At 49.3% G+C, this 60,948-nt stretch overlaps 4 protein-coding genes and 1 non-coding gene across 6 annotated transcripts in view; 3 read left to right on the plus strand and 2 right to left on the minus strand.

Annotated features, from left to right (window-relative positions):
- Nucleotides 1-4,121, plus strand: part of LOC102695027 (keratin, type I cytoskeletal 13-like) — a 5,330-nt gene extending 1,209 nt beyond the window's left edge. The window contains exons 2-7 of the mRNA XM_015362263.2: nt 1-20; nt 398-554; nt 664-825; nt 1,068-1,193; nt 2,947-3,178; nt 3,962-4,121. The exon at nt 1-20 is cut by the window's left edge and continues 63 nt beyond it. Coding sequence (XP_015217749.2) covers nt 1-20; nt 398-554; nt 664-825; nt 1,068-1,193; nt 2,947-3,178; nt 3,962-4,026 — 762 coding nt within the window. The 3' untranslated portion in view covers nt 4,027-4,121. The remainder of the gene's footprint in view (nt 21-397; nt 555-663; nt 826-1,067; nt 1,194-2,946; nt 3,179-3,961) is intronic.
- A 5,112-nt stretch (nt 4,122-9,233) lies between these two features.
- LOC102686570 (keratin, type I cytoskeletal 13) lies at nt 9,234-14,454 on the minus strand. Its single transcript, XM_006638332.3, has 7 exons — nt 13,913-14,454; nt 12,256-12,338; nt 11,183-11,339; nt 10,627-10,788; nt 10,262-10,387; nt 9,750-9,973; nt 9,234-9,504 (listed from the first exon to the last, which is right to left on the minus strand). The coding sequence occupies exons 1-7, from the start codon at nt 14,384-14,386 to the stop codon at nt 9,351-9,353; spliced, it is 1,380 nt and encodes a 459-aa protein (XP_006638395.1). The 5' UTR covers nt 14,387-14,454; the 3' UTR covers nt 9,234-9,350.
- Nucleotides 14,455-17,490: 3,036 nt separating this feature from the next.
- trnap-agg (transfer RNA proline (anticodon AGG)) lies at nt 17,491-17,562 on the plus strand. The gene has a single exon. It is a non-coding gene; the product is annotated as a tRNA-Pro (tRNA).
- Nucleotides 17,563-25,838: 8,276 nt separating this feature from the next.
- On the minus strand, nt 25,839-59,329 carry LOC102695222 (keratin, type I cytoskeletal 19-like). Of its 2 annotated transcripts, XM_069185655.1 has the most exons (11): nt 59,250-59,329; nt 39,752-39,852; nt 38,332-38,699; nt 34,937-35,065; nt 31,911-31,993; nt 31,230-31,386; nt 30,616-30,777; nt 30,229-30,354; nt 28,663-28,883; nt 28,356-28,528; nt 25,839-26,195 (listed from the first exon to the last, which is right to left on the minus strand). In XM_069185655.1, exons 3-11 carry the CDS (start codon nt 38,602-38,604, stop codon nt 26,080-26,082), a joined length of 1,440 nt encoding a protein of 479 aa, XP_069041756.1. In that variant the 5' UTR covers nt 38,605-38,699; nt 39,752-39,852; nt 59,250-59,329; the 3' UTR covers nt 25,839-26,079. The 2 variants fall into 2 exon arrangements, with proteins under 2 accessions (XP_069041756.1, XP_069041757.1); XM_069185656.1 differs by lacking the exons at nt 39,752-39,852; nt 59,250-59,329 and having other exon boundaries at nt 38,332-38,719.
- On the plus strand, nt 58,687-60,667 carry eif1 (eukaryotic translation initiation factor 1). The gene is made up of 4 exons (XM_006638333.3): nt 58,687-58,883; nt 59,748-59,911; nt 60,058-60,159; nt 60,325-60,667. The coding sequence occupies exons 1-4, from the start codon at nt 58,853-58,855 to the stop codon at nt 60,367-60,369; spliced, it is 342 nt and encodes a 113-aa protein (XP_006638396.1). The 5' UTR covers nt 58,687-58,852; the 3' UTR covers nt 60,370-60,667.
- Nucleotides 60,668-60,948: the final 281 nt, after the last annotated feature.

Here is a 60,948-nt window from a genome sequence, read left to right on the forward strand (position 1 = left end):
GAAGAGGACTTCAGAATGAAGTGAGTATCCCCATCTGACTGAATTATTGGTTAACGATAACTCGGTAGGTTTTTTTTTCTTTGTGGCAAAGAACAGTTCATTTGCAGTTTAGAGCTGCCCCGGAAAAATGTTTATTTTGATTTGCTTGTCTTCTTTTAAAGCATGCAGAAATGTGGATCCTTTCTCTCTGTTCCTCAGTCAAAAGCAGACCCATGCCTCTTCAATTCTCGGTCTCTTGTGTCCCTGCTCCTCTCACTGGCACAGTGCTGAAAAGATCAATTTCTAGCTTGGAATAGCGATGGGTTTTATTGAAAACGTCACATTTCAGATGAGCTGTGAGGTCTAGTTCTGTGATTTTGAGCAGCCCGAAGTTCCTGACCTGGGTGGCCATTGACAGGTTCGAGAATGAGACCTCCATGAGGATGGTGGTGGAGGCTGACATCACCGGGCTGAGGAGAATGCTGGACGAGATGACGCTGGCCAGAGCCGACCTGGATCTGCAGATCGAGGGCCTGAAGGAGGAGCTGGTGTTCCTCAAGAAGAACCACGAGGAGGTGAGAGCTGAGAGGAGGTGGAGAGCCAGGCCCCTGAGCCAGGAGGCAAAGATCAGAGGAGGATTTCCAGGCAGTCTCTAACCCCAGACCTCTGCTCCCATCTGTCCAGGAGATGGTGTCGGTGCGCGCCGAGCTGGGTGGCCAGGTCAATGTGGAGGTGGACGTGCCTGCTGGGATGGACCTGGCCCGTGCCATGGCCGACATCAGAGAGCAGTATGAAGCCCTGACAGCCAAGAACCAGAGGGAGCTGGAGGCCTGGTACCAGGGCCAGGTAAGGAGCATGTGCCACAGTGCAACACTCAGTGTTGAAGCAGAAAAGGAAGATCTGTCTCAGAGATAATGAGGGCAAACCGCTGGATGATTAATGGGGAAAGGGTGTTGTACTGAAGGCATATTTCACGAAGGTGCTCACCAAGGATGAAAAAGTTCTGATTGTTACAGTAACTACGAGAGCCACATGCTTGTGGTCCACTGAAACGTGAGGACCATGCTCCCCCTCTGCTCCCCCTGCAGGTGGCCACTGTGCAGCAGGAGGTGACCGAGCAGAACGAGAGCCTGCAGATCAGCCAGGGGGAGGTCAAGCAGCTGAAGAGCACCCTCCAGAGCCTGCAGATCGAGCGGCAGAGCAGCCAGAGCATGGTAAGGCACAACCCTCTGAGGCGGGAGTAGGGCGAGCCGGAAAACAGCCCAGGATTCGGCAGGCAAGTTAGGGCTTACAAGACGAGGACGAGCTGTGCTCACTTCCACGTCTCGGCTGCAGATGAGTTCCCTGCCAGGCGGAAAGACACAGACAAGAAAAGAAAGATCCTGCTGCCAGCAAAGTTGAAATGATAGCCGACTGAACTTCAGCGAATTCAAACAGGCGAGATCTCAGCTGAATAACCCAGGTCTGCCTCACAGCAACCTGCAGACTAAACTGACTGGAAGGAAGGGCACAGAGGGGAAAGATCAGGGTCATAGTTACACAATTCTTAAAACAGAACATTGTATCGCTTCAGAGTTTAAAAGGGTGGTTCAATCACATGCTCCCAGTGCTGTCTTACAATCCACACCACGGGGGTATTTGAACAGAATTCGTGAGAAGATCACACTCTATTCTCATTTCCTTGCCCGTTTCATTTTGTCACCCCTCCCTTTATACCATCTTCGCCCTAGAGGCAGCTCGCTGGCTGGTCCCTCCCGAAAATAGGGGGTTCCGATATCTCCATCCTTACAGACAGGTTGTCGGTCTCCTCAGAAGGGGTGCGGAACGAATAAACCTCCTTTATTTAAATGTTGCCTCTTTTCTGTCGAATTAGAGTTTGACCGAACAACTGATCTACGCTATGGGATCTACAAGAAGTCACCATGAATCAATTAGATTGTGCCTTTTCTCGCTGAGGACGGGGCAAAATCATCAAAACAGGCTCCTAATTCCACTTGCGTGTATAAAGTCAAGCCTAGCAGTCAAGGACAGCTGTCACCTTTATTAGGATGTATAGGTGGGATATAGCAGACTTTTGCCATGTCCCTAAAGCAGCACTAAGCTCTAAGCCCTTTCTCCAGGACCACACGTTTGTGAAGTAAGCAGGAATGGGTTAAAGGTGTATGAGTATTCGAGGTTGTACCGTTATGAAAAGGGGACTAGGACACCCTCACCAGTGAAAAAGTCTCCCTTTGTTGCTGCTCTCACACTGCTGCTTTTCCAGTGGCTAAATGCACGCCGGCAGAGAATTGTTTTAAGATTTTTTCCATTCGCTGCTCACATTTTATTGAAATTGAATGGCATTTGGCCTGTCCCTGCACAAAGGTAGTGACAGTCCGAGGAAACATCACTCATCCATGGTGGTGTCTGAGGGGATCCCCATTCCCTGTAAAGCGCTTTGAGTGGAGTGTCCAGAAAAGTGCTATATAAGTGTAAGCAATTATTATAAGGTAATCAAATATTCATCGAAAATTGATAATCTGCTAATAGCTTTAGGTCAACACTTCGTACGTAGAATATATATGCATCTGAAGTAGTCAAATGTACTTTTGTTTTTAAATGAGAGTTTTAAAACTGTAATTTACTTGAGTATTTCTTTCTCCATTGCAACTTGCTATGATAGGTCACCATTCTGCAAGGAATTTGGGGTAACACCCTTCAGCAAAGTCTGGTCTGATGTGGACTTGCAAAAGGGGGAGGGAGATAAAGGGCTCTCTGGGGGCGCTCATGAGAACCCCCTGTGACACACTCATTAGACATGGGACACCCCAAGCTCTTGCAGGCCCTCAGAGGAATGCACATATAAAGGCCATGAGAGCACATGTGTGGCATCTCCCCAGGTGTTCAAAAAAACAAAGGCCTTCCATTTAGGCTATTTCAAATGTGGAAATCGGGGTGGTGACAGCTGCTCCTTCCTCGGCTCCACAGAAAGAGGCGCTGGAGGCCAGCCTGGCAGAGACACAGGCGCGCTGCTCAGCCCAGCTCGCCAGCCTGCAGGCCGTGGTCAGCTCCCTGGAGGCGCAGCTCGCCCACCTGCGGTCCGACATCGAGGAGGACGGGGAGCAGTACCGCCGCCTGCTGGACATCAAGACGCGCCTGGAGCTGGAGATCGAGAAATACCGCCACCTGCTGGACGGGGGGGAGTCAAGCAAGTCCGAAGGCAAGTGGTCTCCATCCACTGCGCTGCCTGCATCAGCCTCTCTTTCAGTTCAGTACAGTTAGTCACTGAGGTCACATGCAGGATATTTATATAGTGCCTTTAACAGTAGCTTCTCAAAGCGCTTTACAGTAAGAAGAAAAATTTACAAGGTGAGAGGAGATAACTAAATTAAAAACAAGGGTTTCTTACTAAATAAAAGCCCTGGTGAAGAAGCTTTTGAGGCTGAATTTGACACCGCCCAGGGAAGGTGACTCTCAGATATCCCTGGGGATAGAATTCAGGCACTTCAGGGCGCAGCAAGAGAACGTCCTGTCCCCACATAGGGTAGACAAGTCTAGGGGACAAAGAGAAGACCTGTCAGATGAACAAAGGCTTTGAGTTGGGGTGCAGAAAGATAAGTTAGACAGGTATGGAGGTGGCAAACCATGCAGAGCCTTACAGGCGAGCAATGAGGATATAAGCTTAGAGGTTCCTCTGCATGTGAAGATATAGACATGAGCACTGCACACTGTGCAGTACTTACACTTCGAAAGACAGGGCAGGAGTGGGTTTACAAGGCGAATCTCACGTCATGGTCCTGCGTCAGAGTCCTGCTGTGTTTTCCCAGCCTGTGGGGACAAGTGTCAGCACAGTCTTCATCAGAACTGCGACATTGTCAGAAACGTGTCCTTTCAGGGGTTCCCTGAGAATCAATCTTCAACTTAAAATCTGTATGTTTCTAAAGATATAATTCTGGCACTAAAAATTAGAAGTACAAATGGGTGCAATTCTTGTTCTTTTCAGTGACCACAACTGCCACGGTGGTGACGGTGATGAAGGAGTCGGAGGTCTCTGAGCCCGCCAAGTGACCTGAGGGAGCTACACAGTCAGGAACCCCCTGTTTCCCCGAGAGGCAACATGCGCGTTTCTGGACTGCTTAATAAAACACATCTGGCTGCTCCCATCCCTGCTGAGTGAATCGAGTTCTTTCTGTGCTTGCGGAGCCTCTGAGGAGACTTTGCAAGCTGTCTGCCTGGTGTTCAGTCTGCCTGGTGTCTCTGCTCATTTACCTTAAAAGCAATTCAAGAAAACTGTACAACGTTCAGATATGAAAGTTCAGGGGAAAATTGCCTTAGGCTATCCAGAGAGCAGAGCAGGGAAGCTCCGGTGCTCTCTCCTTCCCTCAGCTGTAAAACTCAGGCATTTCAAAGTGCTTTTTATACCCTGGACACAGCTTGAACAAAATCCTTTGCGACAGTAGATGTTGTGCTAGGGAAAGGGCAAATATATTCAAACCTTAAAACAGAATGCAAAATTGTCCAGCTGCCCCAAAATATTGCAGTGGACAGGGACTGGTCTGCTTCATAAAAATCCAAAGTAGCAGCAGGTGGACTGGAACAAAGGACAGAAGTTGCCCTGTATTCTACTAAGGTTAGAGCGAATCCTGAGCTATTTTTCAGGACAGAATGTAGCAAAACCCACAGGAAGGCAGCAGACAGGAGGGCCAGGAGGGGAATCGGTTTGTAGTGGTTGAGTAAAGCTGGTGGCTGGACACTCATCTCTCTGCACAGCTGGGACTGGCTTTCTTTGCTTGTACGATGTTTTGTCAATCTCCCTAAAAGACACTCATTCACCATCTTCAAGTCTTCTGCTCCATGCAGCCTCACACACCCAGCTCCCTTATTAGGTCTCCAGTCTCCGCTCTCTCAGAGGAGCTACGGGAGACTGCCCCTCAAGCTCCACTGACTTGGTTTGCAGGGCAGCAAAGGCAGAAGGTATTTGAGGGAGAGAGAGAGACTGAGAAGGTAATATTTGACAGACAGGTGTATTTGTGGAGGAGTTCAGCCATTTCAGGTGGTTCCAAGTCCTTGATATTTGGATATGAAAACTACACCTCACCTATCCCCTTGGGCACAGCTGTGAAACTGAACCACAGCTTAGAACCGATTTACTTGAGTCTGAAATATGCTTGCGATCACGGAAAACATCTTTAAACGTCTCAATCAGTGAGCTGCAACAAGAAGAGGCAGCGCCTGTCAACACAGAATATGAGCAACGGTTTGAAAAGATTTCTCAAAATGTCACTTAAACCACAAGTAACAGTCATACAGCTCTCTTTAATTTATGGAGCTGTTAATGTTATGATTTCACCATCTTATCTCCTCGCACTTCTGCTCTCTTATGCACAACGACGTCGCCCCAGAGCAGGGGGGTTCATCGGGCTCGACCTCAGAGCTTCCTCTGCCACACCTGAAGATATCGCGGCAGGCCGACCCAAACCCGGTTCTGCGGAGAGACAGCTGGCAGGAGGCAGGTTTGCTGTTCGACAGAGGCAGAGCTCATTGCTCTGGGAGTTAGAGTACAGAGGCAGTTTTCTCACCGGGCAGAGAGGAAAGGGGGGAGCACAGTCTCCCATGACTTGGCACGTGGTGCAAAGAGGTTGAACAGTCAGGGGGTCCCCCTTTTCTAGGCTACACTGAGGGGAAGCTGCTTTGGGGCGGAGCGATGGCACTGTGGCTCAGGATCTGCACCTGTGGCTGGAAGGTTACTAGTTCAAATCCTACAGCCAGCAGAGGACTCCTACTCCGTTGGGCCCCTGAGCAAGGCCCTTAACCCCAACTGCTCCAGGGGTGCTGTACAAATGGCTGACCTTGCGCTCTGACCCCCAGCTCTCTCCCTGTCTATGTGCCTCATGGAGAGCAGGTTGGGGTCTGAGAAAAGACAAATTCCCAATGCAAGAAATTGTATATGGCCAATAAAGTGATCTGATCATATACACCTCAAGGTCAGGGGGCAACAGCACGGTCCATAACTTCAGGGGAGCAGAACCCAACAAGATTAAGTACACTACCCATCTATCTTTCACCTGGTCATCACCATGAAGTTCCCTTCTCTGGACCCCCCCATTTGATTTAGTATAATAGTGTTTTATTTTTATTTTAAAAGTGTATTCTAAACAGACATGGAAAAACATCAGAACCGCTGCTGGTGCTCTTGAGGTGGAGTCTCTCATAGCACATTTTCATTTTCCCCAATTTAAGTTACCCATGTAATGTTTAGTTACTGTCGGGGGTCTGTCTATAGAGGTACTACGAGCACATCTGAAGACCTGTACCTCCCTCCTCACCACCTTCCTGTCGCGTTTTCCGCTCTGAGGCTTCTAGAGTGGCGTCTGGGCGCCCCCTTCTGGCAGAAGATTATACAGCTTCTCACCTCATCGAGATTATTACTTTTAGATGCATGCCTTTCAGGGCAATAGCCAAATTCTCAGTTGTTACTTGCTCTTCTGTATGGTAATGCAGTTTTGTAATAAAGGCTTCAGAACTTTATATTTGAAGGTGGCGGCTCTCGAGTCTCTTTATAGTGACTCTGCATTGGCCCCGAGATCCACTGTTTGTCCAGACGGTCGCTTTTCTGCCCAACGGCCTGCTATATGCTTTGGCTATAGGGCCGTCCCAGGGTCTTCTCGAAAGGCCTCCTGTTTCCCGTTCCGGTAGTCGGCGCCGAGAGGCGAGTAGCACCATCTCCTCGCCAGGTCGCGTGCTGTGGCAGATCCACGCCCACCCACTGCAGCCCGGGGAGGCGTGAAAGTGAACCGAGGCCGACAGACCCCGATGCTTTTAACCTTTCACAGTCCCAGCGAGGACCGTACCCTTCCCACCTTTCTGTTGGGTCCCAATACTCCCTATTAACCCGTCCTGCGGGCTGATCCGGTTTGGCGAGGGACACTAAATCAACATGCAAAACTACCGCTCCCGCCACAGCCTCGGTCTATCATTACTGTCGTCTCACACAAGTCTGAACCGCTAATTTTAAATAGTTTCCCTACCAAACTAATCCTCACCTCACCCACCCATAGAAAAGCGCGCTTATTTATAAACGTCTTTTATACAGCGAAATCAGCTCGCTGGCAGCTGGAGCCGATTGCTCTAATAACCCCGTGAAAATGCAAAGCCCTGCACCGCCCTCTAGAGGACTAACGCAGTATTAATAGGTCAAATCCGGCGGCGCTGTAACAAAGTCAAAGTCTGTAAACCAAAACTTATTCTAAGAGGATATCTGTTTCAGTCCAATACAAGACAAAGACAAATATGACTATCAATGTAATTAATTACTTGACATTATTCGAGAGAGATATTTGCACCGGGGATAAAAGATGTCCTGAATCTAACTTTATCGTCTCCCTATGGAAGCCCGTTTCCGCCAGGGAGTAAAAAAAACGCGCTATGTTATCTCAAAATTCCGACTAAGTAACTCAGAATGGGAGGAGTATAAATTCACAGCAGAAGGGTGCGGCACGTACTCCATAGTGCCCCTGGCCTTTTTTACAACCCTTTGTTTGTAGAGTTTATTTAAAATGATTTGATTTGCCCTAGCTGTTTTTTTATTTATTTTCACTAATTTTCCCATCCTATTACAATAAATAGAACTGATGCTGCCAGTAAATACAGAAAAGTTACAATAGTTCTATCAACCCTAAAATAGCCGGGTTTCTTCAGAAAAAAGAGTTGTCCTTTTTTGTAAACGGTGTCATAATTTTTCTTCCCTCCTTGCTGTCATTGATAATTTCCGCAGTCTGACTGTTGATTAATGTAGGTTGGATTTTTCCTAATATCAATATCCGGTTCCTTTGTTTTCAAGGCATTTGACTTCAAAAAGAACTCATCGTACCATTGAATAAAATGGTTTAGAATGACCCATGATGGTTTTCTCTGTCCTTCCATTCGCTGACCAGTCTGAGTCATCAGCAGACTTCATGAGAGGTCACCCTGTGTGTTCGCTCTTACAATCGTTAGTGTACAAACTGTGCAGAAAGGGGTCAAAACACAGCGCTGCAGTAACCCAGTGGAAGTATCGAGAATACTTACTCACATAATGATTCGTCCAGTCTGACCTGTTGAGACCTGTTTGCTAAGAATCATGTCACGTCATTGCTCAAACTGAAGTTCTTTGCTGAGAGTTTCTGTGCAAGCGAAGGTTGTTGTCTTGTATTAAAGAGAACAAAGTAAGATCCTTACAAAAATGTCTTTGTTTGATCAAGCTGCTGAGAGGGCAGACTGAACAACTCTTGTGTGCCAACTGCAGGGGATCGCTGTTCTTTCCAGCCTCTTCACTGGGAGAGATGTGAGAGCAACTGGCCTGTAGCTGTCAAGCCCACTTACCCTGGCAGGGTTTAACATGGGAATCATAGTAGATTTGATCTGAATAAAAATATCTGGGCCCATATACTTACATGACATTCTGCTGCACTGCCAGCACACTGTGTTAATTTTAATAGATTTCTCCCATGCTGTGTGCTGGGAGATCAACACTGTTAGCTGAGGTGTTTGTAGGTTTTATTCAAAACAGGTATAAAACACATTTATATTACTTGCCAGCTGTCACCAGTATCAGCAGATAGATTAGTAAACATGGCCTGCAAGCTTCCATATTAATCTACTGATATTGAGCTGAATACTCAATGTGCCGAGCTGGACCCCTAAATCAGCAGGGAAAAGACATGGAACAAACCCCCTTCTTCTCCTTCTGTAGAGAAAGGAGCTCATGTCGTTGTAAGAGGAGAAAGGAGTCATTGCTCTGAAGTGGAGCTGCTGTTCTGACACTCTTTGCTGACTTTTGTAGAGCTGCGTGGATTTCCTGCATTTTTCTGTGGTTTTAACCTGCCTGTACCATCTATCTGTTTTTTTTTTATAAAATAAAGAGAGGGGATAATTTGGAAATATAAGGACATCTGAATGAATTGTCTTGTCTTCTGTTCTATTTATATACTGCACCTGAGTAACTAATGAGAAACACTGTTCACTATACTATGCACCCGTGTAAGTATAATGACAAATAAAGTTGAATTGAATTGAATTGAATTGAAAACGCAAACTAAAAATATGATCTGCACTCTTCCACACACATTATGTGGACCTGCGCTATCCCATCATGCCAGTTGTACTCTGCAGTCTGATCTTTGTACTCTGTTTGCTCTGAATACCATGGTACCTTTCCATGAGCGAAAACCCTGACAAGGCACCAGCTTTCAAAAAATCGAACAGGAAAGGAGCAGAGTAAACACACGCCGATCGACTTTCAACACCCAAAGAACAATTTTATTGCGGTAGTTTCAGCGCACAGATGACATTTCCGGTGGTGTTCTCTGGCCAGGAGGGGCAGCGGTCAGTGCTGTGCTGCTCCAGGGTGTCTCTCACAGCTTCTGCTTCACCTCCTGGGAGGACGAGCTGACCACTTTCCCATCTACCACCTCTTCCACGATGGTCACCACCTTGCGCGTTGTGCTGGTGGACGAGCTGCTGTCTTGGGACGAGCTGACCTTTTTGGTTTCTTTGCTGTGGACGACACTGGAGCACAAACGAGCCAACGGTCAGTACCTCAGTACCTCAGGGTGTGGTGTGTGCGAACTTCATTCAGAATGCCTATCACTGTCTAACGTGTGAATTCTCACTGAACTGGAGGTTTTTTACTTCTATCAACACACCGGAACTGTGAGGGTCATCTCCTCAGAGGCTTGACATGCTCTGATACAATGGGGGAACGATGAGGCCCATCCCCTGTTGCTTGTGACCTCCACCCCTGTGGTCCTCACCTGCCACCCCCTTCTCCGTCCAGCAGGCGGCGGTACTCCGCGATCTCCATCTCCAGCCGCGTCTTGATGTCCAGCAGCATCTGGTACTCAGCGCCCTGGCGCTCCATGTCTCCTCGCAGCTGTATCAGCTGTTCCTCCAAGCTGGTGACCTGCATCTGTAGACTCATGAGCTGCGCGGAGTACCGACCCTCCGTCTCTGCCAGCGTGCCCTCGAGAGATTGTTTCTGTGGGACACAAAGGGACAGTTAGGTCTTGAAGCCTGATGAAATGGAAAAACATGATAGAGCAGGATACAAACTGGAGTAAACTAAGCAGAAATAAATATCTGGTGGAAACATGAGAAAATATATGCTCAGTCTATGGTACACTGTCACATAGTTCCAGCTAGAGGGGAGTTAAGAGTTTGTGGTGACAAACACACGCTGGCACATCTACACAGAGCATTATAGACGTGCCACAGACGTGGCCTCAGTCTGAGCTGAGCCGCGGTGTGTGGTGTCCTGCAGACTCACCATACTGAGCTGAGACTGTAGCTCGATCTCCAGCCCCTGCAGCATGCGTCTCAGCTCTGAGATCTCTGACTTGCTGGTCTGTAGGGTCTCTGTGCTCGACTGCACCTCCTTGGTCAGCGTCTCGGTCTGCGGGGCAGGAGGGAGAAACAGCAGTGAGAGGTGAGAGAGACGCCTCTGTGCAAAACACACGGCCATTGAGAAATGAATAGGATTCCACTGCTTTGGCTGTTACAAATGTATTTCTGAATCTTCACACCTGCCAGTGTGGAAAGAAAAGCAGGGATTTTGTGTGACATCAGGTGGAAGAGCTGCTGGTAATCAGGAAAGTTTTCCGGTGAGCGGTGATGGAGAACCACTGGGCTTACCTTGGTCTGGAACCAGGCCTCCAGCTCTCTGCGGTTCTTGGCTGCCAGACCTTCGTACTGTTCCCGGATCTCAGCTAGGACCTTGTTCAGGTCCTCCTGCGGCGCAGCTTCCACCTCCACGTTCACCTGGCCGGTCATCTGCGTCCTTGCGGCCTGCAGCTCCTGAAACACAGGGGATGGGCCGGTCAGTGCCCTGCACCTGGTGCCAGCCACGAGCTCACCCCCTCCTGCACTCCGCTCAGTGCACGCTCTGCAGAGCCCACTGGCGCTCCTGCAGCTGTGCCAAGGCAAACTGAAGCAAGACACAGCACCAAGCCTTTACCTTACTGATTGCATCAAAAGTAATGCACTTCAGTACAGATGTACAATAAGTAGTTGCATCATTTAAAATGCTCAGTGAGTACAGGACGTTGACACTCAAGCTATGGGGTTAATGTCTTCTTGAAAACCATTTGTAATCACTCCTGTTACAGACGGTCATACTTTCTTCAAAAGCCATGCTTGGCTGCAGACGGGGTGTGGTTGGTTTAAGATCAGCAGGACACCCCAGACCCACCTCCTCGTGGTTCTTCTTGAGGAACACCAGCTCCTCCTTCAGGCCCTCGATCTGCAGCTCCAGGTCGGCTCTGGCCAGCGTCAGCTCGTCCAGCATTCTCCTCAGCCCGCCGATGTCGGCCTCCACGGACTGGCGCATGGACAGCTCGTTCTCATACCTGCAGGCCACACGGAGACACCAGCACTGTCACAGACACAGCTTTGGGGGCAGGAAGGACAGATTGGGGCTGCAAACTGGGGTTTGGCCCTGCAGTTCTAGCAGATCTAATGGACTTGCAGAGCTGAAGTATCAGTTTGAACACAAACATACTTCCTACAATACGATATTGCTCTTCTGCTGTCTGGGTGTGTGCACACCTCTCCTCCTCGCCTTGCTCAGTTTACACTACAGTATGCTTATGAATCACAGGACAGTGACTGCAGCTTGTCTGTAAATCTACTGGTACAAAGGAGAAGAACTCAAGATTTGCTCAAGTTCTGTTTTGATCTGCATCCCAAACCCTTCGGGCTATTGCTGAGTGTGACTAACAGAGGTGTGACCTCTGTAAAATACCACCTTATGTAGCGAGATACTCAGTTATTTAACTGGCGTGTGATTAGTATTAGTGTATGCAGCATGATCAACAGGTAATATCTGCTACAGAAGAGTTATACCTTCCGACAGTGCTGGTTCTCTCTGTGCTGTGCATACAAGCGCTCATACTGTGTAAAAACCGCATTGCTTAGCTCATGAAGCACTATGTCATCTCACGAAGAGCAAACGTGAAAACCATTAACCAGGCTGCAAACGCGAACTCTGCCTGGCGGCTTGGCTACGCTCCCAATTGGAGGTGTCAGGGCGGATGAGACACGCGCCCTGTTCCCCCCAGGCTACACACACCCAGGAATTATGCAGAGGACAGGAAAATTAGAGGCTGGAGCAGAATCCAGCTCCCGACAAACTGAACTCCTAGGCATCTATTTTCCTGCCTGTCTCTTTTTGTACAGATTTTAAGGCCCGGCCTCTGATGTTGAGTTTTTCGTGTGTTCTCACAGGTGCAACGCCCAGCGAGGCAAGGGAGGGGTGAAACTCACTTCAGCTTGAAGTCATCGGCTGCCAGCTTGGCGTTGTCGATGCTCAGGTAAATGCCTCCATTGATACGGGTAGATTCCTGGATCTGCAAAGGGGGGAGAAATTGCAGCAGGGACACATTTCAGAACAGATTTTTCTCCTCAGGTTCTGAATACAGTTTTTTAAAAGATCTGCTGAGTTTGTGCTTTAACCACAGTTAACCCTTCCTTCTGACGCAGGAATGATACAGTCGGTGTGATAGCAGCATAACTAGAGCCAGTGATCAGACTGGGGTCTGCTCCAGTGTGTGAGTGTATGCATTGCACAGCTGCAGAATGTGAAAATAAAAGTATATGATTTAACAAAACACGCAGGTTTTAATCAGGTTCACTTTGACTGCCTGTCTCGTCTTGCAAGTCTCTGGTCGGGGTTTAGGGGACAATGCTAATTCAGGATTTGTGCCCCTGAAATGCTGTTCACTCTAGGATAGTTTACTTTGCCCTAAGGGGTGGCAGGAGGGGACAGGGAGCTGCAATGCCACTGCGGCCCACAGAACAGGAACGGCCTGTGCTGCTGTGTTCATGCAAATAAGGATGATAACAGTGCGCCAGCTGGCACAACTGGGAGGGCGTGGGCGCATACTGGGGTACCTCAGGAGTCTGAGCCACAACCCAGCGCAGCCTGCAGACAGGAGGGCTGGGGGACTGGCATTGTGCCATGCCAGCTGCTGGGGAGGCCGATCGGGACTTGCATTGAGGTTTCTCATGGGCAGGGAGGGGTCATAAAGGACCAACCCGTCACTGAAGAGAGAGTCGCACACTGACCCAGAGCTCGCTCTCCTGCAGTCCAGGTGAGCTCAATGACCTCCAGCCTGAAAGACCGTCTCGCCACAGTATTTAACATCTGCTTCTGCTCAAGTCCCATTCGGTCTGAGTGGTTTATTTCTCTTTCAGAGAAAGATGCATTGACTCATCTTTAGATACTACTTTAGATAAAGGATTTGCTTTGCCTCTTTTTTTCTTTCTGTGAAACCGAGCACAGGAGGCTGTGTGGTATGATACAGATGATCATGACTGCCTCGGGCCTTTGGAAATTTTACAGTAGCACACGTTTTGTAGTTTTCCCATTGTCTACAGCAGGCATGTGCTTTGCATGGACCCAGTAAGGTGTCATGCCTCAGATTACTCTGATTAGGATTTCACCTTCTCTGCTCCTTGTGTAGTCTTCCACTTGCTGTGGCTCAGTGCAGGTCACTGACAGGGAGAGAGGACAGGGAGGGCAGTAACACCTTAGACCTGTTAACTATGGACAGTGCCACACCTAGCAATTACTGACAACCACTGCTACAAATGAAATTCTCTTGTGCTTTTGAATCCTTTTTCTTCGCAACAATCAGTTCCAAACCCTCGGCATGTTCAACCCTAGAGGCCTGTGGCAATCTGGGGCTCAATGCTGCCTGTGGATAGTTACCCAGGATGCCACACAGGATCTGGGCGGCTTCCGGTCTGCACTGATATTGAGACTTTTACTACGACACCATTGTCTGTTGTCTTATCAAATCAATACCTGTCAGGCACGCCAAGAAATCGTGTTAAAGGGTCTTTCTCTTTCTCTAAGCCCGGCGCTGTGCGGTCAGGCTGCCCGATGCAGGTGCCGACTGTGGTACCAGCTGTGCATTACCTTGCCCTGCAGGTCTTCGATGGTGGCGTAGTAGGCGCTGTAGTCGCGACCGGAGGGAGAGGTCTTCTGCTCCATGAACTGGCGGATCTTCAGCTCCAGCTCGCCGTTGGCGGCCTCCAGCGTGCGCACCTTATCCAGGTAGGTGGCCAGGCGGTCGTTCAGGTTCTGCATGGTGGCCTTCTCGTTCAGGCCCGCGGTGGACGAGTCGCCGGAGCTCGCCGCACTGCCGTCCATCAGGCCGGCCCAGCCGTAGCCAGCGCCTGCTCCAGCGCCGCCGCCGCCGCCGCCGCCCCTGGAGGCCATGGAGAAGGAGGCCGAGGAGCTGGAGATGCGGGTGCCGGAGCCTCCCGAGCCTCCATACATGCTGGCTGCCCGGCCGGAGCTGATCCGGCCGCCCCCGGACAGGGACGAGCCAGAGGAGGCCCGGAAGGAGCTCCCGGAGGACGCGTAACCGCGGCTGCTGACGAAAGACATCTCGAAGCTGAGGGCTGGTGCTGTCGTTGGGCTCTGCTCTGCTGCAGGAGGAGGGTGACTGGAGCTGGAGGGTCTGCAGCTGCTGCTTATATCCCGTCCTGGCGAGGGGAGGGCAGGGCAGGGCAGGGAGGGGGAGCTCCTCCCAGAACACCAAGAGCAGCGGCGAGAGAAAGGAATCAGCCTGCAGGGGCTTCAGGTGACAAGTAAATAATTCAAGGAATGAAACCAGTGAAAAGCCTGCAAGTCTGTGCTGGAGCCGAAATACTTCATCGCCAAACCTGTCATGGAAATGGTTATGCCGATGAGTTCTCAAGTGCAAAACTGCAGTCTCAGCATCTCCTGAAGAAGGGGGAGTCCGCACCCCAGAGTCCCTGCAGCTTGTGCAAGCAGAGCTGCTGCCTGACTGCACCAGCAGCCCCAGGAGAAACGTCCACTGCAGCGACTCACCCTGCAACTGAACCGTCAAGACTGAGTTTGTTTGAACTCCTTGTCCCCACAGTTCTGTTTTTAAAAGCCCTGTATAGAAGCAACAAGTCTGCCATGAATATGCACCCCACAAAATGGACACAGCATTTCTAGACAGAGAGGCAGAGATGCCACAGTAAATGTTGTGCACCCTGCAATGGCGCTGTGAGCAAAAATAATTTCATCTGTCTAATATGTTCTTAATCTGTAGCCTCATACATTCAGCCAGACTTAAATGGCCGTCTCTTTCAGTCTTTGTAACAGGAAAAGAATATTGATTATTCTCAGGATAAACTCACTACCTGTGAGTCAGTGTGGTTTTGTGGTGGGGAAGTAGAGTGGCTTTGTTACAAGACAGATGGACGATTCCCACATGTAGCTTGACCAGGCTGGGCACTGAGTGACGTTTCAGTCCGGTTCTGAAACATCAGGCTGCTCAAAACTGCGGGTCAGGCCACTGTGAGGGAGGGCTGTAGGTCCAGAGCTGGACCATTGCAGCACCATGCTGGCAGGTTAACCTCTCTTCAACTAGAACCCTGTGGTCAGTACACACTCCTGTACAGGCTGTGGTCAGTACACACTCCAGTGCAGGCTGTGGTCAGTACACACTCCATCACAGGCTGTGGTTAGTTCACACTCCAGTGCAGGCTGTGGTCAGTACACACTCCTGTACAGGCTGTGGTCAGCACACACTCCGTCACAGGCTGTGGTCAGTACACACTCCATCACAGGCTGTGGTTAGTTCACACTCCAGTGCAGGCTGTGGTCAGTACACACTCCTGTACAGGCTGTGGTCAGCACACACTCCGTCACAGGCTGTGGTCAGTACACACTCCTGTACAGGCTGTGGTCAGTACACACTCCAGTGCAGGCTGTGGTCAGCACACACTCCTGCGCGGGCTGTGGTATGTACACACTCCTGCGCAGGCTGTGGTCACTACAAACTCCAATGCAGGCTGTGGTCACTACACACTCCTGCCCAGGCTGGGTCAGTAAACACTTCAGTGCAGGCTGTGACCAGCCAGTAAGAATGATCAAAAAGTCGAGACAGCAGAAATCTGCATACTTTCTTCTAAAAGCAACACGTGTAACTTTGCTAAGAGTGATAGGTTTCTTATGATACACAGTGTACTTCACCATGCTTTGATATGCATTCCTGACTATTGTTACAAGCAAACTCCTTAGGGTGCTGGTATAGATTGCATACTAGGGTTCCTTGATTCAGGTGGAATATAAATTCTCCACTCAAGAGCATGAGGATCTGCTGAGGGAACCAGCAGTATCAAAATATAAGTTCTTGTTTTTGTGATCACTGTCACAGTTTTAATCTTCACACTCTGGGATCATTGTGTCCACTTGAGAACTCTAAGTGGTTTCTCCATATAGTCTTCAGGACTTCATTGATACTAGTGGTGCTTCTGAGATACTATTGATTGCATTACTGTCCAGTAGGTATATTCTTAATTACACGTTAGAGTCCAGCAAAAAATAAATCACAAAATCTCAGAAGCTGTGGCAAATCCCAGTCTCCTATACTTCAAAATCATCATGTTCTTCTTTCTGTCTCGGAGAAATTAAAGGGATTCCCATCCCAGCAGAGACTATTAATGAGGATGTTCTTCATTCGTCCCAAGACTTGAGATCTCAATTTCACGCCACCTGCTTTCTCTGTCTCTTTTTTTTCCTTTCCACATCGCGTGCCTGCAGCGCCCCCTGGGTGGCGAGCAGACGTCCTGGCAAAAACTCTGCACGCCCAGTGACAATAAACTTTCTAACACATTTCAAAACAATCATCTCAAAGCACTTTGCTCTGTGTAACAAGCCCATATCACCATTGCATCAAATAAAACATTGTAAAGCCAAAGACAAAGAAGATACGGGAGAACTACATGTTCTGTGGTTATATTTAAGAGTGTGGCTGAGTCCCTAATATCTTTTAATACCTCCTAATCTCCTGTATGTCAGCAGCAAAACGAAAGACCTGGCTTTCTCTGTTTGTGTTTTTTTGTCAAAGGGTTATCTGTTATCAGCTGTGGCTGTGTGGAAAAATATTTGAATATTACAGATGAAGAAATTTGATAAAATTATTGATTGTATTCCCAGAGTGTACTTGACAGCGACAATATGCTATCCAAGGCCCCCATGTGCAGTTTTCCCTGGAGCACCGTGGGCACGTTCTGACACGCTCTGGAGATGGTTTCTCTTCCTAGTCCACTGCCCTGAGCGAGCAGCTCTCCCTGCTCTCACCTGGGCCTCTTGCTACATGAGACCCCACACCTGACCGGGGCGCTGGCACTGTCCCCCTGGACAGTATTTACACAGAAGCCCCCAGTCCACTCACATCCGTGGTGTGAGGGGGAGGGCTTGGAGAGCTGCTCAGTGCTTCTCCAGTGACAATCTGAGTGTTTCGGGGATCTTCGGAAGAAATATTGGGGACACCACTGATGATGAGGAGCAAAGGTAAGTTCTTCTGGTCTAGTTTTTCTCTCCTTTTTTTTAAACAGCTCCTTTGACTCTGGAACCTCTGTTAAAGGATCCTAGAGATGGCTGGTTTCCCTTATTTCCCAGCAAGGGAAAAGCTCAGGCCGGACACAGACTGTGGAGAAGCTCAGGACAGCAGAGCAGAGCTGAGCAGCTGTGGCTCGTTGGTCTAGGGGTATGATTCTTGCTTAGGGTGCGAGAGGTCCCGGGTTCAAATCCTGGACGAGCCCTTGTGTGCTCTTTGGGGGCGGATCTGTGCCTGTGGCTGGAAGGTTGCTGGCTCAAATCCTGCAGCTGGCAGAGGAATCCTACTCCATTGGGCCCCTGAGCAAGGCCCTTAACCCCAACTGCTCCAGGGGTGCTGTACAATGGCTGGCCCTGCGCTCTGACCCCCAGCTTCTCTCCCTGTGTCTGTGTCTCATGGAGAGCAAGCTGGGGTATGTGAAAAGAAGAATTCCTAAAGCAAGAAATTGTATAGGGCTAATAAAGTGATGTTATGTTATGGAAAGGCAAAACCACAATCCGGAGCCACAGAGGTGCAGCTCTTAACAGAAAATACTAACGCTAGCACAGGCTTTGGGTTTCAGAAGCAATGAATCAGGGCGGAACTTGGCTTTGTTCTGTGTTGCAGGTTTGCACACCTGGTCTGATGAAGAGCGGTTTGTCTTGGCCCTGCTCCTGCTCCCTCATGTTTCTGCCGCACCACCCCCGCACTGCAGCTTCCCTCGCAGAACCGCTCGTCTCGCTCAGGGCTCGCACCCGGGATGTCCGGCCTCTCGCAGGCCTGGAGAGACGAGCACAGACCTACCACCAGTAGGTTCAGTAGTGCTGAAAGGGGTCGCCCGCTACCCTGCACCTGAAAAGATACGAGTTTCTTCTCCGGGCCTTTTCTCATAAGAGCTTCACAAAGTGGAACGCACACACACAAGGCGCGCTCTCATCTTTCTGTGGTCGTTTGCTGATGTCTGCGCGGACACACTACTCTTGCAGGGCCTGACTTGTTGCCACAGCCCATAAGCCAGTCAAACACTAAGCTGTGGTTTAAGAGAAACCAGAAAAGAATGAAATTACTCTCATGTGTGGTTGATAAATCAGCTGAGCCAATCGAAAGAGCATGTTCTTAAAGAATCAGAATGTGCCCAACAGAATCCCTGTGCTGCTGATGATTCAGAGAGAGGCTGGGAGTTCCCCTTCGCTGCAGTACAGCAGTCTGCCAGATATGAAAAATACAATCACTGATAAAGAACAGAGCTCAGATTCACACAAATAATGGAGAGACAGTACACAAAAAAATAAAGACTTAATTTAGATTTGGAAATGCTGCTGTTTCAGTGTGGGAAAGGCACTTTTTCAGTACTGTAAAGCAGATGAGTGCCGTGGGTGGGTGCAGAAAATCGAAACAGATCTTTATCAGGCCCTGTGCTCCAGCTTCTCCTGCTCGGGCTGGATAAAGACCTGGGGGGAGGGGCGCAGGCTGGCCTCTTATCTGATCTCGGGACGGTTTGCATTCTCCTCCAGGCGATTGGCAAATGACACATCCTGTGCTACTTGGGAATGTTTCTTTGTGTGTGTTTTTTCAGACCCTTTATTTGTGAAAGCCTGACGAGGCTTGCAAAGAATTTTCTCGCAGGCTGTTCTCAGACAGCGCAGGCCGGCGCCGGCGGCTAGGGCGGGCGGAGGGAGGGGTGTGAGGGAGGCGGGGCGGGTGGGGGGGGGTGCTGGGGCTGGAGATTGCACGCAGGACGAGGCTGAAATACAGCACAGACTCTTCCAGGACGGATCTTTGAGTTTATCAGTGAGCCCTTCTGCCCTGTGCAGGTTCGTGGTCAAAACAGTAGCAGAAAAAGATGGAGATCTGATTCTATTGTGTTTGTCCCAGTGTAGTAATAACAATAATTGCTTACACTTATATAGTGCTTTTCTGGACAACCCACTCAAAGTGCTGTACAGGTAATGGGGATCCCCTCCACCATCACCAGTGTGCAGCCCCACCTGGATGATACACCAGTACTCTCCCCAAACATCAGCTCTCAGTGGGGAGGAGAGCAGAGTGATGAAGCCAGTTCAGAGAGGGGGATTATTAGGAGGCCAGTGTGTCCTCATGACAGCGGGGTTGAGTGGTTCATCTCAGCTTTGTCCTCAATGTCTCTCCAAATGTTCCCGAGACCCTCTCTTTGCACAGCAACCTGAGAAAAGGAGCTGAGAAGCACGGCACAATCTCAGGTGCTGGAAGGGTTTTTAAGGGGGATGTCCTTGGGATAAGCTGTTTTATTCAGGGAACTAATCGTGCTGTCATTCAATCACAGCAACGCCCTTTAGAACAAACAGGCATTTTCCCATGCTTACATGTGTGACTTTTCTCTGCTGGGCTTCCTACAGTGTGTGACATTAATACTGTGCAAGCTATACTGTGCTTTACTGAGATTGCCATGTGTTGTACTGCACTTTACAGTGCTGTATCATGATTGCCCTGCAATTTACTGTGCTGTACCATGATTCCACTATGCTTTACTGCACTTTACTATGTTTTACCATGATTGCCCTGTACGTTCCTGTACTTTACTGTGCTTTACCATGATTGCCCTGTACGTTCCTGTACTTTACTGTGCTTTAAAATGATTGCACTGTGCTTTACTGCACTTTACTGTGATTTCACTGTAACTTATTACATTTTACTGTGCTGTACCATGATAAAACTGTGCTTTACTGCACATTATTGTGCTTTACTGTGATTGCACCGTGCGTTACTGCATTATACTGTGATTGCACTGTACTTTGCTACACTTTCCTGTGCTTAACTACACTTTACTGTGCTTTACCATGACTGCACTGTGTATTACTGCACTTTACTACATTATAATACGTTAGGTAATTTTTTTTTTTATCTGAACTGTTCAAATATCTCTGAACCACCTCTGCTTCTGTCTCATTAAAAATCTCATGCTTAAGCTCTGCTGTCTTTGTGTTGACGGGCAGGCAGGGAAGCCTGGAGGCTGCAGGCATGTCCTTCTCTTGACAAAGGCCAGGGGTCACCTGGGGCAGGGAGGGACACAAGACTGGTCAGTCTACTGGGGCACAGAGGGACACGGGACTGGTCAGTCTCCTGGGGCAGGGAGGGACACGACTGGTCAGTCTCCTGGGGCACAGAGGGACACGGGACTGGTCAGTCTCCTGGGGCACACAGGGACACAGGACTGGTCAGTCTCCAGGGACAGGGAGGGACACAGGACTGGTCAGTCTACTGGGGCACAGAGGGACACAGGACTGGTCAGTCTCCTGGGGCACACAGGGACACAGGACTGGTCAGTCTCCAGGGGCAGGGAGGGACACAGGACTGGTCAGTCTCCTGGGGCAGGGAGGGACACAGGACTGGTCAGTCTCCTAGGGCACAGAGGGACACAGGACTGGTCAGTCTCCTGGGGCAGGGAGGGACACGGGACTGGTCAGTCTCCTAGGGCACAGAGGGACACAGGACTGGTCAGTCTCCTGGGGCAGGGAGGGACACGGGACTGGTCAGCTTAAGCACTAGATTTGTAAGGAGACAGAAGTGTGCAAGAGACAACCTTCTCACTCCACAAACAGAGGATTGGTGGTTGAGAGATATTTGAACAATTCAGATTTTTAAAAAACTTTACCTGGGTCGTGCAGGGACCTAGGAGTGGACAGAGGTGGAAATGGGCAATCATGACACCCCAACACCCTGCACAGCTCCACTGCTGACACACTGACTACACCCATCTCTCTGCACAGGAATGAGCTCGGATCAGCTGTGCACAGCGATTAACTATATTCTCATCTGTCTGTAGACCTGTCTGTGTACAAATCTGCTACCCTTAAAACTGTGGAATACAAAGGCAGAAGCACAATAAAGCTTGTAAAGCACAAGAAAACTAAGGCAGCGCAAAAAAAATTGATGTAACAATGAGAAAAACCAGTTTGTTGGAAAAATGCAGAATTCCATCTGTTTTACTGTCAGGTGCTGTCCATCTGAACACTTGTTGATTCATCAGTATCAGTGCTTATGTTCACTGTCTTGCTCTGTGGAGAGAGCAGGTCTCTGCAGCACAACACGCAGCACTGTTATTGAGTATTTAATGTCCACAAAGTGTTATTCTCCTTCCATTTCACTACAGAGCCCCAGTGTGTTTTATGGAAATGGGAGTCAGATGTTTTCCACACTTAGGAAAATGAGCAGAGTGAAGGCAGGACTACGAGGGCTCTTGTGGACACACCTGAGCTGCCCCAGGCCCTGCACACCTGCTTGTTCAGGGACCAAACATCACAGAGCAGGAGGTAACACCCTGGTAATTCTGCACATTCTGCTGACATGTACAGCATTTCAACCACTTTCTCAAAGTGCTGCAGAGAGGGAAACCTCTGAGCTCTCATACATGGGACCAAGGATCTCTCATGAAGTACTGTACCTTACCAGGCGTTTCCAAAGAATGTTTACTAACAGCTGTAAGCATGAAAACGCTCTCCCCAAATTGTCTTAGAAGTCTGAGAAGTGATATCAATGAACACAGATTAACCAAAGGCTATGCTTTTGCAGAACGGATCGGTTCAGTCACTGAGTCAGGGAGCCTGATGCCAGAGCAGGTGCAGTCTTCTGGCACACTGCTCCCACGTGTGGGCACCCAAAGGGACCTCAGGGCCTCACAAGAGCAGCTGGACATAAGAAACTAGATCCCCCAGCTGAGTGTGGCTCCAGTAAGAGTGTTGTCACACTGCAACACTTCAGTGTCATCAGACTGGTCTGGTCAGTTTGGTCTTGTGACACAACTAGACAACTAAGTTACACAACAGAGCAGGAGAGGCTTCTGGAGAGAACAGGGGACACGCCCTGATCATGCAAATGTGAGTTAACTTTCAAAGAGTTAAAAAGTACTCTATAAAAGCAAATGAAATACACATCAGTTTAACAAACCATAAACTAAAATTATGCTTAAATGAATTTAAGTTTTTAATCTATTGCAGTTTTATTCACCTTTGGATCTGGTGTGAGGAGTGAGATGGCCGTGCATTTCCATGTTATTTTTCTGCTCAGAATTCATAAGACTATGAAGTCTAGGATTACCGAGCACGAAAACATGGTATCTCTTATAGCTACTGCTTTTGGTCGACATTTATTTAATGCACCATTACGGATTTTGTCAATATAAATCCAGTGCACTCAATTTGCGTAAAAAAGAATTTTCTTTAAATGACTGCTTTTACGAAAATCACAGCGATTTAGAAGACAATATACTGTAAAGACTGAAACTCCGTGCGACACAGAGACTGCAGCAGAAATTAAAATGCGCGAAGGATTCCAAATTGATTTGCATGCTATAAAAATAAAATCCAATCAAAAAAAGACAAAATAATAATAATTTAGAATTACTCATGTACAATTATATTTCCACAGCTGTGCCCTGTACAGAGCTCAGCAAAACCTTTGCTCTACTGTTCCAGAAAGGACTTGTTCACCTGGGTTTTTTTTTTAAATGGCACAGGTAACGAGCAGCTATTGAGCTCTTACTGTATTGCCTCTAAGCGCTTTTTGCCTTTCAGCTGCAATTCCAATTATGTGTGAGAGCAGTTATCAAAGGACGGGGGCCCTGAGTCATCGATCCTGACAAGATGATTGCACTCCGCGAGCAGGAAAGAACTGGTCTGTCTGGGTGTGTCCTGAGCCCTGGCACAAGGACAGGAATCTGTCTCCCCCTCACCCCGCTGGTTCTCAAACGAAACCAGTTCTTTTAACAAAGAGAGGAGCATTTCCTCCCCCTTCCACCTGACACCAGGCACTGCTCTTACTTCTGCTCTATGCACTTGGGCTGCCTTGGTGCTTTTCTTCAGCTGGGCCACTAGAGCAGCCCAGGTGCTGCCTGTGGACTCTGGCGGAAGACATGGAAAGCACAGCAGAGCTCAGCCCTGCTCTGGTTCTCCCGTCGTTAACACCCTGCGAGGACGCTCGGCGCCCCACCCTGCAGCTCTGTGAAAACTACAGACCAGAGCAGCAGAGCTCAGTGTGGGCTCTCTCTCAGTGTGTCCAACACAGCTCTTCCCTGGAGCTACAGCACAAAAAGAGAGGCAGCCCTCCCCTCTCAGCAGTGAACACCATGGAGGAGACAGCTGAGAGAATACAGGTGTGTTGCAGAGTTTGAGTGGGCAGTCAGAAGCATCTCGTGTTAGCCAGAGTGGCCCAGAGTAAATGGCGGAGCAGTGGCTCTGTGGCTCAGGATCTGCACCTGTGGCTGGAAGGTTGCTGGTTCAAATCCTGTGGCCAGCAGAGGAATCCTACTCCGTTGGGGCCCTGAGCAAGGCCCTTAACCCCAACTGCTTCAGGGGCGCTGTACAATGGCTGACCCTGCGCTCTGACCCCCAGCTTCTCTCCCTGTCTGTGCCTCATGGAGAGCAAGCTGGGGTCTGCGAAAAGACAAATTCCTAATGCAAGAAATTGTACAGGGCTTATAAAGTGATGTTACGTTATGTTAAATGAGGTCCACAGGCACCCCTTTGTAGAACCCCCAGAATTTGCACATTTGTCCTGGCATGAGAAGCCCTAAAAAGGCTGTGGGCATATTTCAACATATAATTCTACAAATGCACCTGTGTACGTTATGGTCTTTTACACCATTGTACTGTATTGTAAGCCCCTATATGGTGCTGCATTGTCTTGTACACCTGGGTACTGTACTGTATTGTATTGTAAACCTCTGTATGGTCCTGTATAGTGTTTATACCTCTGTATTGTACTGCAGCCTATTATGCACACTGCTTAGGATACAGTGCTGCTTCACGTGAATGCTCTGACAGTGCCTGCCTGTGTATATTGTCAAGGGAAACAGAGAATGCAGATCAGAGACAGACACTACACTGCACTGACACCGGTTTGCGTTAGCTCACATCCAGGAACAAAGAGGAATTCCTGATGAATTCTGCATCTAGGAAAAACAAGGTCTTGGTCTTGTGAAAATACAGGCATGGGTCTCCTACAGAGCTGTCTGGGAACTCCAGAGCCCAGGACAGCTCACCCTGTCAGAGCGCTGGCAAGGAGCTGGAATAGTTTCTAACTGCTAACCGCTGCAGAGTGTGGACAGTGCATCAGCCCTGGAGCTGGGGGCCACAGCGGTCACTCAGCACCCATGGGGCAGACATGACACAAGGGCAGAGATGGACTCTGGCGAACAGAGGTCTCTCCTCCACCTTACTCTAACACTAACAGCCTTTCCATGTTCATTTTTTCCTGCTCAGAATCATAGGACTTAATCCAAGCACGAAAACATAATATCTCTCAGAGCCCAGGTGGGTAGCTGCGTCTGCATGCGTAGGCTGCAAAGGAACAAGTAATAGGTTTATTCCATGCTGAAAAAAAGAAGGAAGAAAACACAATGTTTCGGCCATGGACCCTTCTTCAGGTGTGTCCATATCTCTCATAGCTACTGCTTTTGGTCAACATTTATTTAATGCACCATGACAGATTTTGTCAATGAAAATCCAGGGCACTAAATTTGCACATAAAATGATTTTCTTTAAATATACTGTAAAGACTGATACTCAGTGCGACACAGAGACTGTAGCAGAAATTAAAATGCGCTAAGGATTCCAAATTGATTTGCATGCTATAAAAATAAAATCCAATCAAAAAATACAAAAAAATAATAATTTAGAATTACTCATGTGCAATTATATTTCCACTCAGAGTGCTGGCTAGGAGCTGGAATAGGTTCTAACTGCTAGCCGAGCCCCCTCCCCCCACATTTGTAAGCAAGACAGTGTGTATTCGTGCAGAGATAAAGTGATATACCCCGTGCCACGTTTAACACAGGTTTGTGCTCCTTGAGGATCTTTGTCCCTCTTTAACCACGTTTCATTCTAATAAATACATTCCTTAACTCCTTAACTAAAACAATTAGGAACCCCTATAGAACTACTGGTAACAAATTAAAAAACAATAGCAGTGTCATGTAGACTGATCAATTTTCTTGACTGTAGTCTGTGCGCAGATGGCGCCCTCTCCTGGCACCGAGGAGCACAGCATGCACCTTCTCTCGATTAGCTCCCCTTGTTGGCGCTGTGTGGAACTTGCTCGCTCAACACTCTTCCGTCAGCTTGCTAGTGTCTGGGAACTATGCGTCTTAAAACTCTCTTTTACTCTCTGACCTTGAACTCTTTTATTTTCTGACTTAATTTGTCTAGGCCTGTCTCTTCTGTAGGCTGTTTGCCAATTTAAGGAAGGTTATGAACAATGGGAGGCCATTTTGCAATGACATATCATGTATTATGAAAGGTGCCATATATTGCGATCAGGATGAACAAATGACTTTTCGTTGAATTAATGCATTGAAACATGACCACGTTCTCTTTTTCTTAGTTCTGCAGTATTTATTAAGATTTTTTTAGCACATTTGCTTGAGTAACAACACACCAGGATAAGTACAAAGGTTCAGCTGTGTCTGTTCATTTCTTAGAATATTTGTGTTGTATGCCTGGGTTGTTTTTTTAAAAAAAGACGGAATAATTCAGCATGGTAGAAACTATTTTAATCACAATAAATCCAAAGCCACATGTCCTCACTCCTCCAGTGGGCTTTAACAGAAGCTGAGAGAATTGTGATTAAAGGAAGAGGAGGAGGAGGTGGAAGAGGAAGAATATACAGATCATCAGGCACTTCTGTTCAGCAGTTGTGAGCTCTTCTTTGTTCAGGTCACGATTAAAATGGCACTTCTAGGATTGTGTGCCTGGCAGTAAACACTGCTCTCTCAGTAGGGAAGGGCGATGTCATGGACTTTTTCGTCCACAGAGGAGGACACCACCTGGCCGTCCACTATCTCCTCCACGATGGTCTTCACTCTCCTCTGCACATGGGGGCCATGCTCTGTGAGGTGGCACACACAGACTGTCACAGGCAGACAGGCTCAAACACACACACACTCTCAGAGAACACAGGCAGACAGGCTCAATCGCATACACACTCTCAGAGAACACAGGCAGACAGGCTCAAACGCACACACACTCTCAGAGAACGCAGGCAGACAGGCTCAAACGCACACACACCGTCAGAGAACACAGGCAGACAGGCTCAAACGCACACACACCGTCAGAGAACACAGGCAGACAGGCTCAAACGCACACACACCGTCAGAGAACACAGGCAGACAGGCTCAAACACACACACACCGTCAGAGAACACAGGCAGACAGGCTCAAACGCACACACTCTCAGAGAACACAGGTAGACAGGAGACAGGCTCAAAGGCACACAGACTCTTAGAGAACACAGGCAGACAGGCTCAAACGCACACACAACGTCAGAGAACACAGGCAGACAGGCTCAAATGCACACACACTGTCAGAGAACACAGGTAGACAGGAGACAGGTTCAAACGCACACAGACTCTTAGAGAACACAGGCAGACAGGCTCAAACACACACAGACATTGCCAGTGCTTTTGAGGATTTTGTAGTATTTCTCCTTGTCTTCTAGTCTAGTCCTCTCTGTTCAAGACTAAAGAGATTCAGCTCTTCAGCTGCAGGACATTCCTTTAAAGGGGAACTGCAGTCCCAGTTTCTCAGACTAGTTATTAAATCTCAGTAACAAAATTAATTAATTGACGGTATCACAAAATTGTACAAATTCAGAATTAAGCACAGCACCATGAACTTTGTGAAAGTACTATAAGTCGCCATGTTGTCGAAAAACCCCTGATCTTGCCAAAAGCAAGAGCGAAAGTTTTCGCTAATTGTGATACGATACAGCCCTTCCTGCTCACTATCCACTGTCGTGACTAATGTACTGTGATGTACAAGTGAATTAGTACGGGTTGTGAAGGACACATTTCACCGCAGAAATGTTCCAACATGATCTACATGCAGTTAACAAGTATGTATTGTTTGTCTGTGAAACCATCTTATTGTTAAGAGCAATATTTCTCTATTCTATTATATTCCAGCAGCCATATCACCCTGCAACTCACAACTGACAGCCCACTGAAGCTCAGCAGGTGTGAGCCTGGTCAGTACCTGGATGGGAGACTCCTGGGAAAAACTAAGGTTGCTGCTGGAAGAGGTGTTAGTGGGGCCAGCAGGGGGCGCTCACCCTGCGGTCCATGTGGGTCCTAACGCCCCAGTGTAGTGACGGGGACTCTCTACTGTAAACAGGCACCGTCCTTCGGATGAGATGTAAAACCGAGGTCCTGACTCTTTGTGGTCATTAAAAATCCCAGGGCGTTTTTCAAAAAGAGTAGGGGTGTAACCCCAATGTCCTGGCCAACTTTCCCATTGGCCCTTACCAATCATGGCCTTCTAATAATCCCCATCTCTGAACTGGCTTCATCACTCTCTGCTCTCCTCCCCACTAATAGCTGGTGTGTGGTGAGCGTTCTGGCGCACTATGGCTGCCGTTGCATCATCCAGGTGGGGCTGCACATTGGTGATGGTGGAGGGGATCCCCATTACCTGTAAAGCGCTTTGAGTGGAGTGTCCACTACTGCATTAAAAGAGATGTATTCAAAAGCCTGCTTGTTTACACTGTAATAGGGCCACTGCACTGGACTGGGAGTTATGTTGCTTCGTTCTGAATCGCAGAATATGGCATTACGCATTCCTGGAAATTTAATCCATTTTGTGGTGTAAATTGGAGGTTTTACATGTAATTGTGTACACTTTCTTTGTGGTTCGAAATGCACTCATCAATGCAGATTCTTTCTGAATCTGAAATATAAAGATAGCATTGCAGTTCCCCTTTAAGCTCCAGAAGGCATCTGTGCTGTTCTCTGGACTGAGCAGCAATATCTTTTGTACACTATTTTCTAAATGAGGCACTAAAACACAACATCCCATGATTTAAATTCTGTGATTTTAAATGCTTCTCTGTCTCCTGTTTAATGTGCAGTGCTGGGTTTTTTTCTGGTTTGCTCGATGCTGTGCTGTGCTGCCTGACCACTTTTACCCCAGATTCTCCAGCACTGGCTTGTCAGTGTGCCAACTGTGAGGAAGGGAAAAGGGAGACGGCACAAACAGGAAACACCTTCACTCACCCTCCTCAACAACCTGCTCCATCTGCACCAGCTGCTCCACCTGCTTCACCTGCACCAGCTGCTCCACCTGCTCCACCTGCTTCACCTGCACCAGCTGCTCCACCTGCTCCAAGTGCTCCAGCTCGTGCACCACCACTGTCCTCCTGGAGTCCGTGGTCACAGTCTCCCTAAACCTGCAGGGGCACAAAGGAACCAGCTCAGAGGGATGCTCCCCATGTCCTAAAGACAACGGAGAACGTTTAAGGGGTTCGCACCTAGCAGTATGACCCCACTCCTCTCCAGCCCTCCCCCCTGCCCCCTGACCAACCTGCACTCCTCCCCGTCCAGCAGGCGGCGGTACTCTGCGATCTCCATCTCCAGGCGCATCTTGATGTCCAGCAGGATGCGGTACTCCTCTGCCTGGTGCTCCATGTCAGCGTGCAGCTGCTTCAGCTCCACCTCCAGGATGTTAATGTGCTCCTGCAGCACGCCGATCTGCTGCACGCTGCGCTGTCTCACCTCCTGCAGGCGGCTCTCCGAGTTCACCCTCTGCAGGGAGACAGCAGGTCAGGCCCAGGCCCCCTCGTTCTCGCCCAGGACAAACCAAGCCAGCGGTGCTTCAGCAAGAGTAGTGATCAGCTTGTAGGCCACTTAAATGTAGTTTAGAATTATAACCTGGAGCTTATGTGCAAAAAGCTTGAACGCAGTATTGAAGATATTGCTCTGAATAAAAGATCTAGGTGTTTATTCATTAGTGGTGAGTTTGACAGTGGATTATACTGCTGACCTAATATTGATGGTCCCCATTAAAAAAATACTAAAACAGTGGTTCGGCCATTTCTGGGGCCACTTTCAAGATTATACAGGTGGTCCCCAGAAAAACAAAGTCTGCATTCTAGTTTATACAGTAACAATATCAATTCTCTCAAAGGGCTAGTGGTGAAACTCTGAACTGTTCTCTTTTTGAACGCTTGAACGCTTTTTAAGGTTGTTGAAGCCGACATCCTGGCTTCATATCATAAACAAAACCCTTCGTTTTAATCAACATTTAATTAAAATAAGAAATGTGGTTGTGAGGAACAATTTCCCAAAATTGTTCAGGGAGTGGAGGTTAAGGATCTGTGGTTAAGGATTTGCGCCTGTGGCTGGAAGGTTGCCGGTTCAAATCCCGCAGCCGGCAGAGGAATCCTACTCCGTTGGGCTCCTGAGCAAGGCCCTTAACCCCAACCCAGGGGCGCTGTACAATGGCAGACCCTGCGCTCTGACCCCAGGCTCTCTCCCTATCTGTGTGTCTGTGTGTCTCATGGAGAACAAGCTGGGGTATGCGAAAAGATAATTCCTAATGCAAGAAATTGTAAAGGGTTAATAAAGTGATGATGTTAAACAAAGGAAACCCAGGAAATTGGACAAATAAACAGTTCTGAAGACATTTCAACACTAGAGGGCGCCATTTCTCCATTTCCTAAATTACATGGGCCCCCGGAAGTACAAAGTCATAGCTATTATAAAGACACAGCTCATCCACTAAATACCTTTTCAAGAGTACACAAGCCTAATCCTGACCTTCACTCTCACCTTAGATACTAAATGAAAATGGATTTAAAGCTGAGAACAGGTGTGGGGGTCTGGAACAAGCTGCTCAGCCATGTTGTTAAACATCCAGATAAGATCCTCAGATCAGTGAGATACCACCTACTGAACAAGCTGGATGGGTAAATGGCTTCTTCTTGTTTGTAACCCTTCCTATGTTCTAACCCTGAACCAAGTAGCTGTGTCCCCCTCCAGCTGTGTGTATGTGAGTCTCCACCAGCAGCTGTGTCCCCCTCCAGCTGTGTGTATGTGAGTCTCCACCAGCAGCTGTGTCCCCCTCCAGTGTGGGAGCAGCTCAGCTCACCTGGGCATGCAGGCCCTGCAGCTCAATCTCCAGGCTCTGGTAGCTGCGTCTGAGGTCGCTCAGCTCTGACTTCGAGGTGTTGATCTCGGTGGTGCTGCTGCTCATCTGAGTTTTCAGAACTTCGGTCTGTGAAAAACAGTAAACAAAGTAATATTTCATTGTTTGTGTGGTGTCCCTGCACTGAGGTCAACATTAATGAAGCACAGGCACACACTCACTTTAGTCACTTCTCTTCTGTAATTCTGTAATTTCTTATTTTTTTAAATCGTTTTTTAAACTTTGAGACACCATTGAAGCACTGAAGCTTTTTCATTTAACAACCTTTCCTGCCATACAGTATGTGTCCCTTTTGCTGCATTTCTCAAACACCTTACCCTAACCTCTCACCTTCTTCTGGAACCAGATTTCGGCCTCCCTCCTGTTTCTCTGCACCAGGGCCTCGTACTGCTCCCTCATGTTCTGCAGCTCCATGGTCAGGTCATCAGTGCGGGCACAGTCCACCTCCACGCTCACAGACCCAGCCTGCTGGGATCTCAGCAGGCTCATCTCCTGCACACACACCGAGCACGAGGAGTACATGACTGCTGTCTTCACACACCTCAGCCTGCCCCTCTACCCTGGCTTGTTTTAACATTCCCCAAGAAAATCCAACCTTCCCAATTCACACCTCATCTTTTTCAACCTACTGAAAATCCCATTTTTCTGCAGTGTTCTGCAGACAAAACAGGGTCTGACAGGAAACAACCCAGGGGAAGAATATATGAGCAGCACTGGCTGATCAGCACTCACCAGCAGGGCTTCCCAGAACTAGTACAACACTATTTAAAAATTATTTCCTGACTTGAATAAAAAAATGTGATCTTGATGAATGGACAATCTGACTTTCACCAGGGTGTTTCCATCATTCTGCTCTTCCTTGACCTTCCCTGCCCTGGACATGGCGCAACCCTGCTGTACTACACTAGACACTCATGGCAGCTTGTGGCAGTTGTCCATCTCACCTCCGTGTGGTCCTTCTTCAGGAAGCCAAGTTCCTCCCGCAGGCCTTCAACCTGCACCTCCAGATCCGACTTGGAGATGGTCAGGTCATCCAGCACCTTCCTCATCCGGGACAAATCCAGCTCCACCATCTCACAGGTGTTGTGCTCTGATTCATACCTGCAGGACACAGGACAGCCTGCTATCAGGAGCACGGGGCACAGGACACCATGCTTTCAGGAGCACAGGGCACAGGAGAGTCTGCTGTCAAGAGCACAGGGCACAGGACAGCCTGCTGTCAGGAGGACCACAAGAGAGCCTGCTTTCAGGAGCACAGGGCACAGGAGAGTCTGTTGTCAGGAGCACAGGGCACAGGACAGCCTGCTTTCAGGAGCACAGGGCACAGAAGAGCCTGCTGTCAGGAGCACAGGGCACAGGAGAGCCTTCTGTCAGGAGCACAGGGAACAGGATAGCCTGCTGTCAGGAGCACAGGGCACAGAGGAGCCTGCTGTCAGGAGCTGGACACCCTCTCAGGGCATCTCTGGCATTGACAGCAGGCTGAGAGAGAAGTGGACACTCTGAACAGACCCTCATTCTCCCTGGGCAGGACCTGAGCCGTAACTGTAACGCCGAGCTTCAAAAGCACTGATGAGTCTACAGTTTTGGGGAATCCGAGACAGAGCCCCGAGGTTCCTGGTACTTACTTGACACGGAAGTCGTCGGCCGCCAGCCTGGCAGTGTCCAACTGCAGGGTCTGCCGAGCGGTGTGCATGAAGGCTGCACTGATCTGGAGCAGAAGAGAAGGAGAGAAACGGCACAGCTCTGTTTCAGCCTTCTAGTCCTCATCCTTGCAAACAGAGACCAGCTCTCCTTTTGCTGCCCTCTGAGACACACATGTCTGCCTCTGGCTTTGTGTAGAACAGAGCGGATCACAATGTGCAGCATGGCTCTGCTTCCTGACAGACAGATGGGTATCCAACGCCACAGTCAGACAGGACAGGTATCTAACTCCCAGTAAATCTAAATCAGACCTGTGTTCAACCCATGTTTGCAACAGACCTTTCAGTGTAGTCAGTACAAAACAATAAAAATGATCAGATGTGGGTTAGTCTGCAGGATCACAGTCAGGTGCTTTTGTGTTGCACACTAATGCTGCAGTCCAGGAGTAAGATAATAATTTTCAATATGACTTCACATTGACTTGCCAGCAGGATACCCTCACACTGGGCACGGCCGCAGCAGCAGGAATAGAGGCTGTGGGGCAGAGGAGGGGTATCTGTGATCCACAGGGGTGTATCAGTGGCCCAGAGGAGGGGTATCTGTGATCCATAGGGGGGTATCAGTGGCCCAGAGGAGGGGTATCTGTGATCCACAGGAGGGATATCAGTCGCCCAGAGGAGGGGTATCTGTGACCCACAGGGGGGTATCAGTGGCCCAGAGGAGGGGTATCTGTGACCTACAGGGGGGGTATCAGTGACCCAGTGGAGGGGTATCTGTGATCCACAGGAGGGGTATCAGTGGCCCAGAGGAGGGGTATCTGTGATCCACAGGAGGGGTATCAGTGGCCCAGAGGAGGGGTATCTGTGATCCACAGGGGTGTATCAGTGGCCCAGAGGAGGGGTATCTGTGATCCACAGGAGGGATATCAGTCGCCCAGAGGAGGGGTATCTGTGATCCACAGGGGGGTATCAGTGGCCCAGAGGAGGGGTATCTGTGACCCACAGGGGGGTATCAGTGCCCAGAGGAGGGGTATCTGTGATCCACAGGGGGGTATCAGTGGCCCAGAGGAGGGGTATCTGTGGCCCACAGGAGGGTATCAGTGGCCCAGAGGAGGGGTATCTGTGACCCAAAGGAGGGGTATCAGTGGCCCAGAGGAGGGGTATCTGTGGCCCACAGGAGGGGTATCAGTGGCCCAGAGGAGGGGTATCTGTGACCCACAGGGGGGTATCAGTGCCCAGAGGAGGGGTATCTGTGACCCACAGGGGGGTATCAGTGGCCCAGAGGAGGGGTATCTGTGACCCACAGGGGGGTATCAGTGCCCAGAGGAGGGGTATCTGTGGCCCACAGGGGGGTATCAGTGCCCAGAGGAGGGGTATCTGTGACCCACAGGGGGGTATCAGTGGCCCAGAGGAGGGGTATCAGTGATCCACAGGAGGGGTATCAGTGGCCCAGAGGAGGGGTATCTGTGGCCCAGAGGAGGGGTATCTGTGACCCACAGGCGGGTATCAGTGGCCCAGAGGAGGGGTATCTGTGATCCACAGGAGGTGTATCAGTGGCCCAGAGGAGGGGTATCTGTGACCCACAGGCGGGTATCAGTGGCCCAGAGGAGGGGTATCTGTGATCCACAGGAGGGGTATCAGTGGCCCAGAGGAGGGGTATCTGTGGCCCACAGGAGGGGTATCAGTGGCCCAGAGGAGGGGTATCTGTGACCCACAGGGGGGTATCAGTGCCCAGAGGAGGGGTATCTGTGACCCACAGGGGGGTATCAGTGGCCCAGAGGAGGGGTATCTGTGATCCACAGGAGGGGTATCTGTGACCCACAGGAGGGATATCAGTCGCCTAGAGGAGGGGTATCTGTGACTCACAGGGGGGTATCAGTGGCCCAGAGGAGGGGTATCTGTGACCCACAGGGGGGTATCAGTGCCCAGAGGAGGGGTATCTGTGGCCCACAGGGGGGGTATCAGTGCCCAGAGGAGGGGTATCTGTGACCCACAGGGGGGTATCACTGCCCAGAGGAGGGGTACCTGTGACCCACAGGAGGGATATCAGTCGCCCAGAGGAGGGGTATCTGTGACCCAAAGGAGGGGTATCAGTGGCCCAGAGGAGGGGTATCTGTGGCCCACAGGAGGGGTATCAGTGGCCCAGAGGAGGGGTATCTGTGACCCACAGGGGGGTATCAGTGCCCAGAGGAGGGGTATCTGTGACCCACAGGGGGGTATCAGTGGCCCAGAGGAGGGGTATCTGTGGCCCACAGGAGGGGTATCTGTGACCCACAGGAGGGATATCAGTCGCACAGAGGAGGGGTATCTGTGACCCACAGGCGGGTATCAGTGGCCCAGAGGAGGGGTATCTGTGATCCACAGGAGGGGTATCAGTGGCCCAGAGGAGGGGTATCTGTGACCCACAGGGGGGTATCAGTGCCCAGAGGAGGGGTATCTGTGACCCACAGGGGGGTATCAGTGGCCCAGAGGAGGGGTATCTGTGGCCCACAGGAGGGGTATCTGTGACCCACAGGGGGGTATCAGTGCCCAGAGGAGGGGTATCTGTGATCCACAGGGGGGTATCAGTGGCCCACAGGAGGGGTATTTGTGGCCCAGAGGAGGGGTATCTGTGACCCACAGGAGGGGTATCAGTGGCCCAGAGGAGGGGTATCAGTGACCCACAGGAGGGGTATCAGTGGCCCAGAGAGGGGGCAGTGGCCCAGAGGAGGGGTATCAGTGACCCACAGGAGGGGTATCAGTGGCCCAGAGGAGGGGTATCTGTGACCCAAAGGAGGGGTATCAGTGGCCCAGAGGAGGGGTATCTGTGGCCCACAGGAGGGGTATTTGTGGCCCAGAGGAGGGGTATCTGTGACCCACAGGAGGGGTATCAGTGGCCCAGAGGAGGGGTATCAGTGACCCACAGGAGGGGTATCAGTGGCCCAGAGAGGGGGCAGTGGCCCAGTGGAGGGGTATCAGTGACCCACAGGAGGGGTATCAGTGGCCCAGTGGAGGGGTGTATCTGTTTGTACCTCTTTGCGCAGGTCAGCGATGGTGCTGTAGTACAGGGTCAGATCCTTGCTGCTCCCCGCAGTCCTCTTGTTGTAATACTCCTGGATCTTCAGCTCCAGCTCTGCGTTGCTCTGCTCCAGAGAGTGCACCTGCACAGCCAGGGCAGCGGTCAGCACACGCCCCCACCCCCAGATCCCCGACTACTGCTTCCACTTCCACGTCCACTCGTCAGGCAGTGATCAGCGGAGATCACGGATTATCACCACGGATAGAGGTGCACTTCCTACTGCACTGTGACAGATACTCTGGGATTAGAGACAAGAATTACAACTGGTCCCAATCCTTCTGGGAGAGGGAGGAGGGAACGCCATTGAACTGGCAGCCTAGTATGTGATCTCCTGTCACAGCCTGAGGATCAGTGACCCTGTCTCTCAGTAGTGCTCCATATGTTTACAGTACATGTAAATATTTTATGATACTGTATGTCTTTGTTCTAAATGTCTGTAATATGTCTGTAGATTTTTTTGTTTCATGTTAAATTTATTTTTAGTTGCTTTGGCAATACCGATTGTATTCATCAGTCATGCCAATGAAGCATCTTGAATTGAGCTGAATTATTAAAAGAACATCAGCAGCTGACAATTACATCCTTACCATACATGAACACTAACATGCATAAAGGCAGGTCTGTCTGCATCATAAAAACATTCTTATACAGTATATAAATTCCCATATATAGATGTTTAATTGGTTGTTAATAGATTATACAAACATATATAAGGTGTAATTTTCAATCACATTTTTGAAAATATCGCTGAATGGGCGTTAAAGAGGGTAGCTGATAGTTAAGGTAGCAGGTTGGAATATATTTCTTATTGATCGATTGATCGCTTCACGAGCAGGGGACAGCTGCAGCTCATCTGTCATCGTAACTGCCCGGCCAGACACCAGCCTCCAGCCGCCCGATACGGCCGCGTCTCCTCCAGCTTGGAATCTGTTCTGTGTCGGTGTTGTTCTGCTCGTGTGACGACTGGCGCTGACCCAGCCTGGCTGTGAAGTGTCTCTGAAACAGCGCCGCAACTGTCCGCCGCGATCGGCACCAGGAAGAAATTCTGATGAAGGGCGGACAGACCCACACCACCCTCGTCAACATCACCGGGTAGTTAGTGCCTGCTGATAACGTGTGTATTCTTAGACGTTTCTCACTCTGGAGAGGACCTGGTGCTCTCACAAGCACACACACCCTTTAAACTGCGAAATGGTAGTAGCAGGATTTTTTACTCCTCAGTTCAAATTGTCTGCATCGAATTTCCGTGGATCAATTCTCCATAACAACTTTCCGTACAATACAGGGTGGCGACAAACTGCAGCCTGTTAATTGTTTATTTCGTTATTGTTTGTAAAGTTTTTAAGTTGTTAACGACCGAGACAAACGGTTTGTGTTTTGAGCAGCAGGTAAACGGCCGGGCAGGTTAGTCATGGCAACAGGAGCGGCTCTCTTCAAAGTCAAGCCCGGTCCGTCCGCGCCTGCAGCCCGACTGTACCGCTTCCGGGCCGCAGTAAATGGGCTTTACACCTGTTGTCAGGAAAGCGCTCGGGAGAGTGACGGGTGACTCCTGCACCCTATCTTGGAGAGCTCTCCTGCTCCCCAGGCGAAGGCGCTCCACTACTACCCCGCTACCAGCTTCTGAACCGCGCGTAACGGAGAGCGTCTGTAAGAAACTCTCCGCCCTGTGCAAATACCGGCCGATAATGTCCCCGACTCTCCAGGAGTTTAGTTCACTGGAGACAAAATGTCTGTGCGGGGCATGATAAACAGCAGATCTAAACAGTTCTTTCAAATCTTTAACTTTGAATGTAGCTGCGTATCTTTTATAAAAAAAAAAAACAAAACAAATTTAATTTGGATTAATTTGCAATTTACAGAACAATTCATCTGCCCAGTGCCCAGTTTTGATTATTCCGAATTATCGGAGGCCTACAACACATAAGTTTATTTCAGAGGGTTAAAGCGCTGTTCCCTATGGAAGCCCGTTTCCGCCAGGGAGTAAAAAAAACGCGCTATGGTATCTCAGAATTGTTACTTAGTAACTCAGAATTGTTACTTAGTAACTCAGAATTCCGACTTCGAAATAGCCCATATTGCATTGTCTGTCCTTTTGTTATTGCAACGGATTCGGGTTCTAGGGCTTGTGCCCTCGCCGCTCCCGCACTAGTTCGTGCCTCACTGCATTGGCTCGAACCTAGGTCTCGCCAGCTGAGCTAAAGAAGACCTTCTTTTCTAAGTAAAAAATGACATACAATGGAAATATGTAAAAAGCATCTTTTATAATTGTGAATTCCTCTGGATGTAAAGCGTCTATTTCTGTATCGCTTTTCATATTCTGTCTCCGTTTTTGTATTTCTGGTGTTTAAAAAAAAACTTCTTTAAAAAGCCCACCGTGCACTATTACATCCGGGTACTATGGAAGCCTCACTGGCGGAATTGGGATTCTATAAAAAATCGTGTAATGAATTTGATTTTATCAGAGCACTGTACAAGACAAGTATTCAGGCCTATAGATACTATGATCCAATACGATTCGTGAAAATAGTGTAACGGAACGGCCGACATACAGGTTGTACGATCTGGTTGTAGTGTGGTGACAGCACCCTCCTCTCCTGCGCATAACAGGGATGCTGGCCGCCGGGGTTAAAGAAAGTGTTCTTTAGCTCAGCTGGCAAGACCTGGGTTCGAGCCAATGCAGTGAGGCACGAACTAGTGCGAGAGCAGAGAGGGCACAAGCCCTAGAACCCGAATCCGTTGCAATAACAAAAGGACAGACAATGAAATGTGGGCTATTTCGAAGTCGCGAATGTGAGATATGAAGTCGCAATTCTGAGATACTAATTCGGAATTCTGAGTTACTAAGTCACAATTCTGAGATACTAAGTCGGAATTCTGAGTTACTAAGTCGCAATTCTGAGATACTAAGTCGCAATTCTGACTAAGTCGGAATTCTGAGATGCTAAGTCGCAATTCTGAGTTACTAAGTCGGAATTCTAACTTACTAAGTCGGAATTCTGAGATGCTAAGTCGGAATTCTGAGATACCATAGCGCGTTTTTTTTACTCCCTGGCGGAAACGGGCTTCCATAGTTCTGTGTCCCCTGGTGAGGAGTGCTGGTGATCTAGTTTGAGTTTCACATCTGCCTGCAGAACCATGGCTCTGGGGGTACAGCGACTCTGCACCCTAAAACAGCATGACCGCTGTGTCGCTGCAGGGCTGGCTGGGCTCTGTCCAGCTCCAGCTCCCTAACGAACTCCCTGCTGGCCCTTCCTGCTGCTTCTCACCTGGAACCAGGTAATAATGCTCCGCAGGGAGCTCAGGAGCACCGGCTCGGCTCAGGCGGTCTCACCCAGGTGCTCGTCTTACCTTCTCCAGGTAGGCGGCCAGACGGTCATTGAGGTTCTGCATGGTGTGCTTCTCGTTGGTGCTGATGGACCACTCGACCCCGGCCAGCGAGCCCAGGGAGGCGGCGCGGGAGATGCGGGTGCCGAACCCTCCCGCGCCGCCGTACATGCTGGGCGCCCGGCCGGCCGAGCTCGGGGGGGGCCCGGAGACGCGCCTGCCCCCCTGGGCCAGCTGCACGCTGCTGGCGGAGCTGAAGCCGCTGCGGCTGGAGGTGACCATCATCGCGGACGCCATGGCGATTGCGGAGTCTTCACGGGTCAGGCTGCGGGCTCTGGCGGTGGGCGAGGGCTCTCAGGCTGAGATGAGCAGCTCGCACCCAGACCACCCTGCTTTAAAGAGAGCTCAGGTATGAGGAAGCAGGTGGCCTCTCACTCATTGGTACAGACTACGCTGTGATAATCGTTAGGGCCCTGCCTCTGAGGCAATGCCTGGACTAATCCTGCATGCTCAAGTGCCATTTAGTGCAATAATGCTCTAGCGGTGCTCCAGGGCATCTGGCAGGAAGCCTGGCTTGTCTTTTTCAAGGACCAATTCCAATAAACGTTTACATTCTGCTAAATTTATTCTTAAGAGCACAACAAAACAAGATATCCCTTGTCTTGTCTCTCCCTGTAAAAACAGACGGGAGATTTAAGGCGCAGTTCCCCGGAGCGAAGTGGGATTTCTTTGGCTCTTTCTGCTCGGAGGGTGTGTTTCCCCAGCCTGCTGACTGACATGAAGAATCCCACAATACGACCGTGAAGAAGAAGTGATGAGAAGCAGGACACTGGAAGAACAGTAAGGAAGGGCAGATGCTTTTCGTGAAAACGCCCAGGCCCCTGGTCCTGTTCTGTGTCTGCTCCTGTCAGTCCAGCTGAGCTTTTAATCACCAGGGCAAATTGACACCTTTAATTGATCAGACTTTCATTTTAACTATTTCTGCCCTCAGTCCTGAGTGTTCAACACACCCCAGTAGCCTCTTCTCAGCTTCCTTACCCTTGTTTAGTCAGAAATAACTTCAAACAGGTGCTGGGTTTCTGATAAACAGACACAGATGGGAAAGACACTATCAAACACATCCATATGAGCTTTTTGCCCTTCCTGCAGATGACAAAATTGGTCAGAAATCGGTCCCGAGTCAATACCAGCCACAAATCCTATTCAAGATTTTCTGAGCTAATAATAAACGATAAACTGGTTTGAAACGATGTCCAGAATGCACAGCAGTCCCTCAGAAACCAGGGATGGGAACCCCTTCTGTAGGACAGAGGTTTCATCGCTGCCCTCCTCTCATCGTCATGACCGCAGATCAGCCTGTTCAGACTGTCCAATCTGGTGCGTCTCCGGGTTTTCATTCCAGCTCAGCTCATCACGAGCGAAGCCAGGCTGGTGACTGACTTACCTGGACCCAACAGCAGGTGGCGATTCTTTTCACAGAGAGACACGTGGGGTATCTGGAACTACCTGCCCAGTCATGGTGTGTAAAATTGCCAATCCCAGACCCTAAGAAAGCAGCCAAAGAAGATTTATCAGCTAATAGTATGTCAAATATTGTGTTGATATTTGTGTTCCAACTAGAAGAATTAAGTCATACTCCAATTAAAAACCATAGTTCAACAATAACATCAAAGCCAAGCTGAAGGAGCAGTCTGTGGCCTTCAGCTCTGGAGACCCTGGGCTGTACAGGAAAGCCAGGTATGACCTGGAGAGGCCATCATCACCCTGCGGTCCATGTGGGTCCTAATGCCCCAGTATAGTGATGAGGACACTATACTGTAAACAGGCGCCGTCCTTCTGATGAGACATAAAACCGAGGTCCTGACTCTCTGTGGTCATTAAAAATCCCAGGGTGTTTTGTTTCTCGAAAAGAGTAGGGGTGTTACCCTGGTGTCCTGGCCAAATTTCCCATTGGCCCTTACCAATCATGGCCTCCTAATAATCCCCATCTCTGAACTGGCTTCATCACTCTGCTCTCCTCCCCACTGAGAGCTGGTGGGTGGTGAGCGTTCTGGCGCACTATGGCTGCCGTTGCATCATCCAGGTGGGGCTGCACACTGGTGGTGGTGGAGGGGATCCCCAATAACTGTAAAGCGCTTTGAGTGGAGTGTCCAGAAAAGCGCTATATAAGTGTAAGCAATTATTAATTATTATTATTATCAGACATGCAAAAAGGGACTACAGAGACAGGCTTGAATCACAATGTGGGGGCATTAACACAATGCGCCTCTGGAGTGGCCAAAGGGCTATCGCTAATTACAACGGACAAATGGGTGTTATAACAACAGCTGATGATTCACTGCCTGACCAACTAAACAACTTCTATGCAAGGTTTGACGCTCACAACACAGACCCTCCACACAAAACGCCCAGTGAGTATGGGGAATCTGTGCTGCTGCTGTCTGAGCAGGGGGTACGGAGAGCTTCTGGAAAGGTGAAGCTACGCAAGGCTGCTGGCCCTGATGGCACCCCCTCCTGTGTTTTAAAGGCATGCAGAGCACAACTGGCCCCTGTCTTCACTGTAATATTTAACATGTCACTATCCCTGTCTACTGTCCCACTGTGCTTGCTTCAAGAGGACTACTATCATGCTACTGCCTAAAGTCAAGGTGTCATGTCTGAATGACTACCGCCCGGAAGCACTCACCTCAGTAGTCATGAAGTGCGTGGAGAAACTGGTGATGGGACACATCAACAGTATTGTCCCGGACTCCCTGGACCCCCTGGACCCCCTGCAGTTTGCTTATAGGAATAATAGGTCAGTGGACAATGCTGTCACACTGGCCCTTCACACCACTCTTGAGCACAAGAGGAACACCTGGGCCAGGATGTTATTTATTGACTTCAGCTCAGCCTTCAACACAATTGTGCCAGGCAGGCTGGCAGTCAAACTCAGGGCTCTGGGCCTCAGCAACTCCATCTGCAACTGGGTCCTGGACTTCCTGACAGGCAGACCCCAAGTGATGAGGATTGGAAACAAAACCTCATCCCCTCTGATCCTCAACACAGGGCCCCCCAGGGCTGCTGCCTGAGCCCATGGCTGTATTCTCTATTTACACATGCCTGTGTGGCTGGGTTTAACAGCAACCGCATCATCAAGTCTGCTGATGACACCACAGTAATCGGTCATATCAACAACAATGATGAAACCACCTACTGAGTGAGGTAGCAGAGCTGGTGGAGTGGTGCCACAGCAACAAACTCACACTTAACATAAACAAAAGAGATTATAGTGGAGGAGGAGGTATGGAGGTATTCTTCAGGAGGTATTATTCATACTTCAGGAGGTATGGAGGACGTCACACACCCATCATCATTCACGGGGCTCCAGTCGAAACTTAGCACCTTCAGGTTCCTCGGCCTCCAGATCACTGAGAGATTGACCTGGTCAGAGAACACTGCTGCCATCCTCACTAAAGCCCACCAGCGCCTTCACTTCCTGAGACAGTTAAGGAAGTGGGGGATGAGCAAGACAACACTCACCAATTTTTACTGTAATATGATTGAGAATGTCCTGACCGGTGGTATTGCGGTGTGGTATGGTGGAGCCACAGTACAGGACAGAAAAGCCATACAGAGGGTTGTGAGGTCCACACTGGGACCAAGCTACCCTCCATCCACCGGATATATCTCAACCGCTGCCAAAACCGGGCTCGAGCTATACTTTGGGACCCAATTCACCCTGGCCACGATCTGCTTTCACCCCTGGGTTCTGGCAGGAGGTATCGCAGTATCAGAACACTAACAAATAGATTCAAAATCAGTTTCTTCCCCCAAGCAGTCTGCATCATAAAAAGCTCAAATTAGCACCTGCACATATCAGCACCTGCACTTGAAGGTACTGCACTGTTTACACAGGTAATGTCCTGTCTTGGCTGTATTATAACGTCTATTGTCTAAATTGATTGTCCATGTCTGTTTGTCATTTGTGCCTATTTTCTTTCTCTAATGTTACTGGGTACAGCTGAACGAGTAAGGATTCCAGTACACTTGTTGTATATGGCACATAAAGAAATCTTGAATCTTAATAGCAATTAAGCAAGCAAGAGGGACAGAATGCACACCTGCCTATCTCCAGTACTTCTTGCTTTCTGATGAGACAATCCGTCTTGAGAGACTTATATTTCCAGGGGAGAAGCAGGGTTAGTAAAGTAGAGAAAAGTAGCACCCGGACTGCATGGGGCACCCAAGTGGCCGATTGGCTTGGCTGATTCGGCAGCCTCCGGGCCATGAAAACTTGAATACCCCTGCCTCGCGGAGCTGGGCCCTCAGGGGTGGGGAAGGAAGAGGAAGTCTCCCCTGCCTCGCGGAGAGTCGCTTTAAGAGGCACTGCCTCAGGACCAGGCACTGCCCTCAGGGGACAGAAAGGGAAGAGCAAGACTCCCCTGACTCCTTGAGGGTCACTTTGAGAGGCGCTGCCTCACGACTGGGAGCGAGGCCCTCAGGGGATAGAAAGGAGGAGACAGCCCCTCGACTCGCTGCGAGTCCCACGAGAGGCACTGCCTCGCGACTGGGAATGGTTCCCTCTGGGGGGGGACCCCTGACTGGAGGAATTGCTCTGAGAGGCGCTGCCCGAGGGGTTGGGAACGAAGAGAAAGCCACTCGAGAAGAAAGCGGAAGAAGTCCCCTGACTCGCTGAGAGTCGCTCTGAGGCGCTGTCTCGTAACTGGGATACGCCCTCAGGGGACGGGGAACGAGAATTAGTAAGGTAGAGTTCCCGATAATAATGGGGCTCACACTTCCCAGACCTCCCCAGAAAGGGTCAAGGTGGCCCTGCCATCCTGAGGTCGGGACAGTGAGCTTCACTGACCCCCCAGAGGGAACTGGGGTGCCATGGCAACACGAAAGAAAGAGGAGGAGGAGGGAATTCACAACTTTAGACGTGTGCGTTAGTGTGGTTAGGAATAAAATAGGGAGGAGAAAAGTCAATGATAGAGGAAGGGGCAGAGCAGACCTCAGCTTCTCCCCTAGAACTCCACCTGTTGGTTTCCTTTTTATATTCTGCATGTATCAGACTCATCCCCTGCCTCTTTGGTCTCTATAAAGCTCTGACTGAGCCGGACAGAAATCACATTAAACCTGCAGTCATCTCTGTCCTGAGCCAGGGCGTCCAGAGGTTCAGTGACATCACTCAATGGCAAACAGTGCTGGTCGCGAATCTTATTAGATGAAGCCATGATGGGATACCTGTCTGCCAAGCGTGTGATCTCTAACGTGAGAAAGCCACCTACTTCTTTATAATCTGCTCCTGGCTCCGCTCCACAATAATCACAGATACTCTCAATAACCTAGTCTTTGCTAAAATTACAGGTAAACATCACCCATCTGCCAGCTGACATTTCATTCAGAGCTGCTGCCAGGGCTGTTTTATGTGCTTCCTGTGGAAAGTTGGCCCCCAGACCTGGACTGTCAAGTTTTGGGGGTTTAAATCCTCTCTCTGTGCCCTGACCTGGAGCATATTGATTCTTAAGTTTGTCTGCAGTAATATAGGTTAATGTGTTTGTTTGTTTGTTTGTTTTTTCAAAACACTTAACTCTCACGTGATTTTCTGCATTCTTTCATTTTTGATACTCTGGAAGTCATTTGCATATTAGATGTTTTAAAATGCGTCCTATTATGATACCATCAGAATGAAGTTATGCGATTATGCCTTAGAATAACACATGAAACCAATTATTCTAGTGGTGACCTGATAGTTTTTCTACTGAAGGGCCTTACAGCCTCCTCTGATTCAGCAAACAGCCAGCAAGCTGGGACTCTGGATATTTGACTTGAAATGACTTCCAAAACATCCTGCAGTACACAATCTGCTCCTTCAATGGCATTACCCTGTGGTACACAGCCATGCAGGTGGTGTAAAATGTGTTGCTTTATGGATTATCGTGCAATGCTGAACTTAACATAAAAATATGTACCCCCAGAGGTACTGGTCCTTCACGGGGATACCCCCCCAGCGGTACTGGTCCTTCACTGGGATACCCCCCCAGCGGTACTGGTCCATCACTGGGGTACTCCCACAGCGGCACTGGTCCATCATTGGGGTACTCCCCCAGAGGTACTGGTCCATCACTGGGGTACCCCCCCAGCGGTACTCTTGTTGGGTCCATCTCTGTTTCAGCCAAAATCATTGTCTCATTGCCACACATTCCAACTTGCTTGTACCAGCTTACAACCCCCAAGTGGTGTTTCACAGTAGCCAGCAGCTACATGGCCTTGCAACTCCTTGGGGAACCCGAGACAGAGAACCACAGTCTCTCTGCAGGCCTAAGTGTGCACACCCCAAGACGTGGTTTAACCCAGATTTCCAGACCCTGCAAGACCATGAGAACAGCTGCTGAACAGAGGGAGCTTTTCCATTCTTAGAGAGAGGTCTACTTTTCTTTTTCACTGGGAATGGTGCTTTGCAAGTTATTTATGAGGAACTTAACCAAAAATCTTCTGAAAAAGAAATACACTATATTTCATGCAAGTGTCCATTATGGTCTGTGCTTGTTCACTCAACTCTAACAAGTGGGCTATGCAAGACCTTTTTTCATTTTGACAATTTGCCATTATATAATTTCTATGTAGGTGATGTTCTAATATAGTTTAATGAGAATTTCCATAAGCTTACATGTTATAAAGGTCAGACCCATTGGTGTAGAACTGCCTCCCATGCGTGTCTTGAGTGACTGTCAGTCAAAGACTTCTGAATAAAATCTCTTACCTCCTTGAGTAGGTCTTGTTATTATTTTTGAAATGTCTGGGCGAGGCCCTATTCATACTTAAGGAAACAAGATTTTCTTGTGATATGCTTAAAAAGAAGTTATTTGCATTGAAAAACGTCTGTCTGCTTGTGCGTGCGTGTTTGCTCTGCTGTGCACTGTTAAAGGTGACTGTCTTTAACAGCCCGGAATCCTTTTGTAATAAAAAGGACAGAAATATGCTTTTCATAAAGTAAGCGGGGGAGGAGGTGTAGCTGGAAGCTCGAAGTGCAAAAATGAAATCTGAGCCTTTGCTTCATCAAAAATGAATTTCCTTGACCTTTCTTCAGCTCACACCTTGTTTTTATTTAACTTTACTGAAGCAGAAATTCTTGGATTTTATCAGGTACTGTATCTATCTACCCATTTTTTAACTGTTTCATCCACTTCTGGGATGCGGAGGAGCCAGAGTCTATCCCAGCAAGCAACAGACATACTGGACAGGACTACAGTCCATCGCAGGGCATACAGACGCAGGGATGCACAGTCACACCAGGGCCCAATTTCTCAGAAGCCAATTACCCTAGTATGTCTTTGGACTGTGGGAGAAAAACCCACATGAACATGGGGAGAACACACAAACTCCACACAGACAGCACCACAGGTTTGAGATTGAAGCCACAGCCCAGCGCCGCGAGGCAGCAATGCTGACCACAATGCCACCCACTTATCAGGAATCCCTACAGGTTAATTTGAGTAAAGTGTTAGTGTTCCCAGGGACGTTTGCTGTTTGTCCAGCAGAAGTTCTCTTCAGTGCCAGAGGAGTGTGTTCTGACATCTCTAGGACCGGTCTTTGCAGAGTCATGGCCCACAGTCGGGGCACCTGACAGGTCGACATCGCTAACCGCGTGGCAGCAGACGAGCAGCATGTTTCTCTCAGCTCTCTAGGAGACTTGCTCTCTCACTGAGCTGCTGCTGTGAAAGGCACGTGGGTTGCGAGCATGTCATAGTGACCTTTAACTTCCTCTGTCCCCGGAATAGAGAAATATTTCCAAGCACTTGATGGTCCAGGGTCTTTCCCTCTGCATGTTTTAAGGTGTCAGTTTGTAGATACTCTCACTGTCAATGTTTTCAGTCAGATTAAAAGCAGCTCACTCCTATGATGCCTACAGCCTGGAAAAGGTTTTGATACGTATGACTGTAGTAGTCCTGGGTCGGCTGCACTGAGTCCCAGAAGTTGTGAGAAAACAGGACACATCAGGCAGAAAGATGAGAAATGATTGTGCAACATTCTTGCGGGGTCTCCAGTGCACAATATTTCTACAAACATGTTTTCATGTGGATAGTTTCTCCAAATCAGCTTCAGCCATCTGCTACAGCACAGTATCCCTGGTCTCCCAGCTGAGAAAGCGTTTTCGAAATTCCTGGCCTAAGAGGGAGAGCTACCAGATCAACAGTACCACTACAGCAGAAACCTGGTTTCCCTCATCACCCCCTATTCCCACACTGACCCAGCCTTCCTTAACTTCTAAAATCTGGTGGCAGAGTGCTGACCCTGCTGTCAGAAGCTGAGAGAGGTGACAAAGGAGACCATTCAGCAGGCTGTAATTAGCGGAATGAAGATCTGAGGATCATGTCCAGCTGTTTCCAGAAGGAAACAATAAGAATTCTTCAATAACACAGCTGGTCAGTTTGTTCCAGACTCCCACCACCCTTTGTGTAAGGATGTCCCACTTATGTTCCATACTAAACACACACTACCTCTTAAAATGTAACCAGGCAGTGGCACATTAGTGCATTCACTATCTCTGTTAGTGTATTCACTGTCTCTGTTAGTGCTTTCAATTCAATTCAAGGTGCTTTATTAGCATGACCGATGGCTACAATCAGTGCTGCCAAAGCAAATAAAAATAATGAAATTCACATGAAACAAAACAAGAAATAAAAGTAAAATAAAATCTACAGACATCTACAACAGAGATATGTCATAAAATATTTACATGTACTGTAGACAGATGGAGCATTATTGGGAGACAGACTCACTTCCTCAGGCTGTGACAGGAGATCACATACTGGGCTGCCAGTTCCACTGAGTTCCCTCCTCCCTCTCCCAGTAGGATTGGGACCTGTTGTGATTCTGGCAGGTGTGGGAACTCTGGGATTAGATGTGTAAATTTGGGGAAGAATGTTTCTCTAATCCCAGAGTATCTGTCACAGTGCAGTAGGAAGTGCACCTCTGTCTCTATTTCTCCCCGCTGGCAGTGGGAGCACAGCCTGTTCTCTCTGGGCAGCCAGGTCTGCCTGTGTCGCCCAGTTTCTATGGCCAGGCTGTGGTCACTGAGCCTGTACTTGTCAGGGTCTGTTTCTGTTTGTTGTTTCTTATCTTGGTCAAATATTCGGCTAGTGTGTATTGTCTGTTTAGGGTTCTGTAGCATTCCAGTTTATGTTGTGTTTGTGTGTGTGTGTCCCAGTATGTGAGATAGTGCTGTTTGATCCATGCTGTGATGTGGTTGAGTCTGAGTTGTGGTGCTCTAGCAGTGCTGTCCTGATGCTGGTTAGTGTCGGTGTGGCTTGTGTCAGTGAGCCTCAGGACAAGCTGGCTCAGGGTGCTCTGTTATGGGCTCAGCTCTTGGCTCAGCAGAGCTTTGTGGTCTCTGTTAGTGCATTAACTATCTCTGTAAGCTGCGAGGAAGAATTTGGTTGGAGAACACAGAGTGTGGGTGAAGAGCCGTGTTTACATTTTTTACTTAATTTCCTGTTCCAGCCCCTTTTTCTCATTTCATTGCTTTTATCTCACTGTCAGTCAAGTTCTTAATTATTTTTAAAAAGTGACCCAGATAAACATCTGAAAAATTCAATACATCCACTGGAGCACCTATTTGCCATCGCTCCGGCACCGAGAGGTTTCTCTGGATGCCAGTGGTGTGACACACCCGGAACACACCTCAGACATACCTCAGAGGATTTTTTCCAAACATGCGATCTGCATGGCACAGATGTAAAAGCTTTTTTGTAATGGTCATACAATCAATATGACCAGTACGTTAAAAACAAAAAGGAATAGATTATAGGAGGTATTTATTTTGAATCTGTTTTATGTGTCATTGTGTCATTTTCAATTGTTTGTTCTATTCTCATAGGTCACATCCCCCTCCAACACCAATAACCCATTAACCTGAGCCCCAACAGCTCCTGCATGAGGGCTGCCAGATTGCTCTGCAGCTCCTGCAGTGACTGCGTGAGGACTGCCAGATCACTCTACAGCTCCTGCAGTCACTGCGTGAGGACTGCCAGATCACTCTACAGGTCCTGCAGTGACTGCATGAGGACAGCCAGATCGCTCTACGGGTCCTGCAGTGACTGCGTGAGGACTGCCAGATCGCTCTACAGCTCCTGCAGTGACTGCGTGAGGACTGTCAGATCACTCTACAGCTCCTGCAGTGACTGCGTGAGGACTGCCAGATCGCTCTGCTGCTCCTGCATTGACTGCGTGACGACTGCCAGATCGCTCTGCTGCTCCTGCAGTGACTGCGTGAGGACTGCCAGATCGCTCTGCAGCTCCTGCAGTGACTGCGTGAGGACTGCCAGATCGCTCTACAGCTCCTGCAGTGACTGCGTGAGGACTGCCAGATCGCTCTACAGCTCCTGCAGTGACTGCGTGAGGACTGCCAGATCGCTCTGCTGCTCCTGCATTGACTGTGTGAGGACTGCCAGATCGCTCTGCTGCTCCTGCAGTGACTGCGTGAGGACTGCCAGATCGCTCTGCAGCTCCTGCAGTGACTGCGTGAGGACTGCCAGATCACTCTACAGCTCCTGCAGTGACTGCGTGAGGACTGCCAGATCGCTCTACAGCTCCTGCAGTGACTGCATGAGGACTGCCAGATCGCTCTGCTGCTCCTGCAGTGACTGCGTGAGGACTGCCAGATCGCTCTGCTGCTCCTGCAGTGACTGCGTGAGGACTGCCAGATCACTCTGCTGCTCCTGCAGTGACTGCGTGAGGACTGCCAGATCGCTCTACAGCTCCTGCAGTGACTGCGTGAGGACTGCCAGATCACTCTGCTGCTCCTGCAGTGACTGCGTGAGGACTGCCAGATCGCTCTGCTGCTCCTGCAGTGACTGCGTGAGGACTGCCAGATCGCTCTGCTGCTCCTGCAGTGACTGCGTGAGGACTGCCAGATCGCTCTGCTGCTCCTGCAGTGACTGCGTGAGGACTGCCAGATCGCTCTGCTGCTCCTGCAGTGACTGGGTGAGGACTGCCAGATCGCTCTGCTGCTCCTGCAGTGACTGCGTGAGGACTGCCAGATCGCTCTACAGCTCCTGCAGTGACTGCGTGAGGACTGCCAGATCGCTCTGCAGCTCCTGCAGTGACTGCATGAGGACTGTCAGATCACTCTACAGCTCCTGCAGTGACTGCGTGAGGACTGCCAGATCGCTCTGCAGCTCCTGCAGTGACTGCGTGAGGACTGCCAGATCGCTCTGCTGCTCCTGCAGTGACTGCGTGAGGACTGCCAGATCGCTCTACAGCTCCTGCAGTGACTGCGTGAGGACTGCCAGATCGCTCTACAGCTCCTGCAGTGACTGCGTGAGGACTGCCAGATCGCTCTGCTGCTCCTGCATTGACTGCGTGACGACTGCCAGATCGCTCTGCTGCTCCTGCAGTGACTGCGTGAGGACTGCCAGATCGCTCTGCAGCTCCTGCAGTGACTGCGTGAGGACTGCCAGATCGCTCTACAGCTCCTGCAGTGACTGCGTGAGGACTGCCAGATCGCTCTGCTGCTCCTGCATTGACTGTGTGAGGACTGCCAGATCGCTCTGCTGCTCCTGCAGTGACTGCGTGAGGACTGCCAGATCGCTCTGCAGCTCCTGCAGTGACTGCGTGAGGACTGCCAGATCACTCTACAGCTCCTGCAGTGACTGCGTGAGGACTGCCAGATCGCTCTACAGCTCCTGCAGTGACTGCATGAGGACTGCCAGATCGCTCTGCTGCTCCTGCAGTGACTGCGTGAGGACTGCCAGATCGCTCTGCTGCTCCTGCAGTGACTGCGTGAGGACTGCCAGATCACTCTGCTGCTCCTGCAGTGACTGCGTGAGGACTGCCAGATCGCTCTACAGCTCCTGCAGTGACTGCGTGAGGACTGCCAGATCGCTCTACAGCTCCTGCAGTGACTGCGTGAGGACTGCCAGATCACTCTGCTGCTCCTGCAGTGACTGCGTGAGGACTGCCAGATCGCTCTGCTGCTCCTGCAGTGACTGCGTGAGGACTGCCAGATCGCTCTGCTGCTCCTGCAGTGACTGCGTGAGGACTGCCAGATCGCTCTGCTGCTCCTGCAGTGACTGCGTGAGGACTGCCAGATCGCTCTGCTGCTCCTGCAGTGACTGGGTGAGGACTGCCAGATCGCTCTGCTGCTCCTGCAGTGACTGCGTGAGGACTGCCAGATCGCTCTACAGCTCCTGCAGTGACTGCGTGAGGACTGCCAGATCGCTCTGCAGCTCCTGCAGTGACTGCATGAGGACTGTCAGATCACTCTACAGCTCCTGCAGTGACTGCGTGAGGACTGCCAGATCGCTCTGCAGCTCCTGCAGTGACTGCGTGAGGACTGCCAGATCGCTCTGCTGCTCCTGCAGTGACTGCGTGAGGACTGCCAGATCGCTCTACAGCTCCTGCAGTGACTGCGTGAGGACTGCCAGATCGCTCTACAGCTCCTGCAGTGACTGCGTGAGGACTGCCAGATCGCTCTGCTGCTCCTGCATTGACTGCGTGACGACTGCCAGATCGCTCTGCTGCTCCTGCAGTGACTGCGTGAGGACTGCCAGATCGCTCTGCAGCTCCTGCAGTGACTGCGTGAGGACTGCCAGATCGCTCTACAGCTCCTGCAGTGACTGCGTGAGGACTGCCAGATCGCTCTACAGCTCCTGCAGTGACTGCGTGAGGACTGCCAGATCGCTCTGCTGCTCCTGCATTGACTGCGTGAGGACTGCCAGATCAGTCTGCTGCTCCTGCATTGACTGCGTGACGACTGCCAGATCACTCTGCTGCTCCTGCAGTGACTGCGTGAGGACTGCCAGATCGCTCTGCAGCTCCTGCAGTGACTGCGTGAGGACTGCCAGATCGCTCTGCTGCTCCTGCAGTGACTGTGTGAGGACTGCCAGATCGCTCTGCTGCTCCTGCAGTGACTGCGTGAGGACTGCCAGATCGCTCTGCTGCTCCTGCAGTGACTGCGTGAGGACTGCCAGATCGCTCTGCTGCTCCTGCAGTGACTGCGTGAGGACTGCCAGATCGCTCTGCTGCTCCTGCAGTGACTGTGTGAGGACTGCCAGATCGCTCTACAGCTCCTGCAGTGACTGAGTGAGGACTGCCAGATCGCTCTGCAGCTCCTGCAGTGACTGCGTGAGGACTGCCAGATCGCTCTGCAGCTCCTGCAGTGACTGCGTGAGGACTGCCAGATCGCTCTACAGCTCCTGCAGTGACTGCGTGAGGACTGCCAGATCGCTCAGCTGCTCCTGCAGTGACTGCGTGAGGACTGCCAGATCGCTCTGCTGCTCCTGCAGTGACTGCGTGAGGACTGCCAGATCGCTCTGCTGCTCCTGCAGTGACTGCGTGAGGACTGCCAGATCGCTCTGCTGCTCCTGCAGTGACTGCGTGAGGACTGCCAGATCACTCTACAGCTCCTGCAGTGACTGCGTGAGGACTGCCAGATCGCTCTGCTGCTCCTGCAGTGACTGCGTGAGGACTGCCAGATCGCTCTACAGCTCCTGCAGTGACTGCGTGAGGACTGCCAGATCGCTCTGCAGCTCCTGCAGTGACTGCGGTGACTGCTCTAGCCTAGAGAAGTGGTGTGTGCGCACTGTAAAGGCCACAGATGTTTTTCAAAAAGAACAACTAAGGAATAAGCTTCCATTTTGCACAGTTCATTGTTAGTTTATTGTTGCATTTTCAGTCATACTTGTGCATAGCTTTATTAAATCTGGGGGATATGGGTCTTATTTGTAATGTAATACATTCCACTGAGCAGAACAGTGCTCCTCGTTCATTGATACATGAGAGAGCAGGGTGCCCAGATGGGACAAGAGGGCCTGCGAGGTCTGGAGAGAGCCTGTTAAAGACTTATGCCCGCAGGAGAACAGGTGGAGCATTTTGACTCCTGTTGAGTGCGGGGGAGGCTGACAGACAACTGCAGGACAGTGATGAATTGGTCTAGTGACAGTCCTAGACAAGGATAAGCTCTGTGTACATAACATTGTGGAATAACATCTGCTACAGAAAAGCAAAGACAGACTAGCCCGGCAGACCTATACAAGAGTCCCCAGGGACTCAGCTAATCATGTTAAACTTCAGATTATTATTGCAGCAGTAAGGAAGAATCAACAATGTGCATTGGAACAGTGTTCAGAGCTGCAGACTCCTGACTAGAAGACAAACAGGTTGAATCCCAGCTGTTTCACTCACATTGCTCAGTTGGACAAACTATTCACATATTCACAACACCCAGTCTGAAAACAATGTAACCCAGCTGAATTAGACTAAGCAAAATGCACAGAGTAGCGTGCCAGTCTGGGTACTGTTTTTTAAAGCCAAGCATATTCAGTGTCATTAATATTTTGATGAACAATTGTCATACCTCTTTCACTTGCTTAATGTTTTCGCTGGAACTATGAAGTTCACAGGTCTTCACAGGTTTTGTATCCAGCGACAACATTCTTGACATGTTCAGAAGGATTAACAAGCCCTTTACTGTTATGCTCTATGTTTTTAAGCATAACTTGAAAAGATACTTTCTGCAGGTTATTGTCACTCTGGGGCAAAAAAAGCCTCCTTTTGTCCTCTAGGGATCTAGTGTTACAGTGTGGCTGGATGCAGCAGAGTGGGTGGTGACTGGACTGAACCCAAGAGCATGGGCCCGGAGAGTGGTGGAGACACTGAAGAAACCCGACCCGGGACGGAGAGAAAGTGAACTGGCCTGTGGGGCTTAGAAACCCCTGGCCTGACAGTAATAAAGGAAAAAAGGCAAAGATACGACAGTCTGAGGAGATGCCAGCTGCTTTACATGCCAGGCAGAAAAAGCAGAAAGCCTGGCAGGGCGCAGCTCCAGGGTTCAGAGAAAGTGCCCACCTCAGTCCGTCGACAGGAACCGGAGAGCCCCGGTGTCGCTGTCTCGGCCTCTCCTGGGAAGGAGGGGTAGGCTCCACTGGGGTGCTGGAAGGTGGCTGAGAAGGGAAAAGAAAGGTGACCAAGGCAGCCCGGGAAAGAGAGTGTGAAAAGAGGGAAAGAGTCCTGAAGTGCTCAGGATAGCAACAGAGGTGCCTCGGCATTATACGGAAAAAAGGGCCAATAGAATAATCAGACCTGATAGGGGATCCGATCTGAGCAGCAAGCCCTGGAAAACAGGGAACCCTCGCTAGAACACTCCAGTTTCCCAGGGGCAACCATGGGCCGAGAGACTCCGCAGGACACACCAGCTAGAACATTCCTAATTACAGGAGAAGAAAAACTGTAGAAGAAGGAGGATGAAGAGGAGAAGCTGAGGTTGAAGGAAAGGAGAAGGGAGGAAGAAGGTGGAGGAGGGAACTAAGGAGCAGTAGCTACTTCCCAAGATCATGGAAGACCGGCTCCGCCTGAGCCATAGTGTCCAAGAACAGGAAGGGCACTTCTCCTATGAGCTCCTGCCTCTTCATGCAGGGGCACTGACTTAGAAACCCGGGTCCACAGGGCAGAGCGCCACCTACTGGTCTACCAACACCACTTACTGCAGCAACCTGGTTTTCCTTAAAGGTCTCCCATCCTGGTACTGATCAGGGTCAGCCTTGAGACCTTAGCTTCTGAGATCAGGCTACAGACCAGATCAGGCTACAAGGCGGAAACGCTGCTGTGAAATGACACTAACAATCTTAGTGAGGTTCATCACTAGACAGAAGATGACAGAATCTTTAACACGAAGAAAAGTCATAAAAGAGGGGAGGAGTGGGAGGCGAATCCAAAAATGAGGATTATGTAGGGCCTGCAGGATGGCCTCACCCTGCTGACTTTTCCAGCTGGTTATCACACTTGCTGTCCTCACGCACACACCAGGCTCGCCCACGCCCGCTCAGGGCTATCCGGGCTGCTGTCGCCAGGGCGATGGTGCGCAGATATGCAAATGTACAGTATAGCTCTTCAGTCCTCAGCGGAGGCTGCAAGCAGAAGAATTCTAGAAATGCTGCTTTATTCTTTCCATGCTGGGCTCACCTTGGGGACATCTCTCCAAAATGCTCGGAAGGATTAGTACGAGCAGAATAACCTGGTTTTCAGGCCAAAGCTTTGAGTGTCAAAGTACCCCAAGAAAGCTCCTTTTAAAGAGTAATTAAAGCAGAACAAACAACACTTCAAACTTCCTCTATCTAAGATTCGCTAATTACTAGGAGCTACTAAGGAAATCAAGGGAGGTGTCATTGAAATGCTCTTGTGCATTTTTCTTTATTCTTTATTGCCACAGCAGTAGTTGGTGGAATTTGCTTTCGCTACTGCAAGAGACGAAGCAGATAACACCTGATGAAGCAGATAACAACTAAAAAATGAGCACAAATTGAAATGAAAAGACAAGCAGAACCCAATCACGTGAACACGTAAACATTAACCTTACATGTAGCAAACAGAATCGTTAAAAAGATACGGTCAGGAGTCAATGTTTGTCTAGCAGTGGGGCAGGAGCTGAGCTTGAAGCAGGCGACTCTTGAAAGGGTTGCTTTTAAAGCATTTTCCCAAAGGGAGGAGCTGTAAAAGACTGTGAGCTGGATGAGAGGGGTCTGAATCAATCTCGTAGACGAGACTGGAAGTGCAGTTTCTATAAAGGGATGAATTGGAAGGGTGTGCACAGCCTATTATTTCTGAGGCTTTGGACAGGACCCTGCCTCCACAGTTTGTTCACACAGTAGCACTGGGACAGAGATAAGATCAGTTTAAGATAAGATCACTTTATTGGCCATATACAATTTCTTGTATTAGGAATTTGTCTTTTCACAGACCCCAGCCTGCTCTCCATGAGACATACAGACAGGGAGAGAAGCTGGGGGTCAGAGCGCAGGGTCAGCCATTTATATGGTGCCCCTGGAGCAGTTGGGGTTAAGGGCCTTGCTCAGGGGCCAAACAGAGTAGGATTCCTCTGCCAGCCGCGGATACAAACTGGAAACCTTCCAGCCACAGGCACAGATCCTGAGCCACAGAGCCAGCGCACCTGCCCCAAGAGCCGCCCTCATGCTCACATTACCCTAGTCTACAGCAGATAACTGCCAAGCACAGAGCACTGAACCAGTCAAGCCAGTGAGAACGAACTGATGGGACAACTGGCCAAAACAAAGTGAGAGCACAACCAGAGCACTGTGTGCATGAGAACCTTCAGAGACCTCTGGCATCTCACCCCACCCCCCGGGTGGGCCGCGGACCTACAGGCGACGCCACCTGGCGGGAAGACAGGAGTGTCTGTGTGTTTGGGGCTCGGTCTGCTTGTTCCGCCCCCTCAGATCAGAGACCGCGCTGATCTTGAGCGCCAAACTCCCGCCATGGGGCTTGCCCGCACTCGCCTGCGGTCTGCGCTACCTCCGGCAGCGCCAGGGGTGCTCGTGGCCTTTACTGACATTAGCACACAACACCTTTAAAAGGGGGAATTAAACAAAGGGGGGATAAGGCTCATTACATGTTAAGCCCCGTCAAACAAAGGAAAATGATTTTTAATTTTGGCAACTGGCCTCTCGGTTCCATCGCACAACAGAGTGCACGGGAGCAGCCCAGCCTCAGCCACACTGAGCCCGTTGTGCGTTCCATCGCACAACAGAGTGCACGGGAGCAGCCCAGCCTCAGCCACACTGAGCCCGTAGAGTCACGAGCGCGGGCAGCTCGTGACTCTACGGGCTCCCCCTGGCCCTTCTCAGCAACACTAATCCTGCAACACTGTACGTCCAAAACTAGAATACTACCCCACACCAGACCCTGGTAGTATGTCCCTCCTACATTTAAATCTCTACATTGGCTGCCTATAAAGTCATGTATTCTATATAAGATCTTCTTACTGACTTTAAAAGGCACTAAACAATCTGGTTCCATCAGACATCTCTGAGCTCCTCCATGTTTGAACTCTTTCCTGTAGGCTCCAGTCAGTTAAGTCTGGTCCTCTACTCACTGTACCTGCCTTTTCTGTAGCTACTCCACTATTGTGCAATGTCCTTCCTCAGACATTATGAGAGACAGATTCCTTGATTCTATTCAAATGTAAACTCAAAACTCACCTTTTTTTACCTCAACCTGTGTCTGATTGCCTTACACTCTATCTGTACAAACACGTATGCTCTTATTTATTTTTTTTATTGTATTTTTTTTTACTTTGTCTTTATCACTGTGTAACTGTGTATAGCACCCTTAGGTTTGGAAAAGTGCTTCATAAAAATAAGTTATTATGGAAAAACCGTGGGGCACAGGAGCCATGCCCAAGCCCACTGTGATGGGATGCCAGGCACAACCAAGGAGAAAAGGAACACACAACCAAAGATTATAGAGGTGCTGTCCAATAAAAAAAATGCTGAAAACAGTAGAACCAACCAGGCCCGCACTCAACTCCAAAACGCTTGTCAGTGTTTTAGCAAACACAATCCTTCATCAATTTACAATTTAATAATAATAATAATAATAATGCTTACACTTATATAGCGCTTTTCTGGACACTCCACTCAAAGTGCTGTACAGGTAATGGGGATCCCCTCCACCCCCACCAGTGTGCAGCCCCACCTGGATGATGTGACGGCAGCCATAGTGCGCCAGAACACTCCCCCCACACATCAGCTATCAGCGGGGAGGAGAACAGAGTGATGAAGCCAGTTCAGAGATGCGGATTATTAGGAGGCCACGATGGGTAAAGACCAATGGGAAATTTGGCCAGGACACCAGGGTAACACCCCTACTCTTTTCAAGAAACGTTCTGGGGAAACTTACAGCCACATTTCTGGCTACAGAGAGAGATCTTATACTTCAAGAGTCACCGTATGTGGCAATACCTTCTGGAGGTACATGAAATCCCCACACCGGGTTTGTCATTTTAGAAAAATAGGTTTCAGAGTCATGAGACAGAATTTGTGGATTCCCTCCTGTCTTTCTTGTTCACTCTAGATCTGGACCTCTTGTAAAAAAGACAGACCTTTCAGATGGAAATTGCACATGTGATATCTGGCTACTCACTCGCAATGCTATGCCTACACAGTCCTCCTTGTGGGAGACTAATCTGATCCTGCTCTCGAGGCATTGAGGCGCTCGGTGTCCAGCAGGACCTGTGTTCAATGGAGGAGAGAAGATCGCCATCTGCTGGTGAATTTCGGTAACTCATGTTAATACTTTGCTTGAAATTTCGTAAGCCCCTTTCCGGAATTCTCTCGTACTGTAGTACTGAGGCTTCGTTTTTGCGCTTTTTCTGGACTCTTCCGGCACGTCGTACATAATTCCTGACCCTGTAGGTCCCCTGTGCTTAGATGGGCCCTTTTCACCGGTGTTAATTGCCTGAACCCGATCTGCTTGGTGGTATAAACTTACTTTTTACACTCAGTACTTGTTTTTGAAATACCGCAGTTAAAGTACTTTATTTTCAGAATATTGAGCACAAGGAACTTTGTGCAGTCTCTGCTCAACTCACTAATTAGGAATTCGTTCCCATATTTTTGATTCAACAGGCTCTGTACAAGTGATCGATTGATGATGAACAGGGACAGGTGAGAATGACGCTGCCAAAGCGGGTCATGTTTTTAATTAAACTTGATATATAGTCCAGCTCACACACCTGAATTAAGGCATTCTTGAAATTTACAGATTAGTAGAGGATTGATACCTGTTACAATTTCAGTAACAGTAACAATCAGTAACAATTTCATCTTTATGAACTGAAGGCTTCAGCTATAACTGAAATGAATAACCTGTGATGAAGCGAGTAATCAGCTGAAGCGAAACCAGAAGACACAGGGGTGACTAGATCATGGGCAATCGCTAAACCACCACTTCTAAGCTTCCGCAACAACCTACCTGTGATCAATTAAAAAGGTGATTTGGTACAAAAAACGTCAGTTATTTCATCGCATTTGACAGTTTTGACCTCCCAACAAGACTCAATTTGCTTCCATCAATAAGAAAATTTCACATTAATACATGATTCTGTGATTCTGTGTGTGTTATAAACCTAGAAGCGAGTAATCAGAACTCTCATACATTAAATTCACCTTCCATGAAGGTGAATAGTTATAGTTATAGGTATAGATAAGCTTGAAATATTTTATATATGGTAGTAACAATGTTTTAAAATGGCTGTTGACATAGATCTTTTCCAGTAAGAAATCCTTAAAATAGTAACCGAGGTAGTTCATATAGTTACCATGAGCACAACGTTCTTTTTCTGGTGAACAGATGAATAATTTCTCATTACTTTGAAATAGGAGCACGTACCAGCTTTGGGGAAATTATATAACAAATTCGGTAACATAATTGAAACCGGAAGCAGTGGCTGACAACATATCGGTCTCTGTTTACACCTGAGAACAATCCCAACCCCCTCGAGCGACTTCTCTTCCGGTCTACCAAATAGTTTCGTCGTGACGTCATGCTGCGTCAGAGCGGCGCTGCGTCGCCGGGGCTATAAAAGCGCCTCTCCCTGCGCTGTAGAGGCACGGGCGCCATTTTGTGGAGAGACGTTGAGCTGAGCGAGTCTCAGAGGAGGGCAAGGTCGACAAACAACGCTTAGACAACAAGACAAGCCTACGAAGGGAAAAAAACAGCCGCTCGACAACCAGTTATCTTCCGAGAGGAAAGCGAATCTTATCGTATGTCCGCTATCCAGAACCTCCAAACTTTCGGTAGGTTTTTACATTTTTATGTCTGTGGCGGGGGAGGGGTGATGAAATCTTTCTGTAGCCAACGACGCACTATGAAAATGGACATTTTGGACTTGCTTACTTATTTTTGAGGGTATTATACAAGCTGTTTTCGTGATGGGGGAGCTTGGGGCCCCCTAAATTCGACGGTCCCGGGGCTGGAGACTCGCTGTGTAATGGCGCTGTGCTGGGCCCAGCTACCCGGCCATATTTCCGGCCCGGGCTTCGGCGTTTTATCGCCGAACGTCTAGATGCAGGTTAATAGTCGGCATTTAAATACGGTTTGTTGTACATGTATTTAGCTTATGAGCCGAGGCTAGGATTTCTTATGGTTTGCGTAATGCTTACCAGAAACTTGATCTTAAAAACGGGGAGGTGCGGGAGGGCTGTCGGTTAGTGCGTCACCCCTGTCGTCCAATGGGCGGATGAACGGAATGGACAGACGTGTTGCCGGCCCAATCGGCGTCTGCCGTGGGCGGGTCTTAGCTGTGGGTCTGCGGCAGGGGCATTCCGCCAGCCCGGGCATGCGCACTCGGCTCCTCGGGTGGACAAGGGAGGCGACAGCCGAGATCGCCGAGAGCCATTTTGTCCGGGTTCTGAGGAGACCTTCCTAATCGACACGGTTCATGAAGACCGTGCGATATTGGGCTTTTGACTCTTGAGGTCCATCCTAGTATTGATTTGTTCCTGAATCTTTCAGCTAGACAAGATTACACCCCCTGTATGTCCCCAGCACCGTCGGATTTCATTCTAGTTGACTTGTTTATCGTTGTCGAGGCGTAGGGCCAGGGCTCTGAGCCAAGAGCCCTAAATAGACCAGGTTTCATGGAATACTTCTGCTTGCAGACCCCTTTGCTGATGCAACTAAGGGTGATGACCGGCTCCCGGCTGGGACTGAAGACTACATCCATATAAGAATTCAGCAGAGAAACGGCAGGAAGACTCTGACCACTGTCCAGGGAATTGCAGAGGAGTATGATAAGAAGAAACTAGTCAAAGCTTTCAAAAAGGTGAGGTATTGCTATAATGAAAGGCAGAGAAATGCTGTTAACACAGTACAGCACCTAATGTGCGTATCACTTTGGAGAACCAGAATGTGTTGTGGTTCCAGTGTTTATCTGGACAATCAAGGTCTAAACCATCTTTTTCTCTACAGAAATTTGCCTGCAATGGGACAGTGATTGAGCACCCAGAGTATGGTGAAGTAATTCAGCTCCAAGGAGATCAGCGCAAGAATATCTGCCAGTTCCTTACAGAGGTATGTTGCCTAAACCAGTCTAGTGCCGATATCTCTTCAGTATACCCAAATGACCCATTGGGTCAAGGAAACACCCTCTGTGGAGACTGAGGAGCTCTGCCTTTTGCATTAACAGGGCTCTTCTTGCATAGTATCCTTGTTCAGTCTGTTTACTTTTTTCCCCAGATTGGCCTGGCAAAGGAGGAGCAGCTGAAGGTCCATGGATTCTAATTGCTGAGAGGAGGAGAGCCCTGACTACAAAGCTTGACGTTTGCAGCCCTTGCAGTTCTCGTTAGAAAATGATGGCTTCTGAATTAAGACTCTTAACACAGCTCCACCCTCGGGAAAGGGGAAGATCCAGTGCACAAAAGGACAGCTCAATATGATCCGGGAAACCATGCAAGAGAACAGCAACTCCTAGTTTTAACTTTTCTTTTGACCTTTTGTGTGCTTCTTTTAAAGCACTGTTCCATGTTTCAATTTTTTTTGTACAATGTTTCAAAATAAAACAAGCAGATGTCATTCTGAATTGTTAAGTATTATTGGGGGATGGGATAGACTTAAGACCAGCTATGCTGAGTGTCCATTGATCTGTTGGGTGTGGCTGATGAGTGTACATGAGCTACCTCCAATTCTCAGAAACCCCAGTAGGTAGGGGAGTCTTAACTAAAATGCTAAGACATGAGGGAAGCTCTTGACTAGTATCCCTTACATCAAGAGTTGAAGATAACCCACTTAGTTATTTGAATCTGTACAGTGGGCTGGAGGAGGAAGGGATGGATCCCAACTGGAGTAGGGCTGTCTCAAGCT

This window comes from Lepisosteus oculatus, chromosome 28, assembly GCF_040954835.1.
Source record: "Lepisosteus oculatus isolate fLepOcu1 chromosome 28, fLepOcu1.hap2, whole genome shotgun sequence".
NCBI lineage: Eukaryota > Metazoa > Chordata > Actinopteri > Semionotiformes > Lepisosteidae > Lepisosteus > Lepisosteus oculatus.

What these genes read in the sequence shown, in the direction of transcription:
- LOC102695222 (XM_069185655.1), bottom strand. Translation starts at nt 38,604, where the DNA reads ATGGCGTCCGCGATGATGGTCACCTCCAGCCGCAGCGGCTTCAGCTCC. An exon ending in GCCGACGACTTCCGTGTCAA is followed by an intron (nt 31,387 to 31,910) that starts GTAAGTACCAGG and finishes TGTGTCCTGCAG; the next exon opens with GTATGAATCAGAGCACAACA. An exon ending in TGAAGAAGGACCACACGGAG is followed by an intron (nt 30,778 to 31,229) that starts GTGAGATGGACA and finishes GTGTGTGTGCAG; the next exon opens with GAGATGAGCCTGCTGAGATC.
- LOC102686570 (XM_006638332.3), bottom strand. Translation starts at nt 14,386, where the DNA reads ATGTCTTTCGTCAGCAGCCGCGGTTACGCGTCCTCCGGGAGCTCCTTC. An exon ending in TCGAAGACCTGCAGGGCAAG is followed by an intron (nt 12,339 to 13,912) that starts GTAATGCACAGC and finishes CCCCCTTTGCAG; the next exon opens with ATCCAGGAATCTACCCGTAT. An exon ending in TACAGTCTCAGCTCAGTATG is followed by an intron (nt 9,974 to 10,261) that starts GTGAGTCTGCAG and finishes TGTGTCCCACAG; the next exon opens with AAACAATCTCTCGAGGGCAC.
- eif1 (XM_006638333.3), top strand. Translation starts at nt 58,853, where the DNA reads ATGTCCGCTATCCAGAACCTCCAAACTTTCG. An exon ending in CCAGAACCTCCAAACTTTCG is followed by an intron (nt 58,884 to 59,747) that starts GTAGGTTTTTAC and finishes TTCTGCTTGCAG; the next exon opens with ACCCCTTTGCTGATGCAACT. An exon ending in TCTGCCAGTTCCTTACAGAG is followed by an intron (nt 60,160 to 60,324) that starts GTATGTTGCCTA and finishes TTTTTTCCCCAG; the next exon opens with ATTGGCCTGGCAAAGGAGGA.